The sequence below is a fragment of the Mytilus trossulus genome, chromosome 1, assembly GCF_036588685.1.
Source record: "Mytilus trossulus isolate FHL-02 chromosome 1, PNRI_Mtr1.1.1.hap1, whole genome shotgun sequence".
NCBI classification, from domain to species: domain Eukaryota; kingdom Metazoa; phylum Mollusca; class Bivalvia; order Mytilida; family Mytilidae; genus Mytilus; species Mytilus trossulus.
This window is the reverse complement of record NC_086373.1, coordinates 74,825,875-74,897,963: the sequence shown is the minus strand read 5'-3', so window position 1 is coordinate 74,897,963 and position 72,089 is coordinate 74,825,875. Positions and strand designations below refer to the sequence as shown.

The 72,089-nt window shown below is 32.0% G+C and overlaps 1 protein-coding gene and 4 long non-coding RNA genes across 5 annotated transcripts; all 5 read right to left on the bottom strand.

Moving 5' to 3' along the window:
• Positions 1-5,480: 5,480 nt before the first annotated feature.
• On the bottom strand, positions 5,481-8,646 carry LOC134710038 (uncharacterized). Its single transcript, XR_010106085.1, has 3 exons — positions 8,480-8,646; positions 6,341-6,669; positions 5,481-5,588 (listed from the first exon to the last, which is right to left on the bottom strand). It is a non-coding gene; the product is annotated as an uncharacterized LOC134710038 (long non-coding RNA).
• A 26,899-nt stretch (positions 8,647-35,545) lies between these two features.
• On the bottom strand, positions 35,546-36,575 carry LOC134710033 (uncharacterized). Its single transcript, XR_010106084.1, has 2 exons — positions 36,320-36,575; positions 35,546-35,697 (listed from the first exon to the last, which is right to left on the bottom strand). It is a non-coding gene; the product is annotated as an uncharacterized LOC134710033 (long non-coding RNA).
• A 9,123-nt stretch (positions 36,576-45,698) lies between these two features.
• On the bottom strand, positions 45,699-48,709 carry LOC134710045 (uncharacterized). Its single transcript, XR_010106086.1, has 3 exons — positions 48,688-48,709; positions 46,904-47,217; positions 45,699-45,984 (listed from the first exon to the last, which is right to left on the bottom strand). It is a non-coding gene; the product is annotated as an uncharacterized LOC134710045 (long non-coding RNA).
• An 8,794-nt stretch (positions 48,710-57,503) lies between these two features.
• LOC134710026 (uncharacterized) lies at positions 57,504-58,384 on the bottom strand. The gene is made up of 2 exons (XR_010106083.1): positions 58,196-58,384; positions 57,504-57,657 (listed from the first exon to the last, which is right to left on the bottom strand). It is a non-coding gene; the product is annotated as an uncharacterized LOC134710026 (long non-coding RNA).
• Positions 58,385-70,114: 11,730 nt separating this feature from the next.
• On the bottom strand, positions 70,115-70,450 carry LOC134694153 (ctenidin-3-like). The gene has a single exon (XM_063555180.1). The coding sequence runs from the start codon at positions 70,448-70,450 to the stop codon at positions 70,115-70,117; it is 336 nt and encodes a 111-aa protein (XP_063411250.1).
• Positions 70,451-72,089: the final 1,639 nt, after the last annotated feature.

The window sequence follows — 72,089 nt, the reverse complement described above, 5'->3', positions numbered from 1 at the left end:
TCCTCATAAATTTTTTAAAAAAAAGGATCTTTGTTTTGTTAATGTCGTATTTTAACAAAATTCGCGAATTTGGTTTGCATTTGATTGATTGATTGATTGTTGGATGCTTAAGGTAGAGTAACAAGTATTCCATGCAATAAAAGATAAGCATTTTTTTTATTTTATGAAGGATTGAATAAAGATTTGAGATGACACAACTGTATTACTTTAACATGTTTCACTTATTATATCCACACGTATATTAGATAATCGAGCACAAAGTTCTAGAACACAAGAAAGCTGACATCTCAAGTGACCGTACAACGAACCAATGACTCTATTTTTTTCAATCCTTTATAATATGTTCTACATAAACACGTCAACTCTTGTGCATTCTGATCATCCTTTCTTTTTTCTCTTGCAAAAAGTAAAATCACAAAAATACTGAACTTAGAGGAAAATCAATTTGGAAAGTCCATAATCACATGGCAAATTCAAATAACAAAACGCAACTGACCGAAAAATCTCGGTGAGTGTATGTATCTTGAACTATTAGAGGGGAAGTGTTTGGTAAATGAATTCAGTAGGATTATATGCTTTTATCACCACTATTTAACTATATGTTTAAAATGTTTTTTGGGAATCAGTTAAAGACATATAACGGTGCACGCAATAAATCGGAATGTAATACAGAATTTCTATGCATTTTAATGGAAGGCAAGATTGTTACGGTACCAACAAAACAGACAGTCACATTGTTATTTCAACTTGTACCCTTTTTTCTAAAATACACTCCTAAAATAGATAGAAACATAAGGAAAAAAACAGATGATAATTTACCATCATGCCACACAAAGTCAACGAAAATAATAACGAGAAAACACTACAAATGAAATTCATACTTATATGTATATGATGATCAACACAAACAAAAACAAGAACAAGAAAGGAAGAAAGAAAAACAATATGGAACAGAACATCATTTTCAAGTGAACTGTGTATTTTTATCAAACATTTTTCTATTATTTCCTTTTTTACCAATTTGGCTAGAAAAAACAGTCGAAGAAGTGACCATTTTGAAATGTAAAATTTGGGGCAAGTAAGTTTTCTCGAATCTGACGGTATTTGTGTTTTCTTCTTATTGAAAAAAGATTTTTTTTATCCTAGACGTATTAACTCCTAGGTTAAATTTATCTCTTTTTGTCCACAGGACTTTTTATCTTTGATATGAGCCAAGATAAGTTTTCAAAAAGATGCATTGCCCTCCTTTCGAAAACAAAAGACACCAAAAGCAGACATGAAAGTCCTCGCAGTCCATAGAATATGTTTAAAACTCAAAATTATTTAAAAGGAATCTGCATGGTTATAAGAAGATGTGGTAAGAGTGACAATGAGACAACTCTCAATACAAGCCATAATTTGTAAAATTAAAGTATTATTAATTAGGGTACGACCATCAACACAGAGCCTTGACTAACAACGAACAACATAATATTAAGAGCTCTAAAATGACTAGAATAGAACCATTCAAATAGGAAAACTAACGGTCTTAATTATATTATAAACGACATGCACTTTTGAACCAGATCAACAAACGACAACCACTAAATGCTAGGTGCATTACTTTGGACAGGTGGAAACAACTGCATCGGGTTTACATCTTTTCATGGATACCAACATTCACCCTTCCTTGAAATAATAGTGTAACATTTCAACATAGATAAACACATTGAATATATTAGTAACGATTTCGTTTTTAGATTATTTGATCCCCTTGTTTTATTATTTAATTCAAATATATATATGTATATGTAAGTGTTAATGAATGTGGTGTTGAAGTTATATTATATCTATTGTGAAATGTTGGTTTCAATGCTATACTGATTACATTATTAATTTCAAATTTTTATTTAAATTTCTAGGCAGGGGAAATAGCTGTTGTTTACACAGTTTTTAAATTGATGAAATATAATAGATATAGACAAGTTATAGGTCTAGATTGGCTGCGAATTAGTCGAGTATTGATCAGACTTGGTTGTTTTTTGGTTCAGACTAGGTCGATTATTGTTCAGACTAGGTCGATCATGGTTCAGACGCATATGGAATGGCACCAGTTGAGTACAAGTTCAGACTTTAATGTATGGTTCAAACTATATTCTAGTATTGGCAAGAAATTTTCAGACCAATTCAGACTGGTTTAGTAAATATCCGTACGGGTCTAGATAAGGGCCATTTCAGACTCAAACCAGTTTGTAAAGAATATATTCATGCTTTTGTCCATTTAGGAATTTGATAAGCATGCATCTTTCAACCTATCTGTAAAATTTATTCACTATTTTTTTAAAGATTGGCTTTGTTTACATACATAAGCTTTTGCTTGAAGACCATATGATCATTTCTGTAATTATATGTTGTTGTTTTTTGTTTTAAGATGTCATTTGGTTGCCGATTCATTGATGTATACCCCAAACATTTCAAATCAATTTAAATCTGAGACACTACTGTTAATTAAAGAAAATCTGATTGTTTATTGACAAACTAAGATGAAAGTCCCTACCCCCCCCCCCCCCCCCAATCTCTTAAATACCCCTGCATGAAGATATTCAACTTACAATTATATTTTAACCACATCACAGATTAAGACATTTTCTTAACATTTGACGGTTCTTCTATGCATTAGTTACCTAAACTTCGCAAAAAACAGTACATTGTATCGTTTCATGTCGGTCTCTATTAAGTGTTCTACAACTATAATTTTTCAGTACTTTCAACAAGATATTCAACAGCTATCAAAGAACATATCCTGAACGTTTGTAAAACAAAAAAATGTAAAACTATTTTTGAAGTGTTTAAAAAAATTCTTTGGATGGTATCTAATCATTAAGTGGTTTTGATTCTATTGACAGTTCTGCATAAGTAATTTTTGAATTTTACCATACTACACTTGTCTAAAAATTTTGCAGACATTCTTTTTCCTCTTTACTCAAATAGTTGTTTGGTAAATCTGAAAACAAATTTATTTGTTCTAAATAAACTCATTATAGATACCAGGACTAAATTTAGTTTATGCGAAAGACTCATCAGTGACTCTCGAATCCAAAAAAGTTAAAAAGGCCAAATAAAGTATGAAGTTGAAGAGCATTGAGGACCAAAATTCCTAAAAGTTTTCCCAAATACTCATTTAAAGCGTTTTTCCTCTTATTAGGAAGCATATTCAACTTTTTTGGATTCGAGAGTCACTGATGAGTCTTTCGCATAAACTAAATTTAGTCCTGGTATCTATAATGAGTTTATTTAGAACAAGGGTCACAAAATGACTAGTTTAAAACTATTGAAGCGGGGAAAAAATCTATATAAATAATGAGAAACACTTTTGAACCTCATCAATAAACGATAACTACTAAATTTAAGATTACTGGCATAGGACAGGTGACAAATTCAGTGAATTTAAACGTTTAATAGGTACCAACCTCCACCCTTACCTGAATCAATAGTGTAACATCACAACATAGAAAGACACATTATACAATTTAAATCGAAACGGATTAACTAAATCAAAAGACACAATAACACAAGTGAGATTACAATGAACGAATTAACATGATCTATGATATAATGTGAAAACAAAATTGATAGTATATAAATAAAGAAACTAAAAAAGCATTAAAAATGGAGGGTCCGTGTGCTTGTTTTCGAGATATAAGCCATTGAAAATTTGGCGGAAATAATTCTCTCTAGATTTTTCTTCTATTTAACATTGGCACCTTTTTTGCTTAAATACTTTGAAAAAAAACAAAGGTATTATAAGATTTTGAAATATTGCTTTTTACACTATATGCAATTAAAATATGAAAAGAATAGACGGGGTTAGTGGGCAAATTTTAATTTTTCTAATGTCAATACATTGTTAAAACCAGAGGATTCCGAAAATCTGGCAAAAATAAATAGTGGAGCAAACCTTCTTAAGTTAACATACTAGTCAATAGTATAATTACGTTTTAAACATTTTTTTCATGGATTGATCGTTTACTCATTGGTACTCAAACTTTGGTATGCATATTGATATTGTTATCAGTAAATTAAAAGCAAACTAAATATAACAGGTATGTTATATACATATACACATTCATGAATCTACAATTTGTCGACTCCTGTTCCCAGTCATTGCACGAGGTCATGTTTTTCTTTGACGGTTTATGACGTCTTTACACGAAATCCATTGGATGTTGGATGCCTACGGATTGACAATTTAGTCTTAGATGCATGATTTTTAATTAGTTGTTAGCGGCTTTGAACTAGCTGTCAGTTAACTGTGAGTACTCTCAGATCTGTACATGGTATCTTTTTGTTGTTGGGATGAACATGTACCCAGCCAAGTCCATTTGTATTTTTGTCCGTCTAATGAGTTAAACCTTTTTGAACTAATTACAATAGTTCTTTTTTATGTTGTACTGTTATACTACTGTCACAGGTTAGGGGAGGATTAGGACCCCGCTAACATGTTTAAGTATGTGCACCTCCAAAGTCAGGAGCCTGTAATTCAATGGTTATCGTTTGTTTATGTGTTACTTAGTTGTTTTCGTTCATTTTTTGTACATAAAAAAGGCCGATAGTTTTCTCGTTTGAATTGTTCTACATTGTCAATTCGGGCCCTTTTATAGCTGACTATGTGGTACGGACTTTCCTAATTGTTGAAGGCCATACGGTGACCTATAGTTGTTAATGGCTGTGTTATTTTGGTCTCTTGTAGAGAGTTGTCTCATTCGCAATCATATCACATTTCATCTTCTATTTATATTTAATTTCTTAGTTATAACTATAATGTTAAACATCATTTATATGGTATTACACCAATAATAGGTTACAAACATATATCAGGTGATTCAAAGTACCAATATTTTTTTTCAAATGGTGTTTCTATAGTGTATCTTGGAAACTTGATGTTACATGGTTACTAAAACTTTTACATAGATAACAAAAAAGTGGTTAACATTTAAAGGGTTAACTTATAGCGATAGTTATTTTCTTATATACAATTCAATGAATGTGAAATTTTGTCTATAATAGTTAGCAAAGGTACCAGGATTTAATTTAGTACGCCAGACGCGCGTTTCGGTGACGCTCATATCAAAATATGTATAAAACCAAACAAGTACAAAGTTAAGAGCATTGAGGATCCAAAATTCCAAAAAGTTGTGCCAATTACGGCTAAGGTTATCTATTCCTGGGATAAGAAAATCCTTAGATTTTCGAAAAAGTTTGTAAACAGGAAATTTATAAAAATGACCACATTATTTATATTCATGTCAACAACGAAGGGTGGACTACTGGACTGGTGATACCCTCGGGGACGAAATAATTCTGGATATGATAAAACTTTAATAATGCCAAGTTTTTACTTTATTTTAAAAAGTGTAAATTTTTAAGACTTGTAGGAGAAAATCAATTATGGTATTACACCTCAAAGACTTTTATTAAAAAATCATAGTATAAAAACAAAAACTATAAAAAAAAAGTTCAAAAAGTTCTTCTGCTGTTTTTATAACCATTTTGGTATGTACAAACGGGTACTTTTCATCGTTATGCTGTGTCTTCGGGACTGTTTCCATCTAAAAAGAAATAATATATTTTTAATTTTCATAAGTGCTTCCAAGTGCAAAGCCCTGTTTTCAAATAGTTATTTCTTCTAAAGAGCTACATGTAAACGAAAAAGAAGAACTAGATAGGTAAAATATCATGGGTAATCGACAGGTTTTAACCTTGCCACGTTCTGCAGGGTATGTCCAGTGGTTTTGTTCATGTCTGTCATATTTCTTTTTCGTAATATGCTTTGTTATAGATTAGGCTGTTAGTTTGATTAATTGAGAATTTCACCTTTTTGCATGTCGAGTTCTTATATATGCAACTTTACGACATGGATTGTTGTTTTTGTACGTTATTTGAACTTTGCTGGATAGTGTTCTATCGACAATCATACCACACCTGCATAATTCAATAAGCTATAACTTTAAAGGCGTAAACTGCTTTCTGATTTGAAGATCATCATGATGATAAATTGTACAAAATTATCTGTGGCAAAACACTACCCATAATATGATTGCTTGTTGGTGTGGTTCATATGTGTTTTTCGTTTCTTGTTTTCCATATATACTAGATCGCTGGTTTTCTAGTTTGATTTGTTTCACACTAGTAATTTTAAAGTCCTTTATAACTTACTGTTAGTTTAGAGCAAAGGCTCCAAGATGAAAGCCTTACTTATTATTGTTGTTAACTGTTTATACATTGTGACTTGGATAGAGGGTTGTCTTATTGGTACTCATATCACATCTAATTTATATGATTAGATGACTCAACAACTTACCATCAACAACATAATGACGATTGGATCAAAACTTTTGTCTACCACCCGTTTCCACCATCTCCGCCTCGTCCACCTCGACCGATTTCAAATCCAAACTGATCGCTTGTATATTGTCTTCCACCGCGGAACTGTCTTCCATATCCTCGTCTGTAACCCAAAGTTGAATCGGTAAAAAAGGTGTCCTGTCCTCCGCCATCGCCTCCTCTTCCACCCCAAATCCCTCCTCCTCCACCTCCTCCTCCGCCACCGCCGCCGCCACCTGCACAAACAATTATGTCCACCAAAACTATCAATACTACTAAAGTGATAAGTTGGTATTTCATTGTGATCTGCAGTAAAAATAATAAAAAGGCATTACAAGAATGGCAGAAAGAAAGTTGATTTCAATAACGTTGTGTGCTTTCAATGAATATGTCACAATTACCATAAACTGATCTTGTGAAAACAAAAAAAGTTTTAATCAGCTCATCAAATTATTTTATTCCGGTGACTTTTATTTAGAATGTTAAAGAACAATTCTTAAATGTCATTTACAAAATCTTTCTTATATTTATATTTTTTTTAGTTATATTTCTTTAATAAGCTTTTTTTTTTATTTTCATATCTTTTTCACAGTTTGACTGTAAAGCTGAGTTTGAAACAGTGAATTTGTATATTAAGGGATTATGTAAAATCCTGATTTTTCAGGGACTGTGCATGATCCATAAAATCATAAGTAAATATATACACTCCCGGAAAAAAACCCATTAATTTTACATAATAACTGAAAATTTTTAGAACGTTTCTTTGTAAATCCCCTTATATTATTTTAGGGATTATCAATAATAAGATAATACAAAAAAATGAAAGGAAATAATTCATTATATTCAAATTTATATTTAAATTAACGCTTACTCTTCTTAAGCTGTTGAAAGTGAACAAACTCCTTGTTCATATGTGAAATCTAAGGGGAACAATTTTTCCACATATGATGGTGTATGAACCACATTAACTCAAAAACAAACAAGTATTCAAAATGAAAATAATAATATCAACATTCTCAATATTAGTGATACAATAAAAATGTGAATGGAAATGGAATGTGTTGTTTATTATTATTAGTGGCTTCTTTAAGCTAAAGTCTTAACCATATCTCGGGATGAAACGTTGCTCGTTTTCAAGTAGTATTCAATTTCATATGGTCATCTACATTGAACATTAAGTAGTGAATTTTGAAGAGATAGACTTAACATGTTTCATTTATATATTTTGACCATACTATCATGAGTGTAAAAGTAAGAAATGAAAAATCTAAATTTGAATTTTAAAAAAATACATGTTTTTTTTTTAGATAAGTATTTTCAAAAGTTTTATATCTGATATATACAAGTAATAAAATGTGGTATGATTGTCTATAAGACAACTCTCCGCCAGAGATTGTATGACATATATACATATAGAATAGAACATTATAATGTGTGATAACATTTTAAGATGTTTGCTATATCATTGTTTATTTCAACGCAATAATGGCAATATCACTTTATCGATCATTGTTATTGAATCTAATGCAATTTGATTGGATAAAGTTGTCATAACATGTATTTCACCTGTAGTCATAACATGAATGAATGTGTACAGTAACTTAATTGACCTTCAAACTGGACATGGGACGAGTCCATATTACTTTTGATCAATGAAACCAAATGTATGAAAGGTACGAATCGCCACTTCTAACATTTTCCAAATTTTTCCATATTCAGAGTAATTTTTTTTAAGCATATTCCGGTGAAAAGAGGGAAAGTTTAAATCCAATAAAGAAGCAATTTTTTTAGCATTACAAAAAATAACTTTTTCCAGACTCATTATAAGACTATAACTACAATTAACCATAAACAAAAGTAGTCAGTAGACAAGGTCAAAACATGTCTGATCATTATTATTTGGAAAACCAAACTTCAGTACGATCGTTTTAAGGTCAACTTTGGCAACCTCACAAAATTTTGTTTGGCACTATAATTTAATAGAATATGTAGTTAGGCATCAAAACCCTAATTGCTTTATATAAACATGCGTGAATGTATTTTATATTATGTTACGTAGTTACTAAACTTTTTTTAGTTAAACGGACAAACAACTGAAGTTTAAATATATTCTTACCTGAATTGCTAGGTCTGCATTTAGATATACTTGGCTTTGACTTGCTTTTTGTCTTTTATAGTAACCGAACTTCCTCCTTTTGTTGATTTACGGAGTTAATTGGTTTATTAGTTTGATATTACATTTAACGTTTGTATATTTATATATTAATCTATATTTATCTCAATATGCCATAGCTTAATGTTAATAGGGCTACGGACAATAAAGATTAATGTAAAAACCAGTTTGTTGATTTGTTTTTGTTTTTTAAGAAAATCCCCGAAATAAAAATCTGATGTAGGTCAAACTTTCGGTGTAAACGTTACAACTGTCACGTACACCATCTTGACCATACTGACCTTTTCGTGTAGTTTGATGTTAAACATTAAATGTGCATAATGCAATACTAATCAACGACAAGTACATAGGGACTGATATAGGTATATTGTCAAAGATATTTCGGGCAAAAAATCAACACCACCCAAGCCCTACCACCGTCGTCCCCTTTCCACTAGGTTTTTGTAATACTTATTGAAATATCCTTTTTTTCAAAAAGTTTTGAATGCCTCAACGCAACCCCTTTCCGACATTTCTTCTCAAGTTATGTACAGTGATTTTCTAAATAATATATTTGTATAAAGTCACCACGGGTAATAATATATTTCACTAAAGAGCACCAATATTGAACACTAAAACAAAATCATTTTGAAACGAACCCCACTATAAACCTTTGTACAGGATCTGCTTTCAGTATTTTTTTATTTTTTTTTATTATTTTCAAGATTTACAACAACTACGGAAGCCCTGGAGTGCCATGCAAACAAAATATTTCAACTTGTGCGCACAAGTTTCCAACTTGCGCGCACAAGTTACTATCTTGTGCGCACAAGTTACACAACTTGTGCGCACGAGTTACACAACTTGTGCGCACGAGTTACACAACTTGTGCGCACGAGTTGTACAACTTGTGCGCACAAGTTGCACGTATTCTTTTAGACATGCGCTGTTTTGCTAGAGAGACTATTTATGGAACGCCGTAGCTGCCGAATACAAACGTTTATATACATGAATGCACATACTTTTCAATGTCTGCACATGTATTTTCTATGTATACACATACTTTGCATATATATAAACATAGTTTACTTTATATGCACTTATTTTTTATATATGTATGCACATACTTTTCCTACATATGCACATCGTTTACCTTATATGCACATACTTTTCCTACATATGCACATCGTTTACCTTATATGCACATACTTTTCCTAAATATGCACATCGTTTACCTTATATGCACATACTTTTCTATATATCTATTTGAACATAGTTAACCTCATATGAATATACTTTTTTTCTATATATGCACAGACTTATTCTACATAGGAATGTACAAATGTAGTTCTGCATGTGAATACTTTACTCAGTATATATGGACATAGTTTTTCAACGTGAGAATTACAATTCATATTATGCTTTTCTGTTGTTTTTTCAAACTGAACTAAGCCTAAGGGTTCCAATATCATAAAAAGAATGTGAATTAAGAATTTCTTATTGATGTATGTTGTTCAATTAAGCAACTTTTGAAATCATTTTCATATGGATGCAATACTATTTTGGCATGTAGGATGGTATGGCGCTGTTGTCTTCATCTATAGTCACTTGTTTTAATGCCATAATTTTGTATTTTGTATGAGTCGTTTGTATTACATTTTAACACAAGGATTATTATCACTAATGGCGTGTTGAATTCAGTGGTTTTTGTCCCAACAATTCAGTGATAACGGGTCACAAGTTATATTAATGCATTTTAGCTACCGCTTTACAAGCAGAGCCAAATATAATGAACGTTCGAACTATGTATTGGCTTCCGAAGCTACACAAAACACCTTACACATATAGATTTGTTTCGTCTTCAAGCCATTGTTCCACAACTAAATTGTCTATTCTTCTTACCAGCACACTTGGTACAATTAAAAACCTGATAATAAATTATTCAAATAAGGCTTTCGAAAATAGTGGAATTAATTACTTTTGGAGTGTCAAGAACTCGTTTGAAGTACAAAAATGAAGAAGTTGATAAATTGCATGCTTATATTGGTGATTTTGAATCTGTTCAAAGTTCTGATTTTTCTACCCTGTATACTACATTGCCTCACATTCTCATTAAGAAAAAAATCACACACCTAATTAAATGGGCATTTATATAGTCAGAATGTGAATATATATGTTCAAACTCTTTTAGGTCATTTTTTAGTAGCAATACACAAAAAAAATTTGTCAATTGGACATGTGTTGATACTATATATGCCCTTGAATTTTTACTAGATAACACTTTTGTTCGCTTTGGAGATTCCGTATATCGTCAGGGTTATCGGAATTCCAATGGGGACTAACTGTGCACCACTTATTGCGGACCTGTTTCTGTATTGCTATGAGTTAACTTTATGACAAAAATAAGCAAAAACCCATCGAAACAACATCTGATACATTTAATAATATTTTTAGATTTTTGGATGATATTTTGGCTCTCAATAATGACGACTTCAGTATGTATATTTAAGAAATATATCCTGTTGAACTTACTTTAAATAAAGCTAATACTAACAATGACCACTGTCCTTTCCTCGATCTTGATATCTATATCACTAACGGAAAGCTAAATACTACAATTTATGATAAAAGAGATGATTTTTTATTTCCTATCGTTAATTATCCATTTTTAGATGGTGACTTTCCCTTGTCACCATCTTACGGTGTTTATATATCTCAACTTGTACGATTCGCTCGTGTATGTAACAATATTTTAGATTTTAACGAGAGAAATTTATGTATTACTGAAAAATTATTACACCAGGGTTTTCGATATCACAAACTAGTCAAAACATTAACTAAATTTTATCATCGGTATAAGGACATCATTAGTAAATATAGCTCAACATGCAGACTTCTTATACGTTTAGGTATTTCACATCCAATTTTTTATGGAAATATTCTTTATAAAGCACAAAGGTGTCAACATTCACCTCCGAAACTAACAAAACTTTTGAATAGACTTATTAAGAAGGTATATAGCTACGATACTGTTGTCAGGTCATTAAAGATTGCATATTTTGGCATTAATATTGATTCACTTATAGGGTCTTTGCGTCGGAACTAAACACATTTATTCAAAAACAAGTTGTTGGCATGACACGGGCTATGTTCTTCTCATATATGCCATGATGGTATGAGACTAGACCCCTAACGGGAAGGATTGTGCCTGATGTTCATATGATTAAATCATGATCTTTCTGTCAGTTTTATTGAAGTCTGGAGCTGGCATGTCAGTTAACTGCTAGTAGTCTGTTGTTATTTATGTATTATTGTCATTTTGTTTACTTTCTTTGATTACATCTTCTGACATCAGACACGGACTTCTCTTGAACTGAATTTTAATGTGCGTATTGTTATGCGTTCACTTTTCTACATTGGCTAGAGGTATAGGGGGAGGGTTGAGATCTCACAAACATGTTTAACCCCGTCGCATTTTTGCGCCTGTCCCAAGTCAGGAGCCTCTGGCCTTTGTTAGTCTTGTATTATTTTAATTTTAGTTTCTTGTGTACAATTTGGAAATTAGTATGGCGTTCTTTATCACTGAACTAGTATATATTTGTTTAGTGGCCAGCTGAAGAACGGAATTTCTCGCTACATTGAAGACCTGTTGGTGACCTTCTGCTGTAGTTTTTTTCTACGGTATGGTTCTTGTCTCTTTGACACATTCCCCATTTCCATTCTCAATTTTATTAAGCTTGGTTTCCGCACTCTGTCGTCAATTTGCCTTATAAAAAATTATTGAAATTCACACACAAAGTTAGGCCGAGTTAGAATTTTGGGCAGTAATTTTTTGGACAATTATGCCCCTTTATAACTTGGAAAATTGAAAATTTTAAGCGGGGGCATTTTTTTTTTATACAGGTTTTATGTTTTATTAGTAAAAACATTAGTAAGAGCCGAATGCACTTTGTCGGTGTGGGAATAATCTATAAACAGTGAATGTAAAATTTCATAGAGTGAGACAAAGGTATTACCGTCCAGCGATGGCGAAAACTATTTCTATAGAGCTTTGTATTCGGTATTAACATAGAATACCTGGATGCTTCATACTGTGTTTGTAATAGCATTATGTTTCGAAGTTTCCGTCTGTCATATGTTCTATGTAATAATGCAGTAGGTCAAATATATATATATATATATATATATATATACAACTCGTCTAAACATCAACCCAACAATGTTAAATCTGTAAATTTGCTTTCGCAAATTTTTGGTTCTTCCCTCGCCGGGATTCGAACCCATGCTACTGTGATATCGTGACACCAAATCGCCTGCACTGCAGCCGTCCCGCTAGACCACACGACCACCTGGGCTCTCAAAAAAAGAGCTTTCGGTGGCCATATGTTACCTTTCCACGTCAGTTTTAATCTAGCGGCGTACTACAGTACATGATATATAAGGCATGAAGATGTTAGATCTGTAAATTTGCTTTCGCAAAGCTCTTTTTTTGAGAGCCCAGGTGGTCGAGTGGTCTAGCGTGACGGCTGCAGTGCAGGCGATTTGGTGTCACGATACATGTGTTCGAATCCCGGCGAAGGAAGAACCAAAAATTTGCGAAAGCAAATTTACAGATCTAACATTGTTGGGTTGATGTTTAGACGAGTTGTATATACATTATGTACACAGCCATGTATCACCATCATTGATGGCGATCCGATGGATACATCTGTTGTAGGGTTGTCACTGACTCAATCGTACTTATGAATATAATTATTTTCTGTGACTGTATCTTACATTAATTTGTAGGATCCTTTACTATGGATAATTTAGCTGATCTGTAACAATACCATCTTCATGCCTTATATATCATGTACTGTAGTACGCCGCTAGATTAAAACTGACGTGGAAAGGTAACACATGCCCACTGAAGCTCTTTTTGTATATATATATATACAACTCGTCTAAACATCAACCCAACAATGTTAGATCTGTAAATTTTCTTTCGCAAATTTTTGGGTTTTCCCTCGCCGGGATTCGAACCCATGCTACTGTGATATCGTGACACCACATCGCCTGCACTGCAGTCGTCCCGCTAGACCACACGACCACCTGGGCTCTACAATTATAGAGCTTTCGCTGGCCATGTGTTACCTTTTCACGTCAGTTTTAATCTAGCGGCGTACTACAGTACATGATATATAAGGCATGAAGATGTTATTGTTACAGATCAGCTAAATTATCTATAGTAAAGAATCCTACAAATTAATGTAAGATACAGTCACAGAAAATAATTATATTATATATATATAAAACGCCTGAATAGTAGTTAACGATTTTCCCACGAGGGCGCTGTATATATATAACTTCCTTAAAATATTAAAAAAAATAAACTGAAATGGTTATGTAACGACATTTTGTAATTTTGAAAATGCAAATGTTGAAACCAAAATAAAAGTATGACTTGCAAATGCCAATAAATTTTCAAAGTCAATAGACAATTACTAAGGAGACAGGGCCAAATATTATCTATGGAAATGAGATGTTCTAATACTTATACAACTGCATAAAACATATTATTGAACCACCACTTGTGATTCAACATAAACTAGACCTAATCACAAACTAATACATTGCGAAGCCAACGCAGACGCCGTAAAAATAATATGTATAGTATACGAATTGAAAGCTTTTAAAAAGGTGTGAATATCAAATATGATATGACGGGCTGCAGTTCTAAATTATAATTTGTCTGATTAGCTCTGCATTTCTTGTTTTGCGTCTACATTTTCAGCATTTGGGGATTAAGGTGAGAGTGCAAAAACAAACAAAAAAGAAATGAAATTTTCCTAGTTATAAAGGAGCAGAACTGTAGTACAGCAGGTGACTTTTGCGTTTTATAGTTTTTTTACCTTTGTGAATGAGCTTTATCAAATTAAGTAGAGGCAAAGTTGAATTAGAGTGCTGCAAAATAAAATGGAAAGATGGAATGACAGACGGTAAAACGGACGATTAAGGGTAATACATGTATAATGCCCCATACGCCTATCGGCAGGGCATAAAAAAATTCCCTGTCTTTGGTCCTTTCTACAACACCATAATAATAGAAAACAATTCACATTTTGAGATCTTAGACTATATTGAATACTTTGAAAACACATTAAACTTGGTAAGGAAAATAGCAATTTAAATTAAGTTTTATAAGAATGCATTTTTCAACTTTTGACCCGTTAGTGGTAATAATCCATGTGTTAAGATTAATACTATAAGTTATATGGTTCGCTACTGACCCCCTACGGATCCATAGAGGGTTAGTGAAATCCATGAATTGTATTCACCCTCTATAGATTTGTAGGGGGTCAGTAGTTAACCGTATGACGAATTTATCGGACGCTGGACTTTTTCTACGGCGTTTTGTTGAAAAATAAACAACGAAACACAACAACATTAATAGATGACGTCGCAATTAAGGGCATACGATACAGTTACAGGGAAGGTAATGACGTTGCTAACGTAATTTGTTATTTTCGCGACGTCAAACTGTGACATATCGGGAAAAGATGCATTTTTCGACTGATATTTATCATTCAAACTGATTTAATTTGAAAACGAGTTCATGGACCCCTATCTTTCAAAACGGCAATTGGTCTCATCTTGCAGGGAGATTACGTGACCTAAATTTTATAAAACTGTAAAAAGAGGATTTTTTTTAATTGTGATAAACATGCAGTAAAAAATTACGTTTTTTCCTCAATTCATGAACATTTGATAAATATGAGTTATTTCTGAATAAAAAATTGCATATTTTTTAAAGATATTTATAAAATACAGAAATTACCGATAATTTAACAAAAAACAATTTGTTTTTATCTTTTGTAACAAAAAAGTTATGTCTTTCTTTCGAAAAAGAAACTACGGCCACAAATCTGAATTTCGAGCAAATATACAAAATTTCGAACTCATTGTACTCAAAAAGTAGCACATGAAGGTATATTTTTTATTACATATTTTATTTAATCAGGTAAAAAATAGCCTATAGGCAAATTTTCATGAACTTGTAAATTCAGGATCAAAACTGTATCGTATGCCCTTAACGCGTCATGAACCCCATATGAAACTTACTAACCCCATACGGTCTCATAGGGGGTCACCACGTGACGGCGTTTAACCAATTACAACGTGACAATCCATCTGCGTGGTCCGATAAAAACAAATCGACTCCTTCAACGTTTTGACATAAAAACCAAGTGACTATAGATGAAGACAACAGCGCCATACCATCATACATACCAAAATAATATTGAATTCATATAAAAATGATTCCAACAGTTGCTTAATTGAAGAAGAACAATATTCATGTAGGAGTTGCTCTATCATGGACATGGACGTGGTAAATATATCAACAAGAAGCAATAACTCAATTATAGATACAGAAGAAACAATACCAAAGTTACTTCTAGATGAACAAAGCGTGACAGAGGATTATAGCGAAATAGGCCATATAGTTAAAAATATGCCAGAATATACATCTAAAGACAGTCCAACTAGAACGCAGATCACGAAGGAAGAAACAAGAAATTCTAACACAGAAGTACCAGACATGGTAGAAATGAACAAAACGGCCTCATACAAACAGCAAAACCAAATGGTTCAGCACAGCAGGAATGAACAAATAGAAAATGTAGATGAGCCAAAAAACATCAAGGCAAAACCGAAAAGGCAATATAAGTGCAAAAATGTAAATGAAACTAACCAACAGCTTGAAGATCAATTAGCACAATGCAGAGCAAGAATAGTCATAATGGAAGATACCAATAGAGACTATAGAAACACAATCAATCTACTTAGGATGCAATCAGAAGAAAGCACTATTGACAAAAGTAACTTAAATACCTACCAGCCAAAGTGTGACTGTAGCAACAACTTGCAGGAACAGACTATAAACAAAGTCGATATGATGCTGAACAACTTCAGGTTAGAAATGGAAAATAGAGACCTAAGAATAAAACATCAAATGGAGATGAACTAATTAAGAAACAAACTGCAAATAATGGAATTACAGAAAGAAGTAGGAATGTGGCAAAGACCAGGAAGTCATGAATATTATCCTTATAATCAGAATATTGACAATACTAGGAACTCAAACCAACATCAAATGAGTGATCAGCACTCTGGTGCACAGCTTATAAATCAGCAATCCAGGATTCCTAACCAAGCCAATCCACTATTCATGACACCTATGGCACCTCCACACTATAGCCAAATACCAACAGAGCAGAGCAGAATAAATCCTGGCCATATTCAAGCGCCAATGTACTACAATAACAGAATACAGGCTATACCTGTAAATAGCCAAAGTAGCCACCATTATCCTGGCTATAGAAGTATACATGTACCAACTGGCAGTATCAACACTAACATGATACAAAATGCACATTTATACAGACAGCAATATAGGATGACTCCACAACCTATACCACAAAATATAGATCAACACCAAGGATATAGTCAGCAACAGACAAACAGAAAGGAACAAAGTCAAAGAAACATCAATAAAAGAGTTTATGACCAAAGAACAAGCATGCCAGTAATAGCTAAACAAAGTCATGCAGAAGAACTTGAAAGACAAAAACAATTGCAACAACTAACAAATCAGGATGATAATACTAACCAAATAGACAAAGAACCAACAAAAGAAGCTAGAATGACCATCAATCTGACAAATTCAGCTGCCGCCAAAAATAATGAAGCCAAAGCACATACAGAAGTAAGCCATCAAGTAGATGTCATGCCCAGAACTGGTCTTATAACAACGGCTTCTAGTGGGGACGCCCCGCTGGAAGCGGACTGCCACCAGAAGTTCCCCTCTCAAAGGGGGGCCAATGTTGGTGGTCCTAAGCATCTAAAGGGACTAGTTCAGGCTGACAATCTAGAAGCAAAAGAAGATGGGAATAGAAAGAAACCAAACCATTTTTTAGGCAGTGGCCGATCAAACAAGATAAAAGGGAGGATATCATTATAGGTACACTCAATGTACAAAATGTGAAATCAAATGCCCTCTATATCAAAAACTTGTTAAGGGATGTACATGTGCTATGCATTCAAGAACACTGGCTTTTCAATGCGGAAAAGAAAATCATAGCTGAAATTATTGAAAATAGCGGATACATAGCTAAAAGTGTTGATGATAATGATGATCCTGATTTCAACATATCAATGAAAAGGGGATATGGTGGAGTAGCCATAATCTGGAAAAAAGAAATTAATGAAAATATAAAGGAATTGATAGACGGTGGAAATAGAATACAAGCCATACATATTCAACAAGGAGACAAACCAATATGTCTTATAAATGTATATATGCCATCAGATAGCAAAAATGCAGACATCGAATACAAAGACACATTGGCTCAAATTGATGAAATGATAGAGAAATATAAAGACACACACGAAATTATAGTATGTGGAGACATGAACGGGTCCCTGGATAGAAGCTCGACACCTCATGATAAAATCCTAAAGACTTTCTGCAAGGAAAAATGTATAGGAAATACTGAGAAATGCCCAGTAAAAGAGACATTTTATCACCAGAATGGTATGTCGAAAGGACAAATTGATTACTTCCTCTTCAAAAGTAACTCAGAAATCATTAACAAAATCAGACAAATTGATGTCCTTGATACTGACCCAGAGAATACCTCGGACCATGTACCTGTTATCTTGACACTGAACAGCCAACTGAAAAAAGTCAGGGAAAAAGCAACAACTATCATAGCAAAACCTAAATGGACTGACTGCGACCATCAAATTTATAAGGAAGTCATCAATAAAGAACTTCCAAAACTCATGCAAAAATCAAAAGGAATTATTGAGAAAGATATAAAAAATCTAGAAAAACTGCTACATAAAGCCGGAGAAGCAGCAATCCCAAAGTATAGAAGAAAAATCAAAATCAAATCAAAGGGAAAGGCGATATGGAATGAACAAATAGATAAGGCATCAAAGCAATCAAAAAATGCATTTAAAGTTTGGAGGCAACATGGAGCACCTCAAGAAAGAAGTAATGAGCTCAAAATCAAAATGACAGCTGCAAAGAGAATACTTCGAAAAGCACAAAGACAAGCCTATGCCTCGCAGAGAGAATCAACAGCGGGAAAAATTATGAAAGCTTCAAACTCAGATACAAAACTTTTTTACAAGCTTATCAACATGCAAAGAAAAACACCACTTATTAATACCAAGATACTGAAACTAAACGAAAAGACTGCAGAAGATGGACCAAGCATAATGAACATCTGACAAGAACATTTCCAACAACTAGCTACTCCAACAATAGAGGAAAATTTTGACACTGAAAAACTAGAGCTAGTAGAGATACAAAACAATATAATAGAATCCATAGAAAGGGAAAAAGGTCAAGGCATAGATCTTGTTAATGTAAAGGAAGTAAATAAAGCTATAGAAAAACTTAAAGCAGGAAAAGCACCCGATGAAGATGGAATTTCGGCAGAACACTACAAACATGGGATGGAAGAGTTAACTCCCTTTATAGTACATTTGCTAAATTTAATCTTAACCTATTTGGATGTACCAATCTTCCTAAAGACAGGGATTCTAACACCAATCTTAAAGAAAGAAAAAGACAAAACATTACCATCTAGCTATAGAGGAATAACTGTAACTAAAACCTTTGCAAAAATATTACAAAGTATATTGAAGGATAGAGTTGACTCTGTATTTAACAACATACAAAACTCCCTGCAAAGAGGCTTTACAGAAGGAGTATCATCACTATGTGCAGCATTCCTCACATCAGAAGCAATCGAAGAAAGTAAGAAATTAAAGATACTGCTGATCTTAGTAACTCTTGACGCAGAAAAGGCATTTGACAAGCTAAACCATGAAATACTATTCAACAAACTGTACCATTATGGAATAAAAGGAAAACTCTGGATATTACTGAGAAACTTGTATAAAGGAATGAGCATCAAGGTTAAATGGGAAGGGCAATGTACAGAAGATGTCATGGTTCTACAAGGAATTCAACAAGGTGCAAAACTATCTACAACGCTATATAAATGCTACAACAACGTCATACTTGATAGCATATTAAAAAGTGGACTTGGAGCATGTATTGGTGATATACAAGTCCCTGCACCAACATGTGCCGATGACATTGCTGTCCTGGCAAATAGTACTGCAGATGCACAAGGAATATTAGACATCGTACAACACCATACGAGCAGAGATCTAGTCAAAATCAATCCAACTAAATCTGAAGCGGTTCTATACAATGCAAAAGGCTCAAACATATCAACGTTGAAATTTGAAGACAATGACATCAATATAACCAATGAAACCAAACATCTAGGTATCAAAAGAAACGAGCAAAACCGTGCAAATATCTCAGAAAGAATAAGAACCGGAAGGGCAACAATATACAGCCTTCTTGGAGCTGGGTTACATGTCAGAAGGGGATTCTCACCCATGGTTGCATACAAGCTATGGAGAACATATGCAGTACCAAGAAGCATATACGGACTTGAGGTGATGAACTTACTTGCAAAAGAAAAGGATATGCTAGAACTGGCAGAGAGAAAAATCCTCCGACAAATCCAAGGACTTCCAAATAATACAGCAAATATGGCTGTATATACCCTGGTAGGAGCAGAACCTATTGCCATCACATTAGACAAAAATGTACTTACCTTCTTCATGAATATTGTTCGAAATCCAGGAACCATAGAATGTGAAATTCTGCGACGACAAATAGTATTCTCAGACCAAAGAGGAAAAGACTTTATCAACAGAGTAGAAAAAACTCTATCAAAATACAATTTGAAATCCAGTAGCTACTACATAGAAAATCCACTGAATAAAATGGAATGGAAAAGACTAGTAGGAATAAAGATCAAGGAATACTGGAAAAATGAATGTCATAATGAAAAAATGGAAAAAACATCACTTAAATGCATAGAGATACAGAACAATCCATTAAATGAAGCTCACAATATATGGAAAAGTGTAAAAAACAATAGTAAAGATGTAAAGGCAGGAGAAATAAAAGCAAGAATAAGTACTCAAACGTACATATTCCAAGCCAAAAGAGCTAAGTTCGATCCAAAAGTTAACCCTTTGTGTACAATTTGCGAACAGGAACATGAAGATCTAGAACATTTTATTCTACACTGCAAAGAACTAGAGCAAATAAGATCTAAATACTGCTCAAAAATCGAACAGACAATGGATGAAATTGATACGTCAACATACAAGAAGATCAAACAACAAGGGAATTTACTGCAGCTCATAATAGACTGTACTAGCAAGGACATAAACTGTTATCCAACTGTGTATGAAAACATTGAAACTCTGGCTAGAAATATGTGTTATGAGATGCACTTGCTGCGCACAAAAAGGATAAAAAACCTGATCACAAGTACAGTATAAGTAAACTTCTTAAAATTGTTACTTACAAATAGTATACCATCCAACTATTTTACGGCTTATAAGTTTTTAAAAATAAATCCTCACTTTAAAATTGTAAGATATCAGTTATAATTTAAAAAGAGTAATGACAAGATCTCCATATAGAAATTAAACTGTAAAGAAAATTTTTGTATATATTATACCTTAAATTTTGTCCAAACCCCAACCACTTTACATAAGTCTTACAGGAAATTTTCATTATTATTCCTGATATATGTATAGCACTCTCAGCTATGATTATAAGTAATTTTAAACTTTTGACCATTTTAATTCTTGTAAATACATGTATATGCAGTTGTTTTTTAACACTTTCCTACACCCTAGCACATATAAACTATTATATATTTTTTTTAAACTTTATGATGACAATCCCATGAATTAATTATGATATCTATTATTTAGTGATCATTATAACCAAATTCAGTCATCTGTATATAATTTAATTAATTGTTTCCCCATGTTTTAAGGTGTAAATAGTTGCTCAAACTATACCCTTTGGGTAGTGCTCCACATTTAATGGAGGAATATACAAGAAACTGAACTGAACTAATTGAACAACATACAACATTATGAAATTCTTAATAAACATTCCTTTTATGATATTGGAACCCTTAGGCTTAGTTCAGTTTGGAAAAAAAACCAGATAACATTAAAATGAATTGTAATTCTCACGTTGAAAAACTATGTTCATATATACTGAGAAAAGTATTCACATGCAGAACTACATTTGTACATTCGTTTGTAGAATAAGAAAAAAGTATATGCATATGAGGTTAACTATGTGCAAATAGATATATAAAAAATGTGCATATATAGAAAAGTATGTGCATATAAGGTAAACGATGTGCATATGTAGGAAAAGTATGTGCATATATATATAAAAGTGCATATAAAGTAAACTATGTTCATATATATGCAAAATATGTGTATAAATAGAAAAAAAACATGTGCAGACATTGAAAAGTATGTGCATTCATGTATATAAACATATGTTTGTATTCGGCAGCTACGGCGTTCCATAAAGTGGTCTCTTTAGCCAAACAGCGCATGTCTATAAGAATACGTGCAACTTGTGCGCACAAGTTGTACAACTCGTGCGCACAAGTTGTGTAACTTGTGCGCACAAGATAGTAACTTGTGCGCGCAAGTTAGTAACTTGTGCGCGCAAGTTGGTAACTTGTGCGCACAAGTTGAAATATTTTTTTTGCATGGCACTCCAGGGCTTCCGTAAGAACCAGAAAAAACAGAAGTAAATATAATTAGAGTTAAATGTTTGTGTATCACTGTGCTTGCTGTGTGGCACTTGATAATTGTAAAGAATTTGTATAAATAAAAAAAAAGAAAAAGGAATAAAACAAAAAGGAAGAGGTTAAAAAAAAATATCCCGTAAGATTTTCAGTACATAGTAAATTGTGCTATAAGATACAATAATATTTTATTTTAGTTTTGACAATAGATATAGATGGTAAAAACAAATGACCAATTGAATTATGAAAATAATACTTTAAATGCATTCCACATGGTATCAAAGTGTTTTTGTCTCTTATTTTTGACTGCCATTATTTTTTCTAGATTGTACATATATTTTAACTTTTCTTTAATGGCACTGACTGAAAGATCTTTTGAAAAACATCTACTGTTGTATACTGTTTCATGTATAGAAAAATCAAATTGTATGGGTCACCTTTTCGAACTTTTGATATATCTCCAAAAATAAAATTCAACTTATAAAATGGCAGGCTTACCCCACCAGATAAGAACCAATAATCTACATCTTGTAAAAAATTTTGGGTAATCTCACAATTCCATAGAATATGTTCAATAGTTTCATCTTCTAATTTACAAAAAGTACATAGAGGGTTATCAATAAGTTTGATTTTACATAAAAATGTATTTGTGGCAAGAATTCTATGGTTGATTCTGTACTGAAGCCACTGTAGTTTGGTATTGTCATTGACTGTAAAAGGTAGTTTGAAATTATTTTTCCCAATGAGATCTTCACCTTATATTTCACTCCACTTCAGTTGCCCTGTTGGAGTCAACTGCTTTCAGTATTAATTATTATTGACATTACTATACTTTTTCTGTGTTACGTTGGTCATTGTGAAGAGTTTTTGCATTGACAATCATACAACATCTTTTTGTTATACTTGCCACAAAGTCACAGCATGACATAAATGATTAGAAACTAGTAGAAATCGTCAACAATTAGCTATTGCAAATTGACATTTAACAAAACAAATTGGTTACCAGTGAATCAGTTATCAGTTGAATCACTACGTAATGTTGGGTTATTGATGCGTTTTGTTATTTGATTTTGCCATGTGATTATGGACTTTCCGTATTGATTTTCCTCTGAGTTCAGTATTTTTGTGATTTTACTTTTTAAAAAGAGAAGATTGCAAACTCCCAACATCACATGACCAATAATTCATTAAAACATCATTGTTCTTTATTTACCACGTATTATTTAAGTGTTAACTATATTCATTTGAATTTGAAAAGTAAGAATTTATCTTTGATTGAATAATTAAGTTTGATATTCAAAACTTAACTTCAATTTATAAAACAGATGTCGTTATCATATATAGTTTTCAAAGGTACCAGGATTAAAACTATTTCGCAAGATGCGCGTTTCGTCTATAAAAGACTCGTCAGTGACGCTCAGATAACAATAGTTATAAAGCAAATTAAGCACACAGTTGAAGAGCATTAAGGACCAAAAATTTCCCAAAAATGTGCGAAATACTGCTAAGTTAATCTATTCCTTGGATATGAAAGTCCGTAGGTTTTTCGAAAAATTCAAAGTTTTGTAACAGGAAATTCATAGAAATTACCATATTATTGATATGCATGTCAACACCGAAGTGCTTTATAAGTTAGTATAAAGTTTTCTATTTATAGTATTTGATTAAATGTCACTCTGTTTGGAATAAATCGTTAAAATATTTTTGCTTTTTATTCACCAGCATCAGGCCTAAAAAGAGCAAGATTTATTAGTGTCCGAGATGAAGGACAAATGTATCACATAGACCTGAAATGAGAGAGCTAGTATTTCCTAGATTATAGAGAAGTGATATTATCCAAAGGCTTTAAATTACTCGAAAGAAGCTAGAATCCCCAGTTTCTTCTCAAAATGGTTTTTGATTACCTTCTTGTCACCCCCCCCCCCCCCATCTCACCCAAGAAACAATCCCTTTTGAAATTAATCTGTAAAGATGTTATCCGATTATTAGTGCTTCAGTACTTTGATTCAAGCTAAGCATGCTTTAAGTATTTTTTGGTTTCAATCATGGTGATTATAAATAAATGACATTGTGTATAAAATCAGGTTACATCACCTAAAAAGAAATTTTTGGAAAGCGGTGTAATTGAAGCATTCAAAACTTATAATAATTATGGTCCAATTACTTCGAGCATTATAAAAACCCCATTGGAATAATTAGGAACTGGTGGGCTGAGTGAGGATGTATTTTTGCCAAAAACATATTTGACAATATACCCGCTTTTGTCCCTGTGTAAATGTCATTAATTTGTACTGTATTACGTACATTCAATGTTAACATGAAACTACACGAAATCTAAGAACAGGTCAGTGTGGTCAAGATGGTGTACGTGTAGGTCATAACGTTAAGGCTGAAAGTATGACCTAGATACTTATTGCGGGGATTTTGTCAAATAAATAAATAAATAAACACGGTGGTTTTTCAATTGGCCTTCATTGTCCGTAGCCCTATTGACATTTAGCTATGAAATATTGAGATATATATAGAATAATGTACTAGTATGTTCTAATACATGAATATTGAAACGTAAAGGGTATAAAATTCGAATAAAATAAACAATTTCGTAAATCATCACAACAAGTAAGTAAGAATACTATAAAAGACAATAATCAAGTCAAATCCAAGTATACTTGAATATAGACCTAACAGTTCAGGTAAGAATTTTGCTAGAGATGTTTGAAATAGGATGTTTATTTCTAAATACAGTTCAGACACATTAAATGCGTAATATAAGCGAAAATTCAGTATTGTTTATATAAAGCTTTTTAACCGGGGTCGATCATAATCACATTTACATATGCATTGATTTTGTATTTAAAAGATATTCATAAGAAGTAAGGTAAGCGTAAACGATAATCAACTAGCGACTTTTCTATTTCATTAGTGAATGTTATGTTAAGAAAAATGAAATTTTGAATTTTTATTTGATATACAAAGGCTTATATTTTGTTAGTTATTTTTAAGTGAATGTTTATAGGTTTTTAAACATAGAGTTGAAATTAGATCAAAATTTGAGTGTTCAAGAACTCACTGATAATGCATGAGTGATTCTATCATAAATAAGTGTCCGTGTATCATCTAAAAAGTGTCTGTGTAACACCCGTTCATTTCCTGGGGGCAAATAAATACAATCATATGTTAATTTACTGGGGACAAAGAAAGTCGAACAATCTTCACAAACGATATTAGACGGACATCCGAGAAATGGGTCAAAGTTCAAGTAACACTTTAATACACTCGTTACATATTGACAACTTTGATCCATACTGTTTGCTAATTTGAACATCTTCCCAAATTTATCTCTTTTAAAAGATTCCAACTAAATTTTGAAGGAAGTGAACAATTTATCAATTAATATATCTACAACTCGATATTAGAATCTTGTAGTCTGTTGGTTCATTTTTATCATTCCGAAATAAGTATTGCATTAATTTTGCTGAACTGTCCCTCTGGTACCTTTTGCCTGCATTTGAGTTTTGGTGGTTAGCCAAAGCGAGCATCTGGGTACCAGAAATCTTTTTGCAAAGACCCAATTGGTGGTTGTGGACCTATTTCTGCTTTTTGGTCGGTTTGGTTCTTTCCACGCTTTCATTGTCTATTCTATATTCGCATATGAAGGTATTCTATCCCGTTAAAGTGTTTCGTTTTTTTTTAAGACGCCACTTTTCAGAAAAATATAGCGCATCTAGCGACTCTCGACTTGGTGAAGACAAAAAAAGACAACAGCAAGCATAGTTTAGAAATGATTTACATAAAATATTACAAAACACCATTTATTGATACTAAAACGTGTATAAGCAGGCAAAAACAAGGATGTCCAATCAAAATATATGCATACATAAGCACTTTGTATAAATATTTTAAGGTTTTGATACAAGTTCAAACCATAGAATATTCTTCATGAAACATTTTGATTACAATTCAATTTCCTTGTAATGGCGAAGTAACGATTGATGTTATTGCGCGAAGTGAGCTTTTCATTCCAAATTCAGAAAAAAAACATATGAAAAATAAAAATTATATCAAAGAAATATAACCATAAAGAGTTGTGATTATAACAAGATTTTGTCATTTTTAGAATTATGGACAATGAAATGCTTAATAACAATCGACAAAATAAAGATATTATAAGTGTTCATTTTGGGGTTTTTTTTAAGACTCTTTCTGATTTCCCCAAACCAGGTAATGGCTTATATAATATCACTGAATTCAGCATGTTTTGTAATTTCTTTTATTTTCTTATACTTCAGATTACAATGAAATATCAACTTATAACTTTAGTAGTATTGATAGTTTTGGTGGACATAATTATTTGTTCCGGCGGCGGAGGAGGAGGGGGTGGTGGCGGTGGTGGTGGTGGAGGAGGAGGAGGAAGTGGAGGTGGCGGAGGAGGAGGAGGCGGTGGAGGTCAACAGGACACTCTAATTATTGACCAACACGGTAGAGGTAACAGATGGGGAGGCAGAAATCAGTGGGGTAACGAAATACAATTTGGAGGCCACCGAAGATTCGGAGGAGGTAGAATACTCGGAGGAAGTCGAAAAAATTTTGGAGGTCGACGAGGCGGACGTCGTCATAGATGGTGAAAAAAATTTGATCCAAGAATCAATGTTGTTATGGTGAGTTGCTGCTATAATATTATTTATCTGATCAGTCATCTGGTGTATGTTATGGGCTGTGTTTTGCTACAGTTTATCTTGAATCATCATTTATTTCCCTATACAAATTCAAAGCATAAAAACTTTTAAAGTTACAGCCTTCAACAAGAAAACCCCATACCATATAACCGACTATAATATACATTATTAAGAGAAAACTTACGACCTTGTTAATTCAAAAAAAAAATACACAAAAAAATAAGACAGACATAAACAAACGGCAACCAATTGACTACAGGCTCCTGGCATGGAACAAGAACAAGAGTGACGGGGTTAATAATGTCGGAAGTTGTGATTTGATTGCAAAAAGAACAACTCTTAAATGAAACTGAAATTAACGGCAATAGGTCATTGTTCTTCCACATTGAATGGACTCGGCTGGTAACTTGTAAACCCAACAACACAATCATATCTTTTATTTTAAGAATTTAAAAATTTTAAAATATTCTTTTTCAATATAAAAGTAGTCGTATATAAACCAATATTTGAAAAAAAACTGTTTTACACAGGAATGCTCAAATTAAAAAATACATGTACTAACATTTTTTTTTCTCATTTTAGATGGAAACATTCCTACCATCACGGCTTTATAGTGAAAATCATCTATGGAACATAAACCACATAGGTGAAAAAGACAGCGGGGAAGAATTTTTAAAAATGGCTTTAATTTATTTTATATACGTTGGGTTTTTTTTATAAAAGATTTGAATAAAAATCGATTTGTGCTTATTTGCCCCCATGAACTTATGTATAAGCAAACTGACGAAAACTTAGATATTTGAATCCGATTTTATTAGTGATCTGAAACAAAATGCGTTCTTAGTTATTTATCTCAGTTCAACATCTTTTGACTGTAGATCGTTCTTATAGTATAACTGCTTACATACTGGTACCTTCATACACATATGTTTCTAAAAGTTCAGAAAATGACTTGAACATTTTTTGAGATGAAGAAAATGTTTTATGATATGGCAGCCAGGTGGGAAGTGTTTCTGGCTGTTAACGAAACAAAACATGCACGTTGTACTTTCATCGTGAAATCACAAAATAATATAATAATAGAATAATAGAATAAAAAAACGAACTTAAAATAAATTCAAAATGGAAAGTCTCTAAACAATAAACAAATGCAAAGCTCAAACGAATGGAGAACAACTGTATCAGTCCTGACCGGTATTTGCCCACCTGTAGAACACGGTGGATTAAACCTGTTTTTAAACTAACTAATCCTGACTTATTCAAAACTACTTTTGTATTGAAATAAAAAAAATATCATTTTTAATTTTGCATATTTTTTTTTTGTCCATAGAGTACGTTATTTTATATTTCTTTGTTGTCTTCTCTTCCTTCTCCTACTTATTCTGAAATTATCGTTTATTTTTAAAAAAAAAACTGTTTATTTTAAAGATTCAGTGTTTGAACGATTTATCTATTTTAATTCGTACATGTCTAGTAACCTTTATTTGCTTGAAAAATGCCACGGAAATACGTCACCAGTAGGATATGAAAGGAAAGGAACATTTTAAAAAGAATAGAGATTTATCGAAGAAAGCACCAAACAAACACTCAGGAATAGATGACTAAAGCTAAATTTGGCAAAACTTTTGGGAATGTTTAATCATTGGTGCTTTTTATCTTCATACTTACCTTCTTAACGTTTTGTTATTGGAGCGTTACTAATGAGTTTTTGAACAAGACACGCGTCTAGCGCAAGTATAATATTTCAATCCTGAAATCATTGATGAGTTTATTTATGGAAACTTAGACAGACTAACTGCTCACACAGCTAACACGTTTACAATATACAGGGTACAGTTTAATAAAATGAGTATTTTACCAGAAAATTATTTTTTCTCTAAATTTTCAACTAATAACAGAACGTTTTAAAATTGTTCTGGTACGTACTTCAAATACATATCCCAAGTGTCTTCAAACTTTTCAAGGGTGATTTATTGGAACGGGCTTGCAAATACAACTCAATTTTATTGATGACTTAACACGATTAGATATGGAACTTTTAGAATATGTTTGTGTTTGTGGGATAACAGCAGAAGGTCAAAATAACAAGAGGCTCTCAAGAGCCTGAATCGCTCACCTTAATTCTTTTGGTTAAATCTCTCATCAATGATTATTTTGGCTTTTCAATTTATTTAAATGTTTAGCCTAAGTTTGGCTGAAATTGATACAGCAGTTTCAAAGGAGAAGATTTTTTAAAGTAAGTCAACATGATGAACAAATTGCGAAAAAAAGTCCTTAAAGGGCAATAACTCCTTAAGGGGTCAATTGACAATTTTGGTCAAATTGACGTAATTGAAGATCTTACTTTGCTGAACATCATTGCTGTTTACAGTTTATTTCTATCTATAATTATATTCAAGATAATAAACAAAAACAGCAAAATTTCCTTAAAATTATCAATTCAGGGGCAGCAACCCAACAACAGGTTGTCTGATACATCTGAAAATTTCAGGGCAGATACATTGTAGATCTTGACCTGATAAACAATATAACCCCAGGTCAGATTTGCTCTAAATGCTTTGGTTTTTGAGTTATAAGCCAAAAACTGCATTTGACCCCTATGTTCTATTTTTAGCAACGGCGACCATGTTTGTTGATAGATCATAACTTCGGATACAATTTACAAACTAGATACCCTAAGGAATATTCAGTTAAAGTTTGGAAGTATTTGGCCCAGTAGTTTCAGAGGAGAAGAATTTTGTAAAAGATTTTTAAGATTTACGAAAAATGGTTAAAAATTTACTATAAAGGGTAATAACTCCTAAACGGGTCAACTGACCATTTCCGTCATTTGACTTATTTGTAAATCTTACTTTGCTGAACATTATTGCTGTTTACAGTTTATCTCTATCCATAATAATATTCAAGATAATAACCAAAAACAGCAAAATTTCCTTAAAATTATCAATTCAGGGGCAGCAACCCAACAACAGGTTGTCTGATTCATCTGAAAATTTCAGGGCAGATAGATCTTGACCTGATAAACAATATAGCCCAAGGTCAGATTTGCTCTAAATGCTTTGGTTTTTGAGTTATAAGCCAAAAACTGCATTTGACCCCTATGTTCTATTTTTAGCAATGGCGACCATGTTTGTTGATAGATCATAACTTTGGATACAATTTACAATCTAGATACCCTAAGGAACATTCAGTTAAAGTTTGAAAGTATTTTGCCCAGTAGTTTCAGAGGAGAAGATTTTTGTAAAAGATTACTAAGATTTACGAAAAATGGTTAAAAATTGACTATAAAGGGCAATAACTCCTAAAGGGGTCAACTGACCATTTCCGTCATGCTGACTTATTTGTAAATCTTACTTTGCTGAACATTATTCCTGTTTACAGTTTATCTCTATCTATAATAATATTCAAGATAATAACCAAAAACAGCAAAATTTCCTTAAAATTACCAATTCAGGGGCAGCAAACCAACAACGAGTTGTCTGATTCATCTGAAAATTTCAGGGCAGATAGATCTTGACCTGATAAACAATATTACCCCGTGTCAGATTTGCTCTAAATGCTTTGGTTTTTGAGTTATAAGCAAAAAACTGCATTTGACCCCTATGTTCTATTTTTAGCAATGGCGACCATGTTTGTTGATAGATCAAAACTTCGGATACAATTTTTAAATTAGATACCCTAAGGAACATTCAGTTAAAGTTTGAAAGTATTTGGCCCAGTAGTTTCAGAGGAGAAGATTCTTGAAATAGTTTACGACGACAGACGACGACAGACGACGGACGACGGACGACAGACGACAGACGACAGACGACAGACGACGGACGACGACGGACGCCAAGTGATGGCATAAGCTCACTTGTCCCTTCGGGACAGGTGAACTAAAAACTTACGAACCAAAATTTTTTGAATTTTAGGAAGTTAAGTTACCCATACCCATGTAAAATGAGTTCTTATTAAAATGATTACATTTTCAAACACTAAATATCACATAACTATCATTAGACATTTGACATGGTCATAATTATAGCCACACAAAACAAAAATATCCAGAAGGTTTTTGGTCCGGATATAATTGCTGTTTTTATGTGAAATAATAAAAAGTGTCTTAAACGACATCATTGACATTACATATTTGACCTGTCATAATTAAGGCACACTTGTATTAGTACGGTGACCAGACCCAATATTTTTTAGATTTAATCGTCAAACATACTATATGGCTATATTATATATCATTGGATTCGGAAAAATGAGTACTATTGAAATATCGATGTCGTCAAAAAGAAATGTGGTAACAGTTTTGCATAAAATGAGGTCAAAGATCAAATTCTGTTTTTATTTTTTTCTTCCTTATACTTTCAAAATTTGAAGAAATATATAACAATTTGGGTTAAATTCTAGATACAGACATTTTTTATATCAATAATCAATGAATTATCTCGAAAATGTAAAAAAAAAATGAATAAGAAATCGATTTTTTCTGGAAATTTGCGTTTTTCAAATACTTGTTCTATTACACAAGATCAACACATATTCTGTTAAAATTACAATAGTTACCTTACCGGCTGACATTTAACTTCATCCATAAATGATAAATATTATTTTTACCTGCATCCTACTGTCTAGAATGCATATTTTGCATAAGATCTTTCATGAAATTCATTAAAACTAAAAAGTACTCAATACTTCGAAAATAGTTTCAATTCAACATTCCAATCAATGAGATCCACAAAACAGAATCATATCTTCTGTTAAATTGTCAAGGATCATGATTTGAAATTTTTTACATAATTCTTACCCTTTACAGGATCAAAACCCCTGACATGTAAGGTTTTGAAGTGAACATACACATGACTCTTTCATATGCAGATTTTACTTTAAATGAAGACACCAGATCCTTTTATTATTTTTATGCCTACAGTGGCACATACTTCCCTTGAGGCTTTTATAACGGTATTTTCTGTTGCAATGCCATAGAACTGTTAAAATGTCTAGGAATCTGTCTAAAAAGCAAAGTAGCCATCTATAAAAGGTGATCAAATGTTCTAAGAAAATTGAAGCATATCAAGTATCCAGCTTCGTGCGGTACGGTTGGTTACAAAAATATAATGTTACATTTGAGATGACTATCTCAAGGAAGAGACCAATTCCCCTCTCATTATGTTCTAACATTTGATAGCTAAATGTCTACTGCTTCAAGGAACATATCCCAGTATGGTATGGAAATGTAAGTCATACATCACATCCCAATTGCGTATTAATATCTATAAGAGGCTGTATATGAGCTTCGAATAGCTCTGTCATATGAGCGTTATGAATTTTGTCTGGCTTGAATTGCTGAAATAATGCATCTGAGACAAAGGAATATGCTATTGTTGATTAATAAAGGTACAAATGTATGAAATATCATATAAATGTTAATTATTTTACATTTTGCGTTAAAAAAAAGTATGAAATTAAATTGGAACGTACTCTATTTAATGCAAATTTTTAAGTATTCGCAGTGTTAAACTTTTACAAAAACTCTTTAAAAACGAATTAATTTTGCTACACTTTATTTGAAATCGTTAAAATAACATGAATAAGGTGTAACAACAATGTATATAATAACAGAAATCATATCACGGATGTTATTTAACAATGTTGACCTCTAATTGCAATGAAGTCATTTTCACTTGGGTAAAGCTGATGACCGTAACTGCATCATCCCAAGATGTCGGATTAAAAATAAGGTCAGTATCTGTACTAAGTGTTAAAGTGTTTCTATATCATTTTCTTACAAAGCATACATTGGTATGATGTAAATTTATAATTGATTTACAAGATTACCGTAACAGGATCAGCGATTCAGTGACTTAATTGTTTAAAAGATGAGCGTACTTTGTAAAGGATGACTGTAACTTTTATAGGATGACCGGCAATTCCAAAAAAAATACCCATACTTATATGCATAGCATTATGTTGAGTTAGGGATAGCGGATGTGAATATGATTTTAATCAGTAACTTTTTCACTACTTATTTTTAGTTTTTTGCAAAGCTAGTAAATTGCATATTTCTCGTAAATCAAATAATATATTATGATAAAGACGTTTGAATTCTAATGAAACATGATCGCGACACAACGAAATGTTGATGAAAAAACATAAATTAAACACATGAATATCCGGTTATCGAGCCCATGTGTACGGCTCCACTGAAGCAGCTTAAAAACTTAACATCTTTCAGAAAACTAACACATGGCCTTGACACCATCGGATCCGAAGGAAATGCAAAATTTATTCTGCATTCAGTTGTTTAAACTAGTGTGTTTTCAGCTGATATTCCTTGTGCTTCATATCTTCTACAAAAATCAGTTTCTGAATAGTAATCCAGAATGGGTGTACATGCATTGGCATTTTTAAAAAGGTGTATTTTTATATGACATTAATAAGAATCCCAGAAATAAAAAAAAAACGTTAGGTTTGTAGTTGGAGGCCATATATATATATAGACAATAACTCGCTAAAAGCTCGCATACACCTTGTTTCCTAGCCTTGTACAAATACAGCTGATATTTAAAGACACTAAACAGTTATTGTATATAAATATATATATGGCCTCCAACTACAAACCTAACGTTTTTTTAACATAACAACTAATTTCAAAAGTAAAAACAAACTAGAATTGCCATTGCAAGCAATAGCGGATGTCACCCTTCCCCCATTGCCACTAAGCGGCAGCCATTTCAAAATGATTAAACACTGAATACAGATCTACGAATTGCGATATATTTTTTGTAAATTTTCAGTTCATTTAGAGGATTGTCAAAAGTTTCACATTTCTTCTGTTTCCATGACAACGGCAGCCATTTTGGAAATTTCAAAGTCAAAAGTCTCATCTGTACATGCCAGTTAACAATTACATTAAATTTCATTAAGTTAGGAGCATTTTGAAAATATTTGACATTTCTGCAGTTTCCATGGCAACGGTAGCCATTTTGGAAATTCCAAATTCAAAAATCTCATGCAGACCTGACAGTCAACAATCATATTAGGTTTCATCAATTTTGGAGCATTTTGAAATTTTGGGAATTTTTGACATTTTAGTAGGTTACTATGGTAACAGAGACTTTTCCAAAATTTTAATGGCAGATATTACATTGGTTCATGGGAGGAAACATACCGTCCGAGTTTCAATGGATTTGACCTACCATTTTAAGAAAGTAAATGACACTTTTTAAGGTTTTTGAAGCACTATTTTGACCATTTTTGCATTGTTTCCATGGTAACGGTAGACATTTTCGAAATTCCAACGCCAAATTTCACATCTTCCAATGTTGCTCATCGTTACTGTGAAGTTTCATTAAATTTGGAGCAATTTGATATTGGGGAAATTTTTGGTGTAGTTTCCATGGCAACATAGAAGTTCCAATGAATCCAAAAGAAGTATATAGTGGGCACCTACAATGTATCAAAATATAATGATTCTAAGTATAATCATCTCCAAATAATTCACCAAAACCAAAATGTGGAATTTTTCACATTTGTTCCGATTCCATGGTAACGGCAGCCATTTTTAATGGTCTTATGACCTACTGCAACCCGAAATTTTGTGTTCCAAATTATACTCAACTATCATTAATATTGGTACCATTGTCTCCAAGAAAACTGCCGGACAAAATCCTTGGAAGAATATTAATAATAATAGTAAAGAAACAGAGGAAAAGCAATATGTCACCCGACATTGTCGATCGGGTGACATATTAACAAAACATTGTCAAATTTGAAACAGAAGTGTTCGAGTTGTCCTACGCTTCAGATTTGACATTCACTAAACATGCATGCTGAAACTGACATGGTTGATTTTGTAACACAATCATACACATTCAAGTTTTGAAATCGACAATTGTCATCGTCATTGTAATGCAACTGGAATACACATTCTTAGGTCACACAGGTTCAAACAATACTCAGTCCGGTAGTAGGCGGAGCTTTAAAGCGATATCTGTATGGTATACAGATACAGCATAGCAATATCTGTATGGTTGTATTTGTATAGTAGGACACCCAATTGCAGGATAAGGTAAACTATGCATTCACCTTGAGCGATGTATTACTGATGACCATTCGAGATTCTATTTTTGCGAATCCGTCGTGATTTATTTATCTGCACTAGAAATATATGCAAAATTATAAATGATAATGTTTTCTAAATAACAAAAGTTGATTTTTAATCTGAGAGTTTTAGTTAGCTTAAAAACAGGTTTAATCCACCATGCTCTACATAAGTAAATACATTTTAATTTGTTGTAAGTTCGTAGTTTTTTTTTTTTTACCTTCATATTATTTTATGATTTCGCAATAAAAAAAAAACGTGCATGTAATGTTTCTTTGACCGCCAGACACACAACCGACATGTCTGTCATATCAAAAAACATTTGCTTTATATAAAAAAAAAAGTTTCAGTCTTTTTCGGAAATTCTAAAAACATATTTGAAAGTTTCTACTGACACTTAATTATCAGAAGGATCTACTAAGATGTTGAACTGAAATAAATAACCAAGAACGCATTTAGTTTCAGATCAAAAATACAATCGAAATCTTGTGTCGTTTTCGTCAGTTTGCTTATACATCCTTTCATGGGGAAAATAAGACCAAATCAATTTAATCAAAGTCTTTAATTTAATTTAAAAATACATAGTATAAAAAATATATTCAAGCAATATCTAAAAACTCGTCCGCTGTCTCTGTCACTAATGTGGTCTATGTACAGTGGATGATTGTCATCAGAAAACTGTGTTGGTAGGAATGTGATCTAAAACAAAAAAACATATGTTTTATTATCATGTGAAAGACTGTAGTTTCGATATTTTCTCTTATATGGCTATGTTGATATTTGAAAATAAAGATCTAAATTCGAAATAAAAGACATGTATTGCTGTTGAGATGTACAAGTTACCAGCCACATCCACTCTGTGTTGAAAAACAATAAACTATAGCCGTTAATTTCTGTTTCATGTTAGTTATCTTATTGGTAATCATACCACATCGTCTCATTGATATTTTCGACATTGTTAACCCCGTCATATTATTGTGCCTGTCCTATACCAGAAGCCTGTTTTTGTAAACTTTTTTGTATAAACTAGGCCGTATGTTTTCTCTATAGAGTTATTTCATATTTTTCACGTTAAGGTACACACAATGTATATAATAGCTGGTTATAATGTATGGTTTAGTTTCTAATAGTTGAAGATCGTTACTTTTGATATAAGGTATGGGGTTTTCTCATTGTTGAAAGCCGTATCTTTTAAGACATTTACTGCTTTGAATATGTAAATTTGAGAAATTCTCGATGTTTCGATATAAACTGTAGCAAAACACAGCTGTGAACATACGTTAGATGACTAATCAGATAAGTATTGTTATCAGCAACTTACCATAACAACACTGATGGTGGGATCAAAACTTTTGTCTACCATTTATGGCGATCTCCGCCTCGTCGACCTCCAAACTTTCGTCGACTGCCTCCAAATATTCTACCGCCTCCGAATCTTCGATCGTCTCCAAATCTGTGATCGTCTCCAAATTGTCTACCGTTGCCCCACTGTCGTCCTCCTCCCCATCTGTTACCTCTACCTGATTGGTCAATAATTAAAGTGTCTTGTTGACCTCCACCGCCTCCTCCGCCTCCGCCACCCCCACTCCCTCCTCCTCCTCCGCCTCCTCCGCCGCCACCGCCACTTCCTCCTCCTCCGCCGCCACCGCCACCGCCTGAACAAATAATAATGTCCACCAAAACAAACAATACTACTAAAGTGATAAGTTGATATTTCATTTTGATCTGTAATAAGATAAAAATAAAAGGAATTACAAGAAATGCTGATTTCAATGACATTATTTGCTTCAATGTTTATATGTTGCCAGTATCATTAACTGACCATTTGAAAACAGAAAAAGTTTAAACTGAACACATTGAATAATTTTATTTCGGTCGTTTTTATTTATCATTTTATTATCCATTCTAAAATCGTCAATTTCAAAATCTTTGTAATATTTACACCTCTTTCCTGGTTATATTTGTTTCATATTATTTTCATATACGTTTTCTCAATTTGGCATAAACAGCTCACTTCGTGCAATAACTTAATTCGTTACTTTTGCCATTACAAGCAAATATAATTGTAATAAGAAATGTTTTATGCAGAATATTCTTTGGTTTGAGATTGGTATCCAAACCTTAAAATATTTTTAAAAAGTGTTTATTTTATGCATGCATATATTTGGATAGGACATCCTTGTTTTTGCGTGCTTATACACGTTTTAGTATCAATAAATGGTGTTCTGTAATATTATATGTCAATCATTTCTAAACTTTGTTTGCTGTTGTCTTTAATTGTTAACACCAAGTCGTGAGTCGCTAGATGCGTTATATTTTTCTGTAAAAGTGGATCCTATTATCAAAGGTACCAGAATTACAATTTAATACGCCAGGCGCACATTTCGTCCACATAAGACTCATCAGAGACGCTCAGATAAAAAAAGTTATAAAGTCAAACAAGTACAAAGTTGAAGAGCATTGGGAAAAGGAGAAAATTTAAAAGAGGGGCAAACGGTACCAGAGGGACAGTTCAGCAAAACCAACGCAATTCTATTTCGGGGAGATACAAATAGACCAAAAGACTACAAGATTCTAATAAAGAATTGTAGTAGATTTCATTGATATATGGTTTTACTTCCTTCAACATAGAGTTCGGATTTTTTAAAAGAGATAAATTTGGGAAGATGATCAAATTATAACTACTTGACCATTTATAGTCTGCACAGGTTAATTTATCTGTAACAGTTGTACAATCTGGTCATGATTTTGAAGTGAAAAAAGGACGCAAAAAAAACAACTATTAAGGTTGAAATGTTATCACATATTATAATGCTAGTAAGTAACGTCTCTTCAGGTAACCTATTACTTACTCGTCTGCCTATATAGACATGTTATTGAAATTCGATTTTGGTTCTGAATATCTATGTTTTATTTATATATTCGTTATATTTGGACAGATTTGACCGCGTCACAATGTTTACAAAGATCCGCATGAGCGTTCGATGGCAAAGTGTAACGTGAACTCTGACCCATTTCTCTGAAGACAGTCTAGTACTCTTAGTGTAGATTATACGACTTTGCCCTCAGTAAATGAACAGGTGATTGTAGTTATTGGCCCCCAGGACATAAACGGGAGTTATACAGACACTTTTAAGATCATACACGGACACTTTTTAGTGACTACACGGACACTTTTTATGAATAGAATCACTCGTGCATGACCAGTAAGTTCTTGGGCACTTTAAATTTCAATCAAATTTCAACTCTTTGTTCCACCTACAAAAACTTTTCCGTTTTTTTAACATTAAAATATTTACGTTGTTATTTATAACCATATTTTTATCAATCTCGAATGTATTTACAGTATAACTAATCATATCAGGACAGTGAGGAATTAACCGTTTAACCTTAAAAATGTATAAAAAAAAAAAAGTGTATTAGTTCACCTCTCACCAGACCCCACCCCACCCCCATCCCTAGCCCACTCTCCTCCCCACGTACCTTTTTGAAGCTTAATAGTCATTATCGATTATGATCATGAATAGTATTCTAGGCGAGGAAATTTATAAAAAAAAATCATATTTAATCAAAAGATAAAATGCGCGATCGATCCTATAATTAAATTGTGACTGTGTAATCAAGGATTTGCTATACAACCCATATAAACTGTCTCTGGTATAACACAAATGAAATAGAAAAGTCGCTAGTTGATTATTGTTTTCGAATCCACTACTTCTGATGAATTCTCTAAAACAAAATCAATGCATACGTAGATGTGTTATAATGTTTGTTATGGTTCGTTAGCTTTATAAAGATCAACATGAATGAATTTTCGCTTACATTGCGCATTTTCTGTGTCTGAACTGTATTTAGAAATAAACATCTTATTTCAAACATCTCTAACTAAATAATATTCTTACCTGAACTTCTAAGTCTTTATTCAAAGATACCTGGCTTTCACTTGATTATTGTCTTTTATAGTATCCCAACTTCCTTGTTGTGATGATTTACAAAATTGATTGTTTCATTCGTTTTATATCTTTTTCGTTCGTATATATATATGTATTTAGAACATACTAGTACATTATTCTATATATATCTCAATATGTCATAGCTAAATGTCAATAGGGCTACGGACAATGAAGGTCAATGTAAAAACCACTGTGTTTATTTATTTATTTTTTGACAAAATCCCCGAAAACGTATCTAGGTCATACCTTCAGCGTAAACGTTACGACCTGCACGTACACAACTTGACCACACTGACCTGTTCTTCGATTTCGTGTAGTTTCATGTTAAATATTAAATGTGCATAGAAGAGTACATACTAAAGACCTTTCAATAAAGACAGGAACAGTTATATTGTCAAAGATGTGTTATGCAAAAATAACACCTCCTCCCCAAAACACACAAACACACACACAACCACCACCATTCCAACCCCAACCAGCCCACAATCCCCTACTTCTCAAAATTGGTTTTTGTAAATGCTTGATTTAATCGGAACATAATTTTTTCAAGTTTAAAATGCTTAAATTCCACCACTTTCGGAAATTTCTTCTCAGGTAATGTATAATGATTTTTTAAATAATACATTATAATATAAGATCATAACAGAACGACAGGAATACAAACAACTAAACATCATTTACTGCCAAAGCAATTAAGTCATGAGTGTCTTTCTAACAGTTCGTTATCCTGAAAATTTCTTAGTGAGGTTTTTCAATTGCAATCGCATCCCAGAGTTTAATAAATAGCACATATTAAACAATTTAAATATAATGTCACTTATTTTAAATCACCATAATTAATCTGAAAAATGACTTAAAGCATGCTTCATCAAAGTACTGAAGATGATCTCTTCACATACTGATTTCAATATGGCGTTTTTTAGTGGAAGGGTAACGAAAGGGTAATAAAAAACCTTTTTGAGAAGACATTGGGGATTCAAAGTTTTTACTGAATAACATGTAACAGGATTATCTTAGTTGACAATATAGACACTTTGGGACTATTTTCCAACGATAAATTACAAACATTTTTTAATCTTTAAGAAATTACATTTGCGTACTGGGTTTCTCAACGTCACTGTAATTCTATGATTATAAGAACTAAAAATTAATTTAACTATATTGCTAACAAAAAAAAACGAAACAATTTATAACACAATCTTACGTCACCTATTTTGTCTCAAAACTTTAGCATTGCAATATTATTCAATTCTATTTTATTTATTCTCTTTGTTCCAACATACAGTTGTCCATCATTATACAAATATCAGTTTCATGATAAGATCCTTATGATGTAACCACAATCCCGTTCCCTTATCACCATTCTGACTACCGAATTAGACGTATTACCGGGTTTGTACAACCATAACCTACACGACAGGTGCCACAAATGGAGCAGGATCTTCTTCTTCGCGGCACTTTGAATCACCCCAATTTTTGTGAGGTAAATTTTATATTAGTCACTAATATTTGGAAACTTTATCCCTAATTTACAAGTTGTTTAATATTTGTTATTTTAAACAAATATCCAATTAAAATTTCAGAAATATATCAATACTACATGTACATTTTGCCTTCAGTAATATTGTAACATGTGAACAGAATTCGTTCATCATTAGGGACTTTCCGGGTTCAGTATTTTTGTGATTTAACTTTTCCCAATACTAGTGTTTATTTTCTGATATCACTGTTTGTGCGTGTAATGTCCCACCACAAATAGGATATCGGTTCAGTGGAATATATGTTAACATTTTTTTTAAATTGTCCTAAAATGACATAAGGATAGTTTAAAGTGATATCTGAGACAAATTTAGTTCACATATACACTTTACTTGTAAGTTTGGGTTTTTTTTTATTGTAGATTCAAATGTTTCTCGGAACTAAAGGGTATCTGAGATCCAGCCTCAAAAGTGAATACGAAGGGTCTTGTATTTGCTTTTTGTTACGTTTAATTTCCCTAAAAAACTAACCATTTGTAGTACTATATCAGTCTGTTATTCTATAATTCTAAATGAATTTTTTTCTATTTGAGTTTAAAATTGGCGCAAGAGCAAGATTTATTCAAAAGTACATAATGAACATATATTTTCTGTTTTTTTTTATCTAGGCCTCCGATATTTAGCATATGGATGTATCATTATGATGTTAAGTGTCTTTTGTAACGGGGACTCCCAAATTTGAAATTTTACAAATCAAGTACTGTAAAAAAAAAACCAGTTACCTAAATATGCAATAATTTTGAAATAAAGAAGTAGTACTAAATATTAAAAGTACATCTCTAGTACTACAGTTTTGTTGTACAGAAATAGTACCTATGCAAAAAGAGCAGTGTAGTTTGTATCAGGACGAAGTGAACTCAAATAAGATAATAAAATAAAAAAAGGAGTAATCGTTTTCATTTTTACGATACAAGCTGATGAAATTCACGGCAAAAACAATACAAAGGAAACGTACGGAAAATCTTTAAATCGACAGACATTTTTACATTGTCAAGATTTTCTATTTTTTGGTCCATAGATTTAAAAAAAATATATATATAAACGATTTAAAAATGACAAATCCATTGATGCTAAGAAATAAAGCTTCTGAAATTTAAATACGGATTAAATAGAGGTGAGTGAGATCCTTATACAAGTATAATCAAGTACGTGAAAGGTATAGTTTGATAGTTTTTCTGCAGAGGTAATGAAAATTAGGGAAACAATTGGTTTTGTTAGATTAAAACATATTAGTCTTGAAAATGCTATCAAAATGTAAGAGCCTTAACTTATTTTACCTCTCAATTCACCAAATGTAAAATGGCAGTTGTTAGTATCACATTATTATCTGGCTTCTTAAAAATACCTAATTCAGTCAGAATCTTAAATTGAGACTTGAAAAGAATAAATTACTCCGAATTGCATAAAACTTCTTTGGAAAGATACACAGACGCACAATAAAAGAAACAAAATCGATTTAACTACCCAATTAGAATTTGATAATAAAAAAAAAACACACGTTCTTTTTGTATCATACATGTGTAGTTTCAATTTAAACATGGTTCTAAATTCCGATTTAGATTTCCCAAAACATTACGGACGGAATAATAGAGGGGCAAGGGAGGATCCAAGAACAGCGAAACAGCAAATTGATTTGGCTTAAAACAGATAACAAAAGATTGATCCAGGACCAGTCCAGTATATCTTATTTAGTTCATTGCAATAAATTCCATTATCTATAACATATATTTCTAGAATGGGTTTACTCAATGTGTGGTAATAATTTTTTGTTATCCTTGGGTCACTATATTTTGTAGATGATCTTTTTTTTTGGTTAAGAAGGTCTATAGAAAAATATAAATAGATTTAGTAGTTTCTGTGAAATTGGCAACTTACTGTTCATATACTGTAAATTAAGAAATTATTGCGTGCATTTATCATTGCAATTTTGTAATTTTGAACTGAAATGCGATTTTAATTTTTGCGATTTTGAAAAAAAATCTGTTTAATTCATATCAGAATAACAGATAATAGTTATCAAACATGTCAATGGTACCAGGCTTTTAATTGTATACGCCAGCCGCGCGTTTCGTCTACATAAGACTCATCAAGGACGCTCAGTTAAAAATAGTTACAGGTACAAAGTTAAAGAGCATTGAGGACCCGAAAATTCCAAGAAGTTGTATCAAATACGTATAATGTAATCCTTGGACAAGAAAATCTCTATATTTCGAAACGTTCATACTTTTGTAAACAGGAATTTCATTAAAATGACCATACAATGGATATTCATGTCAACACAGAAGTGCTGCAGACAAGAAATAATTTAAATTATCCAGCATAACAGGCAAACCCCTTTCCCCCTCTAAAAGACATCAATTTATTTTCCGACAGTTTGTTTAGTTGTTGTATTTTTTTCTCGACTTGGACATGATGCATAAGTTGGAAATTTCTAGATTAAAGAGGACTATTTGAGGAAGAAAAAACGATGGTCATCATATGCTTCCGAAAATGCACTAGTTGTTGAGTATTCTTTGGTATCTTCTTACTTTTTTATATGAATACAAGTTATGTCCTTTTTCAATTGAATAATAAACGAACATCGTGAATAGGCTCTCAATATCATACGATCAGAGTTACTCCGCTTTGAAAACAGGTATTTGACATGCATATACCACTAGTATTTGTAACTTAATATCACTTTCCGTTAGGAAATATAAATGAAGCTTTCGTAAACATCATAGAAAACTACAAAGCAATTCGAAATGTAGGGAGCTATTTCCGAAATCACCATTGGTGGCGTTAAGTAGACAGCGGAACTTAAGGACATACTGACAAGCTCGGGAGTGAAAGCTTAGTACAACATGAAGGATTGGGTCAGGACCCCCGAATAGGAGCCACCCTTTATGTGAGCCACGAAATATTGTAGAGTTTTTCCTATTGTGTACTGCAGAAACACGATCTGTTTGGTTCTTGAGAATAGGCAAACGTGTTTGTTATGTACTTTCAGATATTCAACAAAAACCTCTTCATAATCAAGGAAAAAAATCTTTGTTAAAAAGAAAACCTCATTGTTAAAAAGAAAACCTCATCATAAAAAGAAAACCCTCATCATAAAAAGAAAACCCTCATCATAATAAAGACAAACCTAGCCACAATAGAGAAGAATCTTATCAAAATAGAGAAAAAGATCATCATAATAGAGAAAGCCTCATGATAATAATGAAACACTTCATCATAATAAAGAAATACCTCATCATAATAAAGAAGGAAGTACTATAAAGCAGTTACGGCGTTCAATACATTTTACTATTTACTCAAATGGTTGTTTGGTAAATATGAATACAAAATTAATTGTTGTTACTCATTTAAAGCCTTCTCCTCTCACTACGAAGTTAAGTATGATAATTATGCCTGCTGTAGATGTGATAATATGATGAACTTGTTAATTTTCTTCTTGATAATATTTATTCACGTCTATGGTAAAAACCTTTATCGACAAATTGTAGGTATTCTTATCGGCATCAACTAAAATTTACAACAACGGGAACGAGTGTTTATTACCTATTGTTTATTTTCAATATTTGGACGGTCATGTCCCTTTGGCACCATATAACGGCGTTCATATCTTACAACTCATTCGCTTTGCCTGTGTTTGATGTTACGTTTTACTTTTCAATGAACAAAATCTATATGAATAAGATGATGTGGTATAAGTGCCAATGAAATAACTCCTTCAAAGTGTCAGAATTCGTAAAAGTAAACCATCATAGGTTATAGTACATTCTTTAACAAATACCCTTGGCTAACACCGAACAACAAGCTATAAAGGGCCCAAAACATGACCAATTGTATAGCATTCAAACGGGAAAACCAACGGACTAATCTATAAAAAGAAATATAACTTAAGTTAACATAGTGATCAATATATTCTTGAAAAATGACCTACACTAGAAACAATAGACAGGCAAGAGAATTAGTTTAAAGTCTACTTTCGGGTATAATTGTTAATGTTTTATACATTTTGTCATAGATGAAAGTTTCCTCATTGGCACTAAACTATATTTTGATATTTATAACTTTACGTTTAAACATCATTTATATGGTATTACACCAAGTAAAGGTTATCAACAAAATTTGGGTGTTTCAAAGCACCATTATTTTTCTAAATGTATTCAATAGAATATTTTAGAAACCTGAGGTTACATGTTTACTTAAGCTTGTACAACGGTTAAAACGGAGGTGAAAATCAAAATGGTTAACTTCAATTGATGGCTATGTTCTTGTATGCAATTAATGTATTTTAAATGTAATACTGGACAGGATAAAACTTCACTCATGTCAATTGAAATTTGAAACAAAGATCAATTTTGCATATTTGTTTTTAAAATTTACGAGATTACTAGGGGTAACTCAATTGATGTTATTACACTTCATATATAACAAAAGAAGATGTGGTATGATTGTCAATTAGACCAAATGACACAAAAATTAACAATTATGGGTCATCGTAAGGCCTACTACAATAAGCAAAGCCCATACGGTATAGTCAGCTATAAAAGGCCACGAAATGGCAATGTAAGACATTTCAAACAGTAAACCTACGGCCTAGATTATGTACAAAAAAATTACCATAAAAAAATATGAACAAATAAACAAAAACAATAACCACTGAATTGCAGACTCCTGGCGGCTTGGGACAGGCACATGTATACATATTGTGGAGGGATCAAACACGTTAGCAGGATCCAAACCCTCTTCTTACTTTGGACAGTTGTATAACAGTACAACATAAGAACGAACTATTAAAATTAGTTGTAAAAACTTAAATTCATCAGATTGATACAAAAACAAATACAACAAAGACTGGGAGTGGCCGGGTACTAGTTTATTCTAACAACAAAAATACAAGAAGAACCGATATGAGAGTACTCGCAATTACTGACAGCTACGTACATCAAATTAAAAAAAATCTTCTAAAACTTTATTATCAATAAAGTCACATGCAACATCTAATTGATTTAGCGTAAAGACGTAATAAATAGTCAGTCTTGTGCAATGCCATAGAAACATGTATCGACAAAGTGTAGATCACCATCCAAAAAGGGAAGATCGACAATAAATAAAAAATAAATCGTCCCTTATGTCGTAAATATTGATGTGGAATTTCCTGTTCAAAACCGAAATATAGAAATATAGGAAAGGACAGTTATTACTGTTTTTGAATTTTATTTATGTATAGTAAGTTCCTTTGGGTAAACAGCTTTATCGTCAATTTGTAGATCCACGAATGTGTATATGTATATAACAATAATATTTAATTCAGTTTGCTTTTGATTAACAGATAACAAAATCAATACGAATACTTTTCAGTTTAGTCTTTATTTCAAAAACACATAATAAAAAAAAACTATAGAAAAGATTTCATAAAATTCTTCCGCTGTCTTTATCCCCTTTGTGGTATATATAAAGTGGATAGTTTTCATCGTAGATCTGTGTCGGTAGACTGTTTCCATCTAAAATGAAATAAATTATTTTAAATTTTCATAAGAGTTTCAAGTGCAAAGCTCTGTTATCAACTATTTCTTCTCAAGCGCTTCATAAAAACGAACAAGAAGACTTGAATAGGTTAAATGCTAGAGATAATCGACATGTTTTAACCCTGCCGCATTTTTTATGTGTGTGTCAAGTGGTTTGGTTCATGTCTGGTATATTTGTTTTTTTCTTAATATGCTAAAGTGTAAATTAGGCTGATATTTTGATAAATTTATAATTTCACATTTTTCATGTCGGGGTTTATGTATGCAACTTTTTACGGTATGGATTTTTAACATGGTTTAAGACTGTACGGTTGCTTTTAATTATTTACAGTCACTTTATTTGATATTTGCTAGATAATTGTCTCATTGCCTATCATACCGCATCTCTTAATTTTATAAGCTATAAGTTTTATGGCGTAAACTTCTTCTGATGTGTAGATCATAATGATGATAAATTAAACAATTTATCAGTAGCAAAACACTACCTATAATAAAATTGAGAATGGAAATGGGGAATGTGTCAAAGAGACAACAACCCGACCAAATAAAAAACAACAACAGAAGGTCACCAACAGGTCTTCAATGTAGCGAGAAATTCCCGCACCCGGAGGCGTCTTGATTGCTAATTGGTGTGGTTTATATGTGTTTCTCGTTTTTATTTTTCACATAGATATATTATATCGCATATTTTAGTTTGATTTGTTTCAAAATAGTAATTTTAGAGTCTTTTAAAGGTTACTGTTCGTTGAGAGGCATGACTCCGAGATGAAAGCCGTACGTTAACCTGTAATTGATAACTTTTTATACATTGTGACTTGGACGGAGAGTTGTCTCAATAACACCAATACAACATTTTATTTATATGATCGGAGGTATAGTATAATCAACAACTTACCATCAAAAACACAATGACGAATGGATCAACACTTTTGTCTACCAACCATTTCCACCATCGCCGCCTCGTCCACCTCGACCGCTTCCAAATCCAAATTGTTGATTGTCTACATATTGTCTTCCACCTCTAAACGGCCTTCTTCCTCCAGGTCTGTATGAATCGGTAAAAAATGTGTCCTGTCCACCACCATCTCCTCCTCTGCCTCCCCAACTTCCTCCACTACCGCCACCTCCTCCGCCGCCACCTGCACAAACAATTATGTCCACCAAAACGACCAATACTACTAATGTGATAAGTTGGTATTTCATTGTGATCTGCAATAAGATAATGAAAAGGCATTATAAGAAATGGCAGAATGAAGGTTGAGTTCAGTGGTATTATTAGCTTCAATGTGGTCACCAGTACCATTAACGGATCTTGTGAAAGCAAAACAATTTTGAATATTGCATACTGTGGATTCATTAATATTCGTTTGAAACCAATTTTCGTGGGAACTAGAGGAGCACGAATTTAAATATTAAACGAATAAGAATTTTCTAAGGGAATGTATGCAATTTCTTCCAAAACCACGAATTTGAATATCCACCAATTTGCAAGTTTTCCACAATCCACGATAATTGGTACCCAAGAAAATAAATGAATCCACAGTATTAAATTGTTAAATTCAATGACCTTTAGATACATATAGGAAGATGTGGTATGAGTACCAATGAGACAACTCTCCATCAAAATAACAATTTATTAAAGTAAATCATTCTCGGTCGATGTACGGCCTTCAACACGGAGCCTTGGCTCACACCGAACAATAAGCTATATAGGGTCCAAAATTACTAGTTCAAATCATCTAAAGCTGTCTAAAGTACACAAAAATCATTCCTTTCTCATATAGCGTATCTGAGGGGAATAGTTGTTCCTGATATGTTTTTTAAATGAGTTTACCCACTTTAACTATAAAAACAAACACGTATTTAAAAACAAAACTAATAATATCAATAATATCAATATTCTCAATATTACTCATACCGCACATGTATGCATTGCTTTTTTTTATTAGTGGCTACTTTGATTGATAACCTTTTTACCTTATTTTGGGATGAAAGAACTGCTTATATATAAGTAGTATTCAATTATTTCGATAGGTTACCAAAACAGTTGATGGTTCTGTAGAATCATAGTCTTAAACGTCTTTTAATTATATGTTTTACCGAACTTTCTTAATTCTAAAAGTGTGAAATGAAAAATAGAATGTTAAATTAAATAAATGAAGTGATTTTTTTATGAATAATTGAAGGTATCGAAATACTAACTCATGTGCACATAGATATCATTCTTATTAAATTTCGTTAATGTTTCTCATTTAGTATGTGTTTAATTAAATATTATATATAGATGAACAATTTGTATCCCACTGTCCGCTGTCAGAGTATTATGTGAAATCAAATCAATGCATATGCAAATGTTTTATATCTTATATATAAAAATTAGACAATGTGGTATGATTGTCAATGAGACAATTCTCTACCAAGAGATTAAATAACATGTAAATACATGTAAATACAATTCTAAATAATGGAATGTAAAGACAGAACTCTCTCAGACAAAAGACCCTAAATAATAATATAAGGGCATACACCACAGACACGAGTATGCTTATCATGTTGTACATGATACGTTTGCTTTATATAAACATGCACGTATGTACATAATTGTTAAATTATATTACGTAGTTACTGCGGCTAAACTGTATTTTGAAATAAACAACTCTTTCTTAAATATATTCTTACCTGAACTGTTAGGTCTTTATTCAAATATACCTGGCTTTCACTTGATATTTTTCTTTTATAGTATCCCAACTTCCTCTTTGTTATGATTGACGGAAGGATTTGTTCATCAATTTGTTACCTTTTATGTTTATTTAACATAAATAATTCTATATGACATGGAAATATTTATCCCAATATAACATAGCTTAATGTTTATAAGGTTAAGAATAAATGGAGGTCAATGTAAAAACCACCGCGTTTATTTCTTAGATTTGTTTTACAAAATCCCCCAAATAAAATATGACGTTGGCCATACCTTCATCGTAAACGTAACAACCTTCATGTGCACTACTTTGACCATACTGGCCCTTCTTATATTTTGCATAGTTTTGTTTAACATTAAATAGATTTACGAAATTTACATAGGGGTTCTCTTGTCAAAGATGTTTCGGACGAAAATACCCCCAGAGCTTTTGGTGTTTTCTTCATTACAAAATGGCTCATTTTCTAGTTTTCGAACAATAACTCAAAATTATTTTTCACCAATTTGCAAGAAACTTGTTGACATATATTGACATGAGCTCCCATTCGATTTTTATAAATTTCATATTTAACGTTCCCTGTTATGAGGTTTTGTTCATTAAAAAAGAGAAGATTTTCCAGTTTCACAACAATTATTCATTAAATTTTGGCAAATAATTTATATCGTATGGCGTAATCTCCTTTTCGATTTTTTAATCGTTTAAGTTTTCACATTTAGTTGTTCTGGGCATATATTTCTTTGAAGATAACCTCCCTTTAGTTATTTTTTAAATTAGTTTCGGATATGATATTGTGCAGTTATTGAACTGTATTTTTGAAAACATGACGGGTGTTTTATGCGCTCATAGCATAGCTGGGTTCTTTTAAGTTTGTATTGCCTCAAATGCACCTTTTTCCAAAATTTCATCTCAGGTTTTGTATAGTAATTTTCTCAATACCGCAATATCGACAACTTTTTCTCATTTTCACATGGCTTTATCTTAACGGGATTATGGGTAATTGGAGGTCAATGTCAAAACTACACGGTTTATTTCTTTTCATGTTTTTTTTTTACAAAATCCCCTAAATAAGATTCTGGCGTATTTTATACCTCTAGCATAAATGTTACGACCTTGGTGTATATTAAGATTAGTTTCTTGTACTTATATTTGACTTTGGTTCATCGAACTCGTTTGTTTTACTTTATAAATTTCGGTTTCAGAACCACCAGTGCATAACTTGATAAATTATTCTTCATCATCGTTACCATTATAATTTATTCATATGGAACTCCACAGCTATCTTATGTCGAAATTTTATATGACGCTATGTTGTTTTTTTATTACTTAATGACGTTTTGTCTTTGCATACTATGGTTTTGATATTAAGTAATGATGTTATGAAATATATAGATTATAGCATGGCATTTTTCATATCAGACCCCGAACAGCCCGACAGGGTCGGCAGACAGTTCTTAAAAAGGACAAGAACTTTTTTCATCTTTTATAAAATTCATTTATTTTTTATTTGTTTAGCATTTTCAAAAATATATTTTCCTGTTTCCTAAAATGTTCCACTGGCATGCGATTATAACCAAAATCAAATGCGGAAGCAGTTAAAATATATAGACTGCAATTTATAACGAAACTTATATCTGGAGCTTAGACAATTTTTCACATTTAATGATCAACTATATTTAAAATTATTTTTTATCAAGGAGTACCGTTATACTATTATTTTCTCGAAGTATATGATTAAACTGAACATGTAAGTCAATACCTAAAGGGACACTAGCTGTCAAATTCACATTCACCGATTTTAATCAAATTCTCATATTTGATTTATAACAATTTATAACATCTATCTATCCAATTACTAAAAGTTTAAAATAAGAAAATATACAGGACTCGAGCAAGTGAATAATTAATAATAAATGTTTTTAGCTTATTTTGACAAAATTGAACAATACTGACTGCTAAAAGCGAATTATTATTTCACTTTTTGCATACATTAAAGATTGACCACAAACATAAGATATTCGATTTTTTTATATGTCTCGTAGCTAGTGCCCCTTTAATTATATAACGATTTTACACGATACGGTTTCTTATCAGCTGAATATTGCTTTGTCATTATTTGATATGTTTTTTTTTTAAATTGTCATTACTCGATACGATAACACCATTATCAAATGCGGTTGTGTTATTAGGTAATGTAGTTTTAACATTACCTTATGTATATTATACTTAATGTAACGTAGTTGTTTCATTAACATATGTGATTTAATTATTTTGGAATGATGATTTTCCGACTTTTTATATGGTTTTAACATAAATTAAATATGGATATGTTTGTTTCAGTATTTGATGTGATCCTGTTAATATTTGCTGTGGTTATCAAATTATTTAATGAGGTAAATCCACGTGACCCTTTTGAAAAACAAGTTCTATTTCGAAATATACTATACGTCCGTATGTAATAAATGGTGTGAATAACCTAGTTTTATAGCTATCTTTACCTCTAATTTCTGTGACATTCGAAGAGAATTTGATCATCAATATATGTGCGAAACAAGCAGGTTTAATAGTTAAAAATGTCAAGATTTGGTAACAGTAGTCAACATTGCAATATGCCAGCCGGAGCTTTGACTAGCCGTTAAACCATGAACAACCCATTATTAATCTTAAAATATACTTTTTGCAAGTCAGGGATATGGCAACTGTTATCGAATAGTCTATGTGGACTCATCGTAGACATCAGGACAATGTTGGCGTTTGTTTTATAGCAGTTCAGTGTTTCTATTGTTCCGGTATTTTGCTCTCTTATAGTTAAATATTTTGCCTAGTTTTGATTTATTTCATTTTACTAGTGAACATGAAACTTATCAATTTACTAGTGTATATATCTTAGTAAAACAATGCATCCGGTTAAAGGCTGATTGTTGTTCTTTTAAGGCATTTGGTTAACTTTTATTGTTAGATGCTGTTGCTTTAAAGTTAACCCCTTCATGCACATCTACTTTTGACATGTTATAAATAAAATGACTTTATTATTATTATAGATAAATTGTTCAATGAGTTTAGAGACGCTTGTTTGTGAGCTTGAATAAATCTTCGTCGCACATGCGAGACATATAAGATGTTATTTTACTGTATGCTTCATGTGGTTATTGTGAAAATGGTTGACTGGTGCTACATTCAATGATGCAATGTTTCCACAAAAAGAATTAAATCAAGTCAATAATATACAAACTTGAATTGATTAAACAATGTAAGTATATAGTAATAGCATATAAACAGCATAGCCCTGCCTTTTAGTTGGTGAATTGGACTTGCCTTTGTTAATTCCCACCTGATTCAGCAAGAACCCATGATTTCTCAGCCCATCTGTGTGCATTTTCTGAAATGTATTACTTCAAGAAGCGTCTTCCTTTAACAGCAATCATTCTTACATCTTTAAACATTTTACGGCAATTTTTAATAAATTACATGCATTGTGAAGTTACATACCGTAAATTTATTGACGCAAAAATGAGTCAAATTATTGTATGATTAGATATCAAACAAATCCTGTAGAAATTTGTTGAAAATATCTATGAATTATTGGCAACAAGATGCATAATATCTAGTTTACCCTCTCAATACTGACAAATCATTGTCATGGCAATGCAAAGCCTCAACTTTCAAGGAAATCTGCTTCTTGACATAAAGTTTGGAAAATTTCAAATGTATGACAAAACATTTCCATTTCCGTTTGACCAAATAATGTGTAGAAAATATTTTTTTCAATGCCCATTGACATCCAAATCAAACTTATTTTCTGCTTAAAAACTACTTTTTTTAACTGTTTCTTCTTGACTGCGGAGTTTCTTAATCGATTGATTATAATTCTAGCTCTTCGGTTATCTAGCCCTTTCCCTTCAAATTGAGAACTAACCAATAGCCTTATTCATCCAATGATAAACTATTACTAATATATGCCACGACAAAGTAGATTCAAAAAGTGTGCCTTAATTATGACTATGTCAAATGTTTAATGTCAATGTTGTCATTTGAGACACATTGCATTAATTCACATAAAAACAGCAATCATATCCGGACTAAACAGCTTCTGTATACTGTTGTTTTGTAAAGCTAACTTATAACCATGTCCAGTATTTGATAATAATGATGTGATGTTTTATGATAATGTTGTCGTTTAAGGTAGCACAATACAAAGATTATTTTTTCAACTTTAAACTGATCAAATTCATTTCATCCTTCTTTATATTTTATAAATGAGGTACCAAAAGAAAGAAGATTAATCTTTCAAATTTTGATAATTTCATTATGACATAATTATTACATAATTTTAAATTGATATGTAATTAGTTACTATATTGTGATGTCCACACTTGAATGCACACAGCTTGACCTACAACACCGTTAAACGCAATTGAAGTGTGTGATATCTTATGACTTGATGTTGCAAACTTCATCGAAGATTTATGAGAACATAAAATAATAATGGACAAATCTGAGACACTGCTTTGGAGGTCAAACTGTGTGTGCGAGAATCTATAAAATATTTTGGTCTGCTATAAATAACATAGAAGCTAAATTCATTCAAGTATGGACATCACAATAAAGCAACTTATTACATAACAATTAAATATGTAACAAGTTTGTCATAATGAAAGTATCACAATTTGAAAGATTAATCCTTTTTCTTTCTTTTGGTATCTCATTTATAAAATTTGAAGAAGGATGAGTGGAATTACATCAGTTTAAAGATGTCTGATATGGGATGACCAATCTTTGTAATGTGCTACCTTAAGAACATATTTTACATAACTATCTTAGCCTCCTTAAATTAGCATAGCATTTAATTGTTTGTTCGTTTTTGTTTTGTTATCCGGCCGTTTTTCCCTAGACACAAATATATTTTAAAGGTTCCAAATTCTGTCGTTTCGCTTTATCAATTATATACATTGGGATCATTGCAAGTCCAATTAATCAACCTCCAAAAGTTTAAAGACACCCAGATTATTTATTTGAATCACTCGCCAAGATACGATAAACATTCTGTTATAAGTTGAAAATTAAGCAAAAATACATTTTGTTGTAAAATATAAATTATAGTATACTATAGTGGAATCTTGCCTGCGAATAATAGGAATCTGATGTACAGTTGTTGTCGTTTGTTTATGAAGTTTATATGTGTTACTCGTTTCTCGTTTTTTAATTAGATTAAACTGTTGGTTTTCCCGTTTGAATGGTTTTACACTTGTAATTTTTGGGGCCCTTATAGCTTGTTGTTCAATGTGAGCCAAGGCTCCGTGATGAAGGCCGTACCTTTGCCTTTAATGATTTAATTTCATAAATTGTTTTTGGAAGGAAAGTTGTCTCATTGGCACTCATACCACATCTTCATATATCTGTATACCCTGAAAAGGGTAATCTATAGAGTTGTGGGAGTAGTTAGTCGGATATATACAAATTATACATGCAGATCCATACATGATATAAATATAGAATTATATAAATATTGATAACAATAATATAAATAATGTTCTATGATATGATGTTATTTATGGAGTAATAGTAAAACATTTAAGTAATGTAGAAATACGAGGTATGAGGGCTATGTATCTTATTTGCTCATAATATACCGGGTAATTTAAAATCCTCGTAACTAAATATCTTTCTCGTCGGAAGCTATTTTTCAACTATAAAGTGGTAGGTTAACTAGAGTCTAAGCCCAACTCTTTCTGACGTTCCAAAAATTTTAGAAATCTATAGCATGCATTTTCTAATATCTATTTTTTACTTTTCCTTGTTACAATTTTGAACAACTACTAACTATTAAGTCTTTTATTTATTTGCAACCGCATGTACATTAGTATACCATGATGATTTATTTTTATCATAATAAATTTTATATATATTGTATATAATGACCCCATCAAACTGTTCGGTTATGATTCTACTGTATGCTGATACATAAAAATAAAATATATGTTTATATAGAAACTGCAAAAAATCAGAGAACACAGCTGATATCTGTAAAAACGTTCAGCGCATGAATTATCTATTCCGTTTTGTTAATTTTCCATTTTTAGATGGCACAATCTTACGGTGTTTATAGTTCACAGCTCATTTGTTGTGCCCGTGTTTCTTGTGACTTTTTTTTATTTTAACGAACGTAATTTATGTTTTACTGTTTATTTATTAATTAAGGGATTTCGTAACCATAAATTCCTTAAAACTTTTACTAATTTTAGCCGTAGATATAAAGATTTGGTTTCAAGTTTGGTTGCATCTGTAGAAATATTATTTCTAACAGAATAACACATCATCATTTTTAAGGAATTTCAGAAATGGTCCTGGTAAACTTATCGCTCCTTTAAATGAACTGAACTCATTCTAAAAGTTACAAATTTAACACTGTAAGATCATTGAATATAGTTTGTATTGTTATAAATATTGATTTTGTAGTCAGTAAAGTAAAAGCCAACTAAATATTATTAGTTTGTTACTTACCATGGATCTACAATCTGTCGATACCTGTATCTTGGCATTGCACAAGGTCATATTTTTCTCTGACTGTTTTTTTTACGTCTTTACACTAAATTCATTGGATGTTGGATGTGAAAGGATTGATAAGTTAGTCTTAAATGCATGATTTTTTATTAGTTGTTCTTGGGTTTGAACTAGCTATCTGTTACCTGTGAGTAAGCTCAGATCTGTACCTAATGTCCTTTTTGTTGTTGGGATGTACAAGACCCCGGCCATGTCCACTTGAATTTTTGTCTTTCTGATGAGTTAAGCATTTTTCAACTGATTTTTATTGTTCGTTTTTATGTTATATTGTCATACCACTGACCCAGGTGAGTGGAGGGTTATGATTCAACTAACATGTTTATCCCCGCCTCATTCCATATGTATGTGCCTGTTCAAGTCAGGAGTATGTAATTCAGTGTTTGTCATACGTGTATGTGTTACATACTTTGCTTTCGAACATAAATAAGGCCGTTATTTTCTTGTTTCAATTGTTTAACATAGTCATTTCGGAACCTTTTATAGCTGACTTTGCGGTATGGAATTTGTTCATTGTTGAAGGCCGTACCGTTATTTATAGTTGTCAATTTCTGTGACATTTTGGTCTATTGTGGAGAGTTGTCTCAATCATACCACATCTTTTTTTTTATGTCATATACTTGGTTATGAAAATATTTCTTTTGCTGCATCTTGAAAACTATAATCTTGCCAGCGAATTTGCAATTAAATTCGCCATCGAATTTTGAACATTGTTAAATCTCGCCGACCGACTGACATCATAGCGAACTAAAATTAAGATTGCAACTGACACTGATAACCAAAAATACTGAAGTCGTTATTATTGACAGCCAATATATCAACCAAATATCTAAAAGTATTGTTAAATTTTTGTATCATATGTTGTTTCGACTGGTCTTTGCATATTTTAGTTATTAATTGTAACGCATTACAATACAGACACATATTACGTTTAAGTGTACAAAAATTATACTCTAATCATCAATTGTTAAAATTTTCAAATTTTCTACATTTGAAAATGTCTGTAACAAGTCACGAATATGACAGTTGTTGTCCATTTGCTTTGTATGATGTTGCTCTTTTTTTAGGAGCTAGCATACAATCACTATTAGCTTATATTTATGTATTTATGACTGTGTATATACATATATGCGATGTGAGTTTTTGCTCATTGTTTAAAACCGTTCGGTGACCAATGGTTTTTAAGTTCAGTGGCATTTGGAATCTTGTAAATGCAGGTAAGATAATCTGTTCCTGAGTGAGTGTATGTTACTTTTTCCGCTAAATTTTATCCGTATTCGGTTTAAAGTATATTTTCCCATTCCTATCATACTGGTTGCGTTTTTTCGGCGGGCATTTCTTAGCAACGATGTGGTTTCGTAACGGAATTACAATTGATAATGGTATACATTTCCGTTTTATGTATAGAAAATTAAAAGATTTGGTTTGATAACCAACTAGACAATTCGCCACTAGAGACATTCAGTTTGTCATGCCTGATGAAAATAATGCAGATAAATCGTACAAACGCTTGATCTTTAATGAACAGAAATTTGATAAAGCAATAAGTAGAAGAAAGGAGGGAATAACGTAGCAATGTTCAATAACATATTCATAAAATATGATTAAAAGATACCAGAGAGAAGGTTAAATACATAGATTGAAAAAAAATTGACACCGCCATGGCTAAAAAATAAAAAGACAAACAGAAACATATTAGTACAGAAGACACAACATAGAAAACTGAAACTAAGCAACACGAACCCTATCACAAACTGTGGATGATCTCGGCACTCGGCATATATATATACAAAATTGTTGTCCGTTCGTTTGAGTTATTAAAATTGTTAATTGTAAAGGGACTTCTCGTTTTGGAATTTTCTTTAAAGGTCGGTATTTTTGTTGTTTTACTTTTTGATAGTTTATGTCTTTGCAATAAACGTACAATCTGATTAATTGTGTCGTTGACCACCTGTCACACTACGACCTGGCTGCCATTTCATAAAACACTCGCTTTTTCTAGGAGAATTAGTTATAGTCATATGCATTTGCTAAAATTTTGAAAGTGGATACTTACTGGTTAGCAGTCACACTAATTAGAAGAACTGACGGTCAACAGATGTTGAACTGGATTCAATTACTAAGCTCCGTTTTTGTTTCATAATCACTTTAGAGATTAAAATCAAATATCTTTTTGCCGTTTACATCAGTTGACAATTAAGCTAATACATACTGTCAAAGGGCAAACAAGAAAAGATCTATTTGATCAAAGTCTTTAATTGAAAATACATAGATTAAAAAACATGTCACAGCATTTCTTTTTTTTTTAATACTTCCGCTGTCTTGATCACTAATGTGGTCTATGAATAGTGGATGATTTTCATTATAAAGCTGTGTCGGTGGATCGTTCCATCTGAAAAGAAATTATTGTTTTTCAATTTGTATTTGTGCTTTCATGTGTAAAACAGTATTTTCAAATATTTTCTTATCTGCATGTCCCAAGTAAGGAGCCTGTATTCGACATGCTTAACCCCGCAACATTCTTGTGTATGTCCCATTCCTGGAGCATGTAGTCCAATGGTTGCCGGTGGTCCATGTCTATCATATTTGTTTTTGTAAATATTCTGTATAACCTAAGCCGTAAGTTTTCTCTATTGAGTTGTTTCTTAATGTTTACGTCGGGATATCTTGTACCCGATGATAATGAGGTATGGGGTTTTGAAATTGCTAAATGCGATAAGGTTGCCTTTAATTTAGCTCGTCGACTGCATTTGAACTGTGCTGTGGAAATTATATCATTACCAATCATACTGCATCTCCTTATTTTTAGAAATATCACTTTTTTGACGTTTACTTTTTAACTGTATAGAGAAATTGATAATGTGTAGCTAAACACCGCCCATTAATGCAGTAGATGACTGATCAGATATATAGTGCTATCAACAACTTACCATAATGACACTGACGGTGGGATCAAAACTTTTTGTCTACCATCTATGACGACCTCCAAATTTTTGACCGCCTCCAAATATTGTACCACCGCCCCACTTTCTTCCATTGCCCCAATGATTTCCGCCTCCTCGTCTATGACCTCCCCCTGAATTGATAATGATAGTGTCCTGTTTTCCTCCGCCGCCGCCACCTCCTCCGCCACCCCCACTTCCTCCTCCTCCGCCTCCTCCACCGCCACCACTGCCTCCTCCTCCTCCGCCGCCTCCAACTCCGCCGCCTCCACCTCCACCGCCTCCGCCACCGCCTCCACCCCCAGAACAAATAATTATGTCCACCAGAACTATCAATACTACTAACGTAATAAGTTGATATTTCATTGTGATCTGCAGTAAAGAACAAAAATGCATTACAAGAAAGTGTTCATTTCAGTGTTTCATTGTTTCAATGAATATGTCTCAAGTACCATAAACTGATCTTGTGAAAACAGAAAAACTTTAAACTTAACACATTGAATTTTTTTTTCGGTGATTTTTATTTAGCATTTTATTATTATTAATTCTTAAATTGACAATTTCAAAATCTTTGATATACATTTGTTTTTAAATAATATATAATTTATATATTTTTTCCCAATTTAACTGTAAAAGCTCTTTTTGTTACAATGATTTGTATGTTTAGGGATTATGCATGATCCTGATTTTTCAAGGACTTTGTATTATCCCTAAATTCATTTATCAGTGAATATATACACTCTCTGAAAATAACCAGTGCTTTATATAATCATTCAAAGTTGTAATATTTTTTTTTATCTGAATTCCCTGATATTATGTAAGGAAATATCGAAGATTAAATCATAAAAGGGAATTGAATGAAACTAAATCAGATATAACAAACTAAGTTGTCTAATTGATAATCAAACCACATCTTCTTTTTTATAATTATTTAATTAATTCTTACTCTTTTTAATGCTGTCAAAATCAACAATTGTATTCCCAATTTATTTATCAATTGTAAGGGGAACTAATTTCCGGTGATATTATATTTAACTAAAACTCTGAAAAAACTCTAGTTTAATTGTATGCTTACCTGATCTGCTAGGCCTATATTTAAATATACTTCACTCTCACTTCATTTTCCTCTTTTATACTATGCCCCATGATTTACGGAAGGATAGTCTCATCAACTTTTGACTTTTCAGGTAGATATTAAGAACATAAATTATTATATGGGACTTGACATATTTATCTCAATTTAACATAGCTTAATGTCAATAGGGTTAAGGATAAATGGAGGTGAATGAAATGACCTCTTTGTTTATTTTATTTATTATTTTTTCACAAAATCCCCCAAATAAAAATCCGACGTATTTAATACATACAGCGTAAATGTTACGACCTTGGTGTATATTCAGACTAGTTGTAGTTTCTCGTACTTATATTTGACGCTGGTTCATCGAACTTGAATTTCAATAAAATTAAAACGGTTGTGTTAATGACGAATTGAGATTTGAGAACGTTCAGTGCATAACAACTGTTTATTCATTGTACACCATTGCTACCAAAATGATTTCTTTATGTTTCAAAAAGTTTGTGTTTTTGTTTAAAATTGTAAGCACCTTTAAAAGAACAAGGTAGCGACATATCAATAGTGCAACATGCGCAACGGAATCTGAATCAAACGGGTATTCTTCAAACTTGTTGGGGTGGGGAGAAAGATATCAGAGGAACAGTCAAACCCATAGATTGAAAATAAATTGAAAACGACATGTCAAAGACAAGCAGACAAATAAACATAACACAATTTTATATAAATTAAATATGCATGGCGCAAGGTTTCTGTATACCTGTTGTTTTGAATGGCTAAACATATAAATGTCATTTTAGACATACTTCACATGGCTATCTCGGTTTCCCTAAAGGAGTATGACCACGAAGGATTAAAAACGGCCCTGTCTCAGAAATTTACGAAATTGCTGCAAAATGATCACTTACTAGTGTAATTCATAAAATGATAACTTTTAGACTTGTATTTGTGTTTGTATAATTTTCCAGGGCGTCAGAAAAGACCAAGATACAATGGTATTTTAGCCATTTGCGCGTAACGTTAAAATTGTTTTCTATTTAACGTTCTAGCAATTTTTATTTCACCACAAGAAATTTTTTTTAAATATTCCTTGAATCTTGTCCATATTTATTGGGTTTTTTTTAAATTAATAACAGAAAATAATTAATATTTAGGTTTATGCTTTAATTAAGGTTTTCACTAGAATTTTGTATAAGTGGCCCGTATACTCGTTTCTGCATTGATATTCACAAAATATAAATCGCAGACTACGTCACCAAACATAATTCTATAGCATTGATTAAATTAAAGTCATAAATGATATTTTGGTCAGAAGGAATTTAAATTGAAAGCTGCAAACATCTTGGCGAGCAGTGTACAGTCGTAAAATGTATGAGGATAGTTTATCATACCGCATCATCTTATTTTTGTATGGAAAAAAACACGTGATTTTCTTACGCACAGAAAAGTAAATTTTCTAGTAAGTAAGTAAAGGATTAAAAAAACAGTTAAGACAACAATGTGTATAGACAAAACATAACATTACATGTACTTCATAATCATAGAACATATTAATATGTTTGTACCAAAGTCATCAATCGGACACCAGAACCAGACGTGCACTTATAAACATCATTCTCATTCCGGAAAAATACATGTTTGCTGTGTTACGTATTTTTTCAATCATTGTTTTATACATAAATTAGACCGTTAGTTTTCTCGTTTGAATTGTTTTGCATTTGTCATTTCGTGGCTTTTGATAGCCGACTATGCGGTAAGGGCTGTGCTCAATGTTGAAGGCCGTGCGGTGACCTATATTTGTTAATTTCTGTGTTGTTTCTTTGTCTCATGAGGAGAGTTGTCTCATTTGCGATCATAACGGGTCTTTTTTTATATTAACTCTCAAATCAAACATTTGAATTAACGCTTGTTTGATTAGATACTACCATTCATACATTACTGACATTATATAAAACTGCTCTCTCCATTTGTACCTAAAGCGCATTAAATATGTAGTCACTTGTGAAAATGTAATATAATACATCCAAATGGTTCAATAAATCCTTTTTTTTATATTTTCCAAAAACTTTTTCGCTAGACAAAGTAATAGTTAAAAGGCAGTGGCTATTTTGCCAAATCTATATGCTCTATGATTTTATCTTTCATTTGTTTTCACCGCATAGTTTAAGAATCTTGAGATCATTTATTCTTATACATACATGTAGCATTAGAATGATGTTAGAAATAATTTCAACTACATGATTTAATTGCTATAAATTAATCCACAATAGTTTTGGTTTTTATTCCTTTTTTAACAAATTTTTACTTTCACTTGGACTCATAAATGTTCTATAAACATTTAAATGTATCTCAAATATTATTACACTTATCTTCTTCAACTAAATGTCGAATAATAATTGAATTCTTTTATGACAATGCATATTTTCGAAGTAATTTTTTAAAGGTAACATTCACTCTTTACACAGAACTGGTAAAATAACAAGTTAACTATATTGCTGTTGCCGGCAAAATAGCCATTGCTATCAAAATATGCTATTTTGCTTGTTTCAATTAAGATATTTTTAAATCAAAGACGACAACATAGCATATTTTATTTTTTGCCGGCGTCTGAAAATAGCCACTGCCTACTTTAAAAAAACTAAAAAAAAGTTATAAAATGCTCATTTTCCGTTGTCCATTATTGACGATTTAATTTATCAATTTAGCTTTATTCAATATTAAATCTACACGACGTATGTTTCTATCAATTACGTTTTAAAAGAACAAACACTTTTTATTACTCAATGGTTCTTGTTATTGTTAAAGGGCATTAGCTACGAGAAATAGAAAAATAATCAGTTTTTGTTCAGTCATTAATAAAAGTGAAATAGTGAAATGGTTATTCTTGTTTAGCAGCCAGTTTGCATCAGTTTTGTCAACATAAACAAAGAAACGTCGCCAGTAAATTATTCACTTTCAAGTGGCATGGATAGCTCGACCTCATTAAAAACATATGCATGTGAACCTTAGCTAGAGATGGGTAACGCAAAAACTAGACTTGACCAGAAATTAAAAGATAAAGACTGTTTACATTGGAACAAGGGGGAAACTATTTGGTGGACTGATTCAATCTACAAAAACTCATTCTTATACAGTTAAACCTACAATATGAAATCAAACAGACCTAGAAAAAAATCCAATTACATGAGTTCGATATCTATATATATCGATGTTTTATTTTGATATCGAAAGCTTTGTTTTATTTGTTTATCTTGTAAAAGAGTTGCGAAAGATACCAGAGGGACAGTCAAACTCATAGCTAGAAAATAAACTGACAACACTATGGCTTAAAATTTTAAAAAAAGACAAACAGACAATAATAGTACAGAAAACAAAACATAGAAAAATAAAAACTAAGCAACACGAACCCCATCAAAAATTGGGGTGATGTCAGGTGCTCAAGAATTCTAAGCAGATCCTGCTCCACATGTGGCATATGTATACCCATTTCTTAGCATTACACATTTTTAAAAGTTTGAGATGATCAGAATTAATTTAAATTGTAAATGCCTGAACCTCACCTTAAACGTTCTTCGCCTGTTATGAATATATCAACGTAGCATACATAAATAAGATAATCTTAAAAACATTAATAAAAATAACAGAACCTGAAAAAATTCAATCAAGTAATTTTCATAATCCAAACAAATGCTTATTCTGGATATTTCTCAATAGAGGGTTTCCGTCACATATATTTAATGACTACCATTCAAAAACACTATATACCTTTCAATTGTTGAGAACAGAATCATATATTATTTCGTACACATACAAAACAAAACAGCTTTGAACAGTTTATTTTTTTTTATTTTTTTTTTAACACTCTAATTGATTCTTTATTGCACATATTGCTGTTTAACAATTAAACTTGGTGTACAGCATTTCATCAAGTTTCCCTGTTAGATTACAACTGAATACCCAGGGATAATATTCAGTAAAATTAACTAATAAATTACATTGTTTTAATTCACACATTAAACTATTATCATATTTGTTACAAGTAGTCTTTTCTACATCACTTAAAGTATTTTCAGATATATTCATATAAAAAATATCTACACAATAATTGTTTTACGGAATTTGATCATTCATCCGGAATGACTTTTTGGGTTCTTTTATTATTTAATCAAAAATAAATTGCGGTCAAGTGACCTCACACGACTTTTCTTATCCTCGTGTTTGGACAATATTTTTTGAAGTGTTTCGTGAATTTGGATTATTAATTTCGATGTGGTTTTAAAAGCTTTTTAACAGTTTATTTTTCAATTATACGTCAGTAATATCAGACATCAATTTTGAAAATAATACCCCTTTAACTTGAACTCCGCATTTTCGAAATTTATATATTATCCCTATGGCTATTTTATAACGTGGACCCCAATATCGCCCAAGACAATGAAGTAAACAAGAAATATGAAAAAGGACCAACAATCGTCCTTCATCTAAAAGAAATTAATAACAGTGTCTTCAGGTCACAAAAGACGTTATTTCTGCGTTTTTTTTTAGAATGGGTGTAAACAGGCTTTTTTTTATAAAAAATACATCTTTTAATTCTTATTTAAGTGAATATATGAATGGTGTTGATATTCGAATGTCTTATTTTGGAAATAGTTTATTTATAAATCAATTAGTACATATTACGCTTATTTCCATAATAAGAGATAAAGGTCTTGAACTTTCAAAGGGGTTTGTGTTTGTACCACCCGACAAAGCAGCAAACAATGTGCAGATGGTGGTATGCGGAAACACTACAGGAACGTTCTTAATGAATACAAGTTTGAATTTATCTTCATTCAAGTCTGTTTGCTTCACAGAGAGTCATATAGGAAACAAACATAACTTAAACTCGTCACATCTTAAGGCCTCTTCTGAATATTTGAAGGTATTTTCTATGCAAATGTTACCTTAAGTTCCCAAAAAGAACAGTAAAATTGCGTTATATCTCGCCCTAGGTAGTGTTCTAAGAGTAATAATCTACTGCTTTTAATTAGTTCTTAACTACTATTTAGGAACGTATCATAAACTTTTGTAATAAAACATATGAAAACAGTGAATTTACATCTTTTTGAATGTCTTAGATAACTGTTTAGATGTGCTTTTGATGGTCCTTTTGATTCTGTTGACAGCTTTGGAATTCTAGTCTTTTCGCGTAACTTCCACACTGTGTTATCAAACAACAGTTGTTCTATTTGATTAAACAGTCATTTGGTTATTCTGAATGCACATACTTTTGCTGCAACATTTTTAAGGCATTCTTTTCTAATGAGAAAGGTAAATATGATAGATATACTGACTTGATATGTGAGTAGATGATTAACGCTTTTAATTTTCTATTTTATAATATTGATGTACCTTTCGGCAAGAAAGTTTGTATGTATTTTCATAGGCATTAATTGTGCCCCATAAACAGCAGATTTGGGTTTTGGGGTTTTTTTGTTTTTTGTTTACTTCTATGAATCACAGTTTATAACCAATCTCGATATAGACTTGTGGTAATTGATGAAAATGTAAAATGAAATCTTCCAGACAGCCATGTCCTTCAAACCGGTGCTAGGGGGTCGTCTTAAAATTGCAAGGAGATGTGTTTTTAAGTTCTCCGTGTTGAAGGCTTCATTGAAATTATGAAAATCCAAGATGTAGTACAGTAACAGGGCTGCTCCTTTAGTGTTTGTGTTGCTTGGTGAGCATGATATAAAGTGATGTCGTGGATAAATACCCCATATCCTTTGTTTAGCTACAAACACTTTACAATCATACCATTCAACAACTATAGTTCGTCTATTACTTTATTATAGTACGTGAAAAACATTTATTGAGTGTTTTGAAGAAGAAAAAAAAGCTGAATGACAGTAATAAATTTTATGAAATTACAAGTATACCTAGACAAATACGTACAAAAGTTATCTATTTTTGAATCGATTATGAGTTGAATTTAGTTTTAAATATGTAAATGATTCAGCGTCTTTTATAACTGACAAATGTCTTAAGTGAAGTGTAAATAACCAAAATATCGGAATTAAGGGGAAATTCAAAATCAAAAGTCTTTAATTAAATGGTTAAATCTAGCTCAAGACATCACACTAATAACGGAAAACAACTTTACATTGAAATTTCCTGTCTTGTTACATGCATTTCCTTGTGTATAAAATGAATAGTAAAAACAATCTTGTTTTAAAGGTAGCTGAAGCTCGCCATTGTGTAACAGTCAGACTCATAATATTTCATGATATTGACAACAACGTGTGTGTAAAACAAACAAACATGATAGGTAGAAATGAGGCAAAAAAGAGTAAAGATTTTTGTAAGAAGAGTCCGACTTGAAATGCGGAACAGAAATGTTATTTTCTGATTAACTTTTATTCAATTCTATTATTGTTTTGTATTCTTTTACCGCGCAATCGTTGGTTGAAATCTACATGAAATGTTTATGGTACTACACAGGTTGGGTTCGTGTTTCACAGACTTATGAATTATGTTGAGAGTTTTGATTAGTTTATCAGTTCTTCTTCCATGAGAGCTTGAATGTTCAATAAGTAGCTGTTAAAAGCAATTACTATACGCTATCATAAAGATCATTACGTACATTAACTATGTATTATTATAGTTTACATCAGACGATCATCGTCTCGTAGACAAACCGGCTTGAACATCATTGGTCTCCAAACTTAATAGTAAACATATCTCTTAAATAAACTTGACGGAAACAAAATAGTTATTACACAAAATCCAATGCGTATTAAAAGAGGGACGAAAGACACCAAAGGGACAGTCAAACTCGTAAATCTAAAACAAACTGACAACGCCATGGCTAAAAATGAAAAAAGACAAACAGAAAAACAATAGTACACATGACACAACATAGAAAACTAAAGAATAAACAACACGAACCCCACCAAAAACTAGGGGTGATCTCAGGTGCTCCGGAAGGGTAAGCAGATCCTGCTCCACATGCGGCACCCGTCGTGTTGCTTATGTGATTACAAATCCGGTAAATAGTCTAATTCGGTAGGTCAAATTCATGAAAGGGAAGGGGATTGTAGTTACGACGTAAGGAACATATCCGATATCATTTGTGAAACGGTTATTCCATAACGGTCAACCAACTCGTGATGGCGTCCGTAAAATTTACGAAGGGATGATTTCAACTTCACCATTTGGAACTCTTGGTTTAATAGCTTCCTTGTGAGCAGTAACCCTCTATCAAGAAAATCATGATAGGAAATGCAAGCACGGGATATTAACCCTTTTGAAGCATATAAAAAATATCAAACGTTATGACGTTGCAAAATGTAGTCATAGTTTGACGTAGCAAGATTCTCAAGTTTTGTTGACATCGTCATTTTTTTAGAAAATTTTAATTCATTCATTTAAGAAGACAGTTGTTACCAGTAGATATTGTTTAAAATGGTAATTTGGCGAAACATACATTTCCTATGTACACTTCTTCAACACGTTTAATCAAGGAGAGAGCAGGTTGTTGTTATGTTTTATAGTGAAATTATATAGTTGATCATTTCCTAGAATGAGATTATATTACATTTGAGTTATCCTGTCACATCACTTTTTTGTGGCTTCAATACATTCGTAAGACGCACAGTTCATAGTTTCGTCTATTATGCTGTATCGTAAATTTTAAATTTTATTTGTAAACAAATTAAGTTCGTTGAATTTCAAAATGTCTCAACAAATAAAGGCAACAGTAGTATACCGCTGTTCGAAATTCATTAATCGATACGGAAAAAACAAATCCGGGTTACAAACTAAAACTGAGGGAAACGTATCAAATATAAGAGAACTATAACAAATCCGAAACACAACATCAAAATGTAGCACCATAGAAACGAACTATAATATAACAATGGCCTTTACTGACTTGGTACAGGGCATTTTAAGAATAAAATGGTTGGTTGCACCTGGTTTTGTGATATGCCAAACCTCCCGCTTTAATGGCAGACATAGCGAACGAGCTGTGATATAAAATTATAATTACTCTGTAAGATTGTGACACGGAATATCACTGTCCAAACAAAAAATAACAATAGAGAACAAAAACCTTTTAAAAGCTATTAATTGAAGGTAATTTCAAAATAAATATCGAAATGCTGCGATTAAAATTAAGTGTTTATCTCATTTGGAATAAATATATTTTGTAACAACACAACTTAATATCAAAATGTCAAATCAATCGGAAACACTTGACTTATCAATACAATACTTAATACAAAACAACTACCAAAAAGAACTAAGATTCACAGTTCGATTCAACAAAATCACCAATAAGTACATTTGTAGTTTAGTAGACAGCTGTTGTCCTTTATAGTGCAATCTCGTACATGTACCGTTGCTGTAAGATGATGTTACTAAGTATTCCCAACGCCTTATGGTGAGAAGTGTTTTGGAGTATTAGATTTATTATATTCTGTATTTTCACCCACTGCTGTCTACTGTAATCTTCTCAGCAGTATTCGCTGAACGTATAAAGGATAAAAGGTTTTACATAATTACACCGAATACTTCAGTCAGTCGCCACTTTTTCTCCAGTGATAAACTATTATTAATATTCTCTACGAAACACCAGACAAAACAAGTGTGCCTTAATTATGACTATGTCAAATATTTTATGGCAATATTGTCATTTAAGACACATTGCATTAATCCACATAAAAACAACAATTACATCCGTACTAAACAGCCTCTGTATAATGTAGTTTTGTATGGTATAACTTTTACCATGTCAAATATATAATGATCATGGTGTGATGTTTTATGATGATGGTGTCATATTAGACACATTTACATTGCTGTTCAATCTGTCTTAGATTAACGTAGTTTTTCTTCTTTTTTTTTTAAATTGAGCTGTTATCTACTAAACACAATTATTTGCTAAACATTCCCAATCCAATCGTGTGCCTTCATCAATTAATTGAGATCTATGCAGGTGTCAACAAATCCTCATATGTACCTCTTTAACATTTAATGAATTAGACATATTTTTGTTTAAACCGGAGCCCATGTTGGTCATACAGATAGATATAGTTATGAAATAGAATTATCCAAAAAGATATAACAATAATATAACCTAGGTTTTCACATATGATATTATTTTCCTAATAATAGTAAAAGATTCAGCTGACATCTTGTTGACGTTGTCAGAATACAAAACGTTTTCAGAAATTATTTGTAAACATATTTGTAAAGAATAACATAATAGTTTCTTTATTCATAATACGTTTGCATGAAATTTGCAACTAATAAATAAGATGGGTTTTTTCTTCATTATTGGAAACCTATAAATTTATGCAAAATGGGGTAAACGATCAATAGTTTTGACATAATTCAACAATTTTGTTTTTCATTTGCTGATGTTCATTGGAAATAGTGGACACTTGACCATAAACAAAATTTTAAAGTTTCAATTTTTTAGGGACTTTCCGTTTTGAATTTTCTTTTGATAGTAATATTTTTTCCTTTTATAATTTTATGATTTCGCAATAGAAGTATTATGTACATGTATTGTGTCGTTGCCCTGCATACCTGGCTTCCATTTCATAAAGATATCGCTTCATCTAAAATATAAAGTTCCAATCATTTGCTTTAATCTTAAAAACATATTTGAAAGTATTTACTACATGTAGCTGGTAAGCACTTGCACTAATCAAAAGAATGTACAGTCAAAATAATGAAATAAATATCTAAGAACGCTTTTTGTTTCATAAACACTAATAAGATCGGAATCAAAATCTTTTGTTGTTTTCATCAGTTTGCAATTTCGCCTTTTAATACTTTCAAGGAGTAAAATAAAACATATCGATAACTTCAAGTCTTTAATTGAAAAAAACTTAATACATATAAAAAATATATTAAAGCAATTCTTAAAAACTCTTCCGCTGTTTCTATCACCAATGTGGTCTATGTACAGTGGATGATTGTCACCAGAAAGCCGTGTCGGTAGGAATGTTTCCATCTAAAATGAAATGATTTTTTAAACATTTATTAGTGATTTCATTTGTAAAACAGTATATTCATATATTGTCTTAAATAATGCTGCATTTAAAATAAACAAAAAGAAATAAATTAGATATATGTTTAACCCCGCCTCATTCTTTATGTTGCTGAACTATTGTTTCATGCAAGGGGAGGTTTATACCTCTTAACATATTTAAGCCGGCTGCATTTGTTTGTACCTGTCATTTTTAACACTTTAGTCAGGAACCTGTTGATCAGTTGTTTTCGTTTGTTCATTAGGTTCATTCGTGTTCTCTTTTCTCGTGTTAATTTTATATATATATTAGACCGTTTGTTTTCCCGTTTATATGATTTTACACTAGTCATTTTAAAGGCCATTTATAGCTTGCTGTTTTGTGTGAGTCAAGGCTCCGTGTTGCAGACCGTACCTTTACTTACAATTGTTTTCTTTTCTAAATGGGCTAGTTCTGTAGTCAAGTGGTTGTCGTTGGTGTCTGTCTGACATATTTGTTATTTGTAAAATGGTTTGTATACAGTAGGACGTAAGTTTTCTTTACTGCGTTGTATCATATTTTTCATTTTGGAGAGTTTCAATAATACAGTATTGGGATTTCTTATTGTTGAAGGTCGTATGATTGCCATTAAAAAATTTTCGTCCACTTCATTTGAACCTGTTTATGCTTGTCTCATGGCCAATTTTTGAAATTAATGATGATTTAAGATAATCAGTTGCAAAACAGTCCATAACATACATCAGATGATTGATCAGATAAACAGTGTTATTAACCACTTACCATAACAACACTGATGGTAGGATCAAAACTTTGTGTCTACCATCTATGACGACCACCGCCTTGTCGACTTCCAAAAGTTCGTCGTCCGCCTCCAAATATTCTACCGCCTCCAAATTTTCGACCGCCTCCAAATTGTCTTCCGTTGCCCCACTGATTTCTGCCTCCCCATCTGTTACCTCTTCCTGATTGGTCAATAATTAAAGTGTCTTGTTGACCTCCACCGCCTCCTCCGCCTCCGCCACCTCCACTTCCTCCTCCTCCTCCACCACCACCACCACCGCCTCCACCGCCACCTCCTCCTCCGCCGCCTGCACAAATAATTATGTCCACCAGAACTATCAATACTACTAAAGTGATAAGTTGGTATTTCATTGTGATCTACAATAAAATACAAAAAAGGTTTTACAAGAAATTGCAGATTGAAAGGTAACCGTTTTCGCTTCAATGTTTCAATGAATCTGTCGCCAGTAACAGTCAGCGGGTTTTTTTATCAATTGAAAAAATGTCAATTTCAAAATCTTTGTCATATAAATACTTCTTAAAGATTTTATATTATCACTGAAAGTAATAAATATTATTCTAAAATGTCCCTGACAATATTCCAGAAACTATAAATAATACAAAGTACTTTCATGAAAATATATCAAATATAAAGGGAGATGTGGTATGAGTGCCAATGAAACAACTCTCCATTCAAATAACAATTTAAACCATTATAGGTCACGGATCCTTGGCTCACACCGAACAACAAGCTATAAAGGGCCCCAAAATTACTAATTTAAAACATTCAAACGGGAAAACAAACGGTCTAATCTATATAATAAAAAGAAACGAGAAACACGTATAAATACATAAATAAACGACAACTACTGTACATCAGATTCCTGGTGTGTGTTCTTATTGTAAAAGCAAATTGCATGAATGAATCCGTATGCAAATATTTCTAATTTATATTGAAAAAATCAATTAGTTGTAGTATGATTGTCAAAGAGACAACTCTTTCCTGGAGACCAAATAACTTAAATACATATACATCAAAATGGTACATTTATATCATAAACAGCTCTCCCACAAGCAAAAATACGAGCGCACACTCCAGGCACGAGTATTGTTATTATGTTGTTCTCGATTCGTTTTACTTTTTATAAACATGCAAATACTTATTTCAGATTATGTTACGATTATTACTATGGCTTATCTGTGTTCTGCACAAATCAACTGAAACTAGATAATATTCTTACCTGAGCTGTTATGTCTATATTCAAATATACCTGTCTTTGACTTGATGTTTGTCTTTTATAGTATCTTAACTTCCTCTTTGTTATGATTTACAGACATAAATTATTCTATATGACATCTAAATATCTGTCTTAATATAACATAGCCCAATTTTACTAGGGTAAAGGATAAGTGGAGGTCAATGTATAAACCACTTGGTTTATTTATTATTATTTTTTCACAAAATCCCCAAAATAAGATATGACGTATTTCATACCTACAGCGTAAATGTTACGACCTTGGTGTAGCTTCAGATTAGTTGTAGTTTCTCGTATTAATATTTTACTCTGGTTCCTCGAACTTCTTTGAAATAATAATGTTTGTGTACAATATTGTATCCGTAATAATTTCTTAATATTTCGTGAAGTTTTATGTTTTACATTTGTGTGCACGTTTTATACAGCACAAGTATACGACATTTTCACCGGAACAGGGATCAAACAGGGCTTGTCTCAAAGATGTTTAGGAACAAACTATTCACCCATTACTAATCATTATATTTTTGAAATGCTTTAAATGATCGGTATAGTGATTTTATAATTTACATTACTATTTCTCAATATAAGCTATATTAAGAAGATCATTCAAGAAACACATTACAACAAACAACTGAACATGAATAACAGCAATATATTGATACTTACAGACCTATTGTGAAAAAAAGTTTCTCTATTTAATGGTGACAAAATGCTCGTTTGTCGGAATAACGGGACCCCTTGCAAAAGTAATGTAT

Bases quoted from the DNA above. Each gene is read 5' to 3' on its own strand.
- LOC134694153 (XM_063555180.1), bottom strand. From the start codon at position 70,450: ATGAAATACCAACTTATCACTTTAGTAGTATTGATAGTTCTGGTGGAC.